Consider the following 72,089-nt stretch of genomic DNA (forward strand, 5'->3'; position numbering starts at 1 on the left):
CCAAGCAATAGGCTGAACTCCAGGAATCCAGTCAAAGAGAGGGAGGATGAATACATGAGCAAGGGAGGAAAAAATCATGATGGAGATATCTACAGAGACAGCTGAACCAAGCTTGTGGAAACTCATGAACTCTGGACTGACAGCTGTGAAACCTCCATGAGACGGAAGTAGGTCCTCCATATGTGGGGGACAGTGGTGAAGCCTGGGCTATCTGGCAGTAGGACTGGAATCTATCCTGGTGCATGAGTTAGCTTGTTGGAGACCATTCCCTATGAGGGGATACCAAGCTCTGCTTTAATGCAAGGGAGAGAGGCTTAGTCCTGCCCCAACTTAATGTGCCAGACTTTCTCAACTCCCCATGGGAGGCCTTACCTATTGGGAGGAGTGGATAGGGGCTGGGCTGGGGGAGGGGAGGGGAAAGTAGAAGGAGGGGTAGGAGAAAGAACTTTGGTTGGAATGTAAAATGAAACTTTAAAAAGTTATAAACTAAAAGGAAAAATAAAAGCCCTGAAATGTGTTCCCTGGATTTAAAGACATGGACATTGATTGAGTGATGGGATGAAAAGACTATGGAATTATACTGGGAAGTGAAATGAGCAGGTACAGCTGAATACAGGAACGCCTGTTGAAAAGCTTTAGCATGAAAATGCTTGACAACATTTACATTAACAGTAAATAATTGTGAGGACCTGCCAAACATTAGCTCTTAACTCAGCATTGGGTGCTGGGAGGTGTTAAGCTGGTATCTATACCCTCAGGAAAAAAATGCAATTTTGATTGCTTCTGATGAGGATATGGAATAAAGGCATGGAGGGATCAGAGAATTTACTGATCCTTCACAGCTTGGCAAGCCTCAACATACTTTTACAAATGACCCCACAGAAGAGATATTTAATATACTTATGCTTTAACACACACACACACACACACACACACACACACACACACACACACACACACACACACACACACACTTGGGTGTATGTTCATAAATAATGTCAGAGAAAAACTAGGCAAGAAATAAATGTCAAGGCACCTCCACAAAGAAATAAATATTTCTGTGTTCTTCCTTTAATAATGTTGTGTGTAAATCATTCATCTGTTGCTATACCAACTACACAAAAACCAAGACTTAGAAAATTACGTTGTTTTCAGAGTGCTACTGAGCTATAAATTGAAAAATCAGGATGCAAAGCTTATTGTGCTTTATTTTAAAATTTATATTCTTGCTCCTTCTATCATTCTACTTAGTAAATGCCCTAGTAAGAATGTTTGCTTGAAGAAGTTTTGTAAATGAGATACTTCTAAGAGGGAGGAAAATTTTAGATGGGGACCTTGGAATTTGTTCTTGGTCTAGAAACACTAATAGGATTTAGATTAGGTACCATGGATCATATCTGGTCTACCATCTATCTGTGTATATTCTGTGAGTTAATGTCTTTTGAATGTTTTAATTATACATTATAAGAAATGTTGTAAACCTTTCAAACATAAATAATGGTTCAATTTTGCCTTGTGGTCTATATATCTTTATTATAGACAGGTTTGCTAACTGATTTAGAGAAATAAGTAATGGTGGGGCTACATGTTAAGACAAATATATGAGTTCAAATCTGAAGCAAGAAACCAGAATGGAATGTTCTGGACAATGCAGCACTGTTCATTCCCAGTGTGATCACGCTTCAGAGCAACTTTGTTACCAGGCAAAGAGGCTTGGACAACATTTTTGCTTCAGAAACATTTGCATAATTATCTCTTCAACTAGATTTTAAGGTTTTCCTGGACAACAATCATTGTGTTTCCTACTTGTGTGAGAGTCCCTGAAGATTCTCACACATGGATCATCACCGACTACAGGCTTAATCAATGCTGGTTAATAAACAGTCCCTTGCTGTGTAGGCAAGCTAGTTAATCATCATCAGTATCCATCCAAAGTCGATTGTCATACACTGACAGCCACAGCATCCCTTAGGAACCTTATGAAAAGACTGAGACGGTTACACTCTGAGGGGCAACAAGTATGTCCACCCATTGTCACAAATGGTAGGCATATGGAGGAAAAATACATCTGTAGCAACTGCCTGAGCCTGGTGAAAAGCTAGCTAATATAAATGTCAGAGTATGAACTTCTAGTTGAATTGTGCTTATTTTTAAACAAGACAGCAGTGCCCACGTTGGTATTAAGGATGTTAAGCTTACAATATATAGCCGAAAGCTGAGCCTGGGATCCAGAGGAGGCACAATCAATGGGTGATTGATGAAATGTTCGAGACGCAGATTCAGTAGGTGACACATCCACTCCTCCAGGACAAGAATGTTTGCCATAATGTCACAGCACCTGCTGTTATCTGATTCCTGAGATGCAGGAGTGTGTTCAGGGAAAGGAATGAACCGGATGGATATGGATTCCCCTCCCCCTGAACCTGGCTGGTGATCAGAAGAAGACAGCAGGCACCTGCCATCGGCAAAGACAAAATGGAAACACTCAGGGACAGTCAGCATGAGGAAAAGAAGGATGGCACCTTCTCAATGCCAGGCTAGGGAGAACAGGTGCTCCTCCTCTGAGGGTGGCTGCTGCTGGCCGGGCCCTGGCTGAGGGCCACACTGCTGAGCCACACACATGCCAGCCTCTTGGCAGCTGAGCAGAAAAAGAGCTACCACCATGGAGAAGCATTCTGTCCCCTGGCAGCACAAACTGGAGGCCCCGCAGGATGCTGAGATAAAAGGCCTCTCAACATTGCTTCCTTTGCTGTTCCAGGCAAAGGTAGTGCATGCTTCCCCATGCGAGAAGATTTTCAAGATTCTCAGTTCCCCCACCCCCAACCCAACACTGCACTGAATGATCGACTTGCCAGATAATTTGATTGTTTTCTCTCTTGGCATTTGCAAGACATGGATTTTTCTATGTTCTTTCTCTCCTCTGCCTTGTTTGCCTCCTTGGAGGCTCTCTGGGAAGGTGTTTGTCACTCCATCCACACTGTTAAGAAAGACAGGGAGGTAATGCTTCACTGCAATCATGTGTATCTAAAAATAAATAAGTCAATCTAATATGCCCAAAATTCAGCAAGAGGATTGGAAGGCCACTCACCTGTGCAGGAAAATTGGTTGAGGCATTTCCTTTTCCAGGCTGTAGGGTATGAAATTTTCTTCTTGCAGATGCTCACAAGCCCAAGAGGTTGCTCTGTTTGGAGAGTTTATTGACCGCCTAAGAAAAGTCCCAACCCAAATGTTTGGAATGCACAGACTTTTAATGACCCTGATAATCCCTCTCTACCCTAAGCAGAATTCTCAAAACTACCCCAAATAATCAGATCAGTTGTACAGGGAAGATGGCCCTCTGAGCAGCAGAGCCTTTTCTGATTCTCATATTAATTCTCCAGGTTGGAGATCAGAAGATCTAGACAAGGTGAAATCATTGAAGATTAGATGACTTTTGCCCTGCATCCTAAATTTTGAAAGTCTGGGCCATCTGCTGGGTGAGGCCTTTGAAGACAGCAGAGAGGATTAGACCTACAGTGCAGAGTAAAGTGACCTACAGTGTAAACTGACCTCCAGTGTAGACTGACTTACAGTGTAGACTGACCTACAGTGTAGACTGACCTTCAGTGTAAACTGACCTACAGTGATCCATGACCATGGACTTGAAAGTCTGCTTTTGGAAACAAGAGTCAGGCTATTCCCAGAACCCTGCTAAGGACAACATTTTATTGAAGGGGAAACAAAAATAGATTTCTGAGTAAGAAAAAAGCAGGCAACAAAAAAAGAAAAAAAAAGGGTGGGGGGACTACATACTATGGTTTCATTCATGTAAACGAAACCAGTTTTCCTACCAACACTGCTATCTTGAGGTATAATTTACACACCCATCAGTGAGTTTTGACAAGTATATATGCCCACGAAACCCACCACATATCAAGTATTAGGACTTAGCTACATCCCAGCACTAAAGGCTCAAGACAGGAGGGTCACCAGCTTGAGGCCAGTTGGGACCAATCTGCTTTCCAGATTACAAATGAATACTCTTTTTTTTTTAATTTCAGCTATATGAAGCCATAGTATGTAGAATATGTAATCTGTTTCCCTCTTGCTTGATCAGAATGCTGTTTATTTGGAAATCTATGTATGAGTACAAATCAATAGGACATGTTAGTAACTGCTTCCACTGTGTGGCTAACATACCATTATACTGTCCTAGAATAATCCATTTATGTATTTATCTGTTGATAGAAATGTGAGTAGTTTCTAGTTTATGGCTTATGAATTAAACCTGCAGTGAATATTCCTATATACTTTTGGGGGTGATTATGCAGTTTTATTTCTCTTAGGTAAATATGTAGAAATGAAATTAATGGAATAGATGAGTGGGTTTTGATATTAACAGCCACCAAAATAATTTGACAAAGGAGTTGCACTAACTTCCCCATACCTCCCAGCTGTGTTTGGGACATCCCCTCAGCTATGTGTTAGACACTACCCCACTAGCTGCATTTAAAATAGCCCAGGTCAGTCACTCTCCAGTCCTTAGTACTCTAAATCATTACTGTTTGAACACTGCAATTGGTGAGAAGTAGTATTTCCTTTTGGACCAGCTTTTCTTTTAAAGCTGTCATATTCTGGGTCCTAATCCTAAATTCTAGCCTAGCCTCATCTGGGCTGTGAGAGACAAGAACTTCAAGAGGAAGGTTTATATTTAGAGTCAGTCTGCATATTTCCATCTTAAAAGAAAAACCCCAAGCAGCAATTTGAGTTCAACATTCCTCCCAAGAAGTCTAGTTTCCCTAACAGCTGTTTATAAATATTTACCTTCACATTTTTAACGATGACAATGTATACAGCACAAATACCAGGAGCTTTAAAGAATAAATATTCATCTCAGAAGTTGCTGGTTGTTTCTATATACGACACAGAATTCTCCTTTCTCTCCATTTGTGGAAGGCTTTCTGTGCTTCTCTGGTGTGGGTTTTTCTGTTGTAGGAGTGTGCGGTTTTTTTTTGTTGTTGTTTGCTATGTAATAAAGCATAATAACCTCATTTATGCTCTGAAACAATAGAGGGCTACCTCCTGGGCACTAAACTAAAACACAAAGCTCAACCTCAGGCTCCTGGGAAGTGTGTCATAGATTCAAAAAGTGGAATTTTCAGGGAAGATTTAGCCTCTCTTGTCCTTCTTTCTATCCTTTCTCTATAACTGAAAACGTGGCCTGATGGCTTAAGCGGACCCAAAATAGTATACCTTGGGGTTTAAAGGCAGCTGGGATTTCCCTCATCAAAAGAAACTCTCTTGGGGACTATTTTCTTGGAGTGTTGTATCTGGAGGGATTTACAGAGCACCCCACACTTCACTCAGGATTGTGTGACGCTCCCTAAATAGTGTACAAAATACATGTGAAGCTCCTGAAACACTGCACAAAATGCATGAGGATGTTTCCCCAGATCTGTAGCTCGAATCAGGTTCCCCCAAGCTGCCTGGTCTCCCAGCTTTTGCATGCTATGGAGAAGATTTGGGGAGATAAAAGGTTGGAATAGAGTTTCAGCCCCACCTCTAATGACTAACCATGAATGAGTAACTTGAATGTTGGTCCTAGGAATATTTTATCTGATATAGAACTATATTTTTCTTCTTGCAAAAGAAAAAAATGATGTGCCTACACATGTTTACTTTAATAGAGAGAAAGCCCCACACTACTTTTGTTTGTGATGCTTTAAAAAGTGAGTGCTAGGCTGATGGGATGGCATGGTGGGTAAAGAGGGTTGCTACCAAGTGTTAAAATCTGACGTCAGTCTCAGGACCCACATGTTGGGAGGAGGGAAACAATGCCTTCAAGTTGTCCTCTTATATCTACATGTTCAGTGTGGCATGTACACACATAAATTAATAATTAAATGATTCTGTTTAAAAGGTTAGTTCCATTTTTTACTTACATTAGTGAGATTTTCTATTTAAGATATGAACTAATCATAGCGACATTCTTGCATTTTATTAATGTTAAGGTGTATGTTTTCTCCCGTTTAGTATGGCTGAAATTGAGATATATTTTGCTTCTAAAATATCTTTGGGTCAGGTAAAAATCAAGACCTAACAATCTTGCCTGTGCCTTTCAATGTTTAAACACCATTGCCTGTGTTCCATGTCCAGGGATGGTATTATCTTTGTTCTGTTTAATTGTCATCAGTAACTGGACACTGAGATGGAAACAGAAGGGAACAAGAATAGGGCTTTGAGGTATAAAGTTATTATTAAAGAAGCAAATATTTGATTTTGGAGGAATAAGGAAATTGTTTTCACACAGAGGAACACCAGGTTTTCTAAGAAGGGAGATGTTCGCAAGTACAGTAGTTAAATTTTATTACAAAGGCACAGGCAAAAACATTGTGTCCCCAGACAACTAGTGCAACCGAAGTCAAAAGACATGACCACATCCTTGGAGTATGTGAAACACTAAAGCCACAAGAATCTAATGTGACTGATTCAGGCGTTGCTCAAGGCTAATACAAAAAATGGTATCATGGTTTACAGGAGCATTTTTAAACTTTCTTATCAGTACACATACATTTTTACAATAAATACAGACTAACATTTCATGAAATATGATACTAGACAATAGCATATTTGTTCTAAGGAAAAATTATATTGGAAAACCACCTGATAAATCAAGAAATGCAGACAATGAAACCACCAGGGACTCCTCTGATGGCAACATAATTAAGCTTCTTCGGGTGCTGCAGGAAAGGAGAGTGAAGCTCAGTGGAGTCTAGGAGCCTCTTGAGAATAGACCGGACTTGAAATAACTCTAAGGGGAGAATCAGAAAGCAGGGGCCTGGTTTTAGGCTGGATTTTGTCAAGAAATTGGGAAACATTTATCTAGGAGTTAGAATGATTAACCTGAACTAGGTCATAGTTGGAAAAGAACAATGACTCACAGGAATGAGAGGTTGGCGGCTTAGTCATTGTCATTGTGCTTCAGCATAATCATGGCACTTAGTCATTGTCATGATGCTGGAGAGGACTGGGCTCTGTCTGGTTCTAGATGCAATGGTGATGTGACCTCTTCTCAGCATTATTTACTTTCAGGTGGGAACATCAAAGCTGTAAAGTTTGTGCACAACTCACTGGATTTGAAGCTTAAAAGCCCGAGTTGTGTCTTAGTTTGTGGGAATTTGTTCTGTTTTTATAACCTCTCTGAACTTCAGCTTTCTTGACTATAAAACAGATCTAGTAACACATGCTCAAAGTGATGGGTGAGAGCACAAAGCTGGAATTAAGACCATAACTGACAATGGCAAGCAGTCAGAAACATGTTGATTCCCTTCTTTGACAAGGCACAATCTGCTGAAGGCTCCTGGGCCTTGACCAGGGGTGAAGAAGGGAATTGGATGTGTGGGAATACAAATGATTTGTGTTCCTAGATGTTTCTGTGATGGCCGAATGAATTCCCAAATAAAATAGTTATGAGTATTCACACAGCTGGATTTGGGAGCCTCCAGATACATCTGAGGTCCTGCTCTTCCCAAAGCAGACTCTGAGCCAAGCATTCCTGCCAAGTGATTTATTACAGAGGAGTTCCCTGGAGAGTAGAGGCTTGTGGGAATCAGTCAGGGAGGGGAAGAAAACATGCATTGGTGTGATTTTGAGTTAAGCCTCAACCTCAGCTTGATCCTACAAGGTCTATGCAGTATAAATCACATGTCAGGTTGTGTGTCCCAAAGGCAAAGGAAACAGGCATTTGCAGTCCTCCACAAATAGGGTATCACCTATGAGCTCCCATGGGAGAACACTCTTGGTATCTGTAAAGCCTATAGGTGAAGGAGATAGCCTTTAGTTGCAAAGGATGCAGAACCTGAAAAATGGGAACATAATGTCAGGAGAGATAGGTGGGCATCTTGACCAGTGCCTGTCTGTGCTGTGGAAACATCTTCAAACAGGATGTAGTGAATTTATTCATGGTTATCTTCTCTAGCCCACTAGTTTGGTGGATCACCTATTACTAGGCTCGCTTAGAGACGTGACTCTTCTAGAATCTGTCACTTCTGATGCACAGCACTAATTGAAAGGCTAGCGTTTCAGAGAGAAGTATGTCAGAGACAATATTTAAAAGATGTCGTTCTGTCTGGCTTGTCACTGAAGTGTGATATGACTACAGGAGCCCTGTTAGAAGTAATGAGGCAAGATGAGCTCAAGTTGCTTTATTCTGCAGACTGAGGCTCACGGATTGAGCTAATATTATTACTGACCATAAACGTTGTTAGGGGGATGTGGAGAGGATGTTAATGCCACCAAGCATTACAATCAAATCTCAATAATGACCTGTGAAGCAGCCTAATAAATTGTAGATTATGTGTGCCATGCATATTCATTCTGTCAGAAACCTCAGCTTTCTGGCTGCTAGAATTTCAAGGGCTCATGCTACAAGCACTGGGCTTAAAGCCACATGTAAGAAAGAGAAGATGAAGAAAACAAAATGTTGGCAATCCTGATAGAATTACCCCACTCTCATGCATTAAGCTACTTTTCTTCCTGCTTTTCCAATAATGACAAGAAGAAAATAGAGTAAATATTCAGATATACCACTGGGTAAGAGAGAGTGTGGACATGACTGTGAATGAAGCACATCCCCCTTGAATCGGTCCTGAGAGGGAAACCAGACTGGCTCTCTGTCTCCTGTCATGCACCATGGAACAGCAGGTCTCCCAGTCTCCTTTCTCTGGTTGCAGGGCTTGCCAGGCACATTTGGGAAATATGAGAAGTTCTTGTCACTAAGAAAGAGGATGCCATGTGTGTGCACTTGTTAAAAATAAATCTGCTCTCACCAAATCTCATCCAGGAAAATCTAAGGAAAACCCTTCAAGAAAAATACTCTCACAACACCAGTGAATTTCATGTTCTGAGGATCTCCCGAAAGCCATCATTTCTTTTGAATTGATGTGTGATTTCTGGGGATTTTAGGTCTTTTTAGAGCTGTCCATTTTAGTGTGTGTGTGTGTGGGGGGGGGGGTGTCTCCCCTTTCCTCTGGGGTTTAAGACACTAGATCTACCAGTTACAGTTTGTTCCTCACAGTTTGTCTCCCTTTGCCCAAGAAGCTGCTGCCCCCTGGAGCCAGACAGAGGAACACAGTTCTACCCTATGATTTCCAACCCAGCCTACTCCCAGATTAAAGCAATCAAACAAGAGGTATATACATATATTTCTAAGTACATAAATATAACCTGTCAAGTCTGTATAATGTTACTTGAGTGTATGTTTTCAGGGAGTTTGCTGTGAGAACCGTGTCTCTCAAGAATATCAGAAGCAAAAAAGTAATCCCAACATGACTACCTCACAAAAACTGAACAAGGACTACAGCACTAGTCATGCTAAAGTTGACAGGGGAGTGCTCTGCCGAGGAAAATGCTGAAAGCTGGATGAATAGTATTTCCCAGAGAAGAATTGTCTGGGAAATACTATTCATCCAATACAACTATTTTTAAGAAGAAGAAGAAGATTTGATGCAGAAAGCAATGTGTTTGCTGAGAATAAGACAAGAGATCGTAGAAGAGAAGTTTGGAGAGGAAACTCAGAGTCATTTGCACAGATGTTATCTATGGTTGCCTCTGAAATCTACCCTTTGAGTGAGGGAGTACAAAACTCTCCATGTGAAAGGCTCAGTTTTGAAATCATACAATTTGAGTTTAAATTCAAAACGTGGGCTTTCCCCATGTTACCTAGAGACATAGTAAATATCATAATCTTGAATGCTGAACATTGAAAAGGTCAAAATCCCTAAAGTGTGAAATCTCTAAAGAAAAAAATCATCAAAAACCCAAATCCTAGATACATAATTCAGAAAAATAATCTAAAATTCCTTAATAATGATTCATTTACATTTTAAAGGAGCATAATTTAAAGAACCTAGATAGTCAGTATGATAATTCCTGGGGCATTTTACATAACCAACATATAATAAAAACATAACATTCTGCAAGCAAGTATGCGTGCTCATAATACTTGCTTAAGGATAATGCCATGAGAAGATGTACTGTGTTCATTAAGAAACAGGACACAAGCAAAATTCATGAGTGATTGTCACTGTCTGAAAACTGAGGACACCAGTTCCAATACTGCAGTGTTCATATACATATCATGATGGATAACTTACATGTTTTGACAAGTTGGGTCAGGCCTTGCAATGCTCACCATTGTGTAGACTATACCCAATGAGCTGAAGTCTCAAGTTGCTTCATCTTTTGCAAATATAGTTGTAGAAGAATGACATGACCACATTTATCATAAAAATTTCAGTTTTCATAGATGCCCAAATAAGACTTGCAGGCAAAATTACTCTTGTGGTATTTTACTTTTATTTTATGGAGACAAATATGCAGAATATTGCACAGAATGTCCCTAAAAGTCCTTACATAATTATTGCCTACTATAGAAATGATTCAATATGGAAAATGATTCAAAGATAAAATATAAAGCATAATGATTGACATAATTGTTAACAATTTAAAACTCTAAGAAAAAACTAAATGAACAACAACAAAAATAATTCAGTGTATGAAAAGTATATGGTTCTGAGATTATAGAGTTTGTGATGGATTGTACAGTTGTTCTTCAGATGATTCACTGGCTTTCATGAACATCAACTATATTTTGAAATCTTGCACATCAGTGGCTAACTTATTTTCTTTAGTGCATATCTCTTCTTTGGCAAATTCACTCACATTCATTTTCTTTCCATGAGCATTGAATAGATATCACCTATTAAGTCTCCCTGCCTTCTTTGCCCACTTCTGTGTTGTTGTGCTACACAGAAGTCCATTCCATATGCACTAATGCACAATCCACAGATTTGGTGGAAATAATACCAGCGTCCACTCATCTATACTGTTACATAAGTGTCTTCTTACGCTACTAGATATTTGGTTATTTATCAGTGGCTTTAATTTATTAAGAGCTCCTGAAATTTTAGCAGAGAAAAAGACCATGAAGGCAAATACTATTTTAAAATTTAAGTTTTTGTGCTTTCTGTATTGTGTGGCCAATCCACTCAGTCTAAATTTTCTGATAAATTTATTTGGCTTAATGGAAAAAGCAAATCTCCCTGACCATACTTTGAAACTCAATTTCAGATGCCTAATCGTACCTAATTCAGAATCTATTGTTGTGACCTGCAAATTTAATTAAAATCTGTTTTCTTCTGCAAACTCCATATTAAAAGATGCTGCATTTTCCAGTCACTAATACATAAATATGTTCTAGAATATTCACATCAAACAGGGAATTGTCTTAGTTTTATTTCCTGCTACTGTGATTTAAAAAAAAAATAACATGGTAAAAGCAATGTATAGAGGGTTTATTTTCTTTCTCAGTACTAGGTAACACATCACAGCAGGGAAGGCCACAGGAACTTGAAATAGCTAGTCACATCTTGTTGAAGAGCAGTGTGAGAATGAATGCATGCATATTTGCATTCAGCTCAAGTTCCCCACTCACATTGTTTGGGGATAACCAGGATCACCTACAATTGAAGCCACTCACAGTAGGCAAATGTTTCTGCCTCAATTAACCTAAGTAAGGCAACCACCCCACCACCATCATCACAGACATGCCTATAGGCCAATCCTTCATTGATAATCCCTACCTGTGTGATTCCAGATTGTGTCAAGATGATAAATAAAACTAATCACTGCATGCATGAATGTATGGGTCAGTTAAAAACAGTGGGGAAATTTATGAAAGTGTCAAAGTGCCATCCGTTAGCCAAGGTGACTTAATTTTTCTGTGTCAGATTTAATGGTAAAATTATGGAATCTATCATTTCAACAGTCAAATTTTTAACCAAAAGTAATTCCCCATTTAATGTACTGTATAACATCAAGGAAAATTCTGTATCATTAAGTATTTTTGGATCAAAAGGTTGTGAAATCTTCAAATTATTTTATTCTCAGAGTATTAAAGTCCTAGTGCTCTATGTGAAGGGGAGGAAGTGACATAAAAGCGCACACATTGGCAGCTGTTACAGGTGATCAAAATCACACCAGTCCTTTCCCCAGATTTTGGCTTCTTGTTGCTCAGATGGAGCTTCCCTCAAACCCCAATGGGAAATGCAGTGCCTGGGATTTCTGTAGTTTAACATTAAGTGTAGTAAACTTTCTCCAACGCAGCCAGACTTTCCTTTGTGGGACCACCAGCTCCCCAATACTGACACAGAGAATTAACATTAATTATGCAAGTTCAGCCTTAGCTTAGGATTGCTACCAACAAGCTCTTATAACTTGAATTAACCCATATTTTTAATCTACATTTTGTTACATGGTTTGGTTACTTCTCTGTACTATATACCTAACTTGTTCTGTGTCTCTGCCTCTCTTCTACCCAGAGTCCTCTCTCTCCATGCAAGTCCTGCCTATTCTCTCCTGACTAGTTATTGGCCATTCAGTTCTTTATTAAGCCAATCAAACCACCACATCTTCACAGTGTATACAAATATCTTCCAACATTTCTCCCTCTTATCTAATAAGAAGAAGACTTTAAATTTAACATAATAAAACCACATACAATAATAATAATTATTAGGTAAGAATTATATTCACAATGTCCAGTCCAAATGCATTTAGCAAATTAGTAGAAAGTACTATATTATCTATTATATCATAGGGAATCCAAAGTTTTATACCCAAACCACTATCTATCATAACTGTATTACCACCCTAAAATATCTTTTTAGACCTTAAAACATCTTAGGCAAATCACTTAAGTTTTTTTTTGTTTGTTTCTCAACCATATAAACTCTATATTTCTTATGTAAAGTTTCTTTTCTGAATTTGGTAACAAGGAAAACAGTGATGCTATCTAGCCTTTATCCCCCATCATAGACTTGAGAAGGATAAAATTTTACCTGAGTAAACAGGAAGTGCAGAGCAAGCAATTTCCAAAACTGTAGAAATAACATAAACAGTTGGCTGACTGGATAATCATCCAAGGTTCCTTTGCACATTGGAGCATCCATCTTCAGCCTACAGGCCTGGAAAATCTGAAACACTTTTCTGTGAAACAGGGATTTTGAAGGACTGTCCTACCTTGTCTTGGCCAAGTACCCTTCCTTTGTTTCCTGCTTGTCTAATTTGGGCAGCCAACTGTCAGAAGTTGAGGTGATGGAAGTTTCTTACCCAGTGCCTAGCTTTATCACATTGAAAGCAAACCCCATATGGAGCTTCTTTGATGCACATCATCTTTTTTTTTTTGAAGTAGATTCGTGCTGCCAGGAATAGACTATCTCACTGTCATGAGAGGCTTATATTATTAAAACATCTTAAATGCCATATTCTGTAGGTCCCTGAAGTGTTTGAAATCCACCTATCTATCTAAAATATATCTGTTTAAAATTGAAACCATACCCAACATGAGTATTAGTCTGATTTTTATAGATGACTAAATACTAACCTGCATTTCTTATTGTCCTAAACAGTTTATAATAATAGTTTTCAAGGTATAGAAATTTACATCACATTTTTTAAATAAGCTGCATAGGTACAATACCTTAAAAGGGAATAGAAACATATACATAGTGTATTATAATAAAAATAACTTTAATTTTGTATCAATATACAAAAATCCATATCAATGTAAAATATTTGAGACTAGTAGCTGCTTATTCATCTAAAAGTAGATTCAATAATCTATTGTTATATCCTAGCATTTCTATATTTTCTTTCTCTTTTTTTAGAACAAGATCCCTGAAGCTAATCTCCTTCATTTAGCTTCCTCCTTGAATATAACATCTTGCAGCTAACACCTCTTAAACAATGGCAAACATCCATAATCAACCAAACTGCCAAAAACCACCCACACCATGATTTAGGGATATAGGCATCATGTTCTCTAGACTGCTTCCTGATATTTGGGGGTGACAGCATCTTTGGGGGGACCCTGAAAATATTGGGACAATAGTCAATTCCTGGGAAAGCAAGCTATATTGTTTTTTGTTTAGTCTCTATGTGATGTGAAAGTGTAGACCTTATCTGAAATCCTAGATGGTGTAGTATGTGAGGCTGAACCATTTTAGTTAGCAAGTTTGAAGGTGTTCTACATGCAGAATTTTGAGGACACTGTAACTGAAGCATTCTGAGAGGCTGGGTCACATGGATTACTTGTTTTACTTGATTTCTGCTCCTTTTTTTTCTGAAAACAAACTTTTAAAGGTAACAAATATATCTTTATTGACACAAGCATGGAATGTGTGGTATGCATAAGTCAGCAAAAGATGAGTCTTTGTTCTACGTTTGAATAGATAAAGAGCATCTGTTATTTATTTATTTATTTATTTTGGTTTTTTTTGAAACAGGGTTTCTCTGTGATCTTTGGAACCTATCCTGGCACTTGCTCTGGAGACCAGGCTGGCCTTGAACTCCCCTGCCTCTGCCTCCCTAGTGCTGGGATTAAAGGCATATGCCACCAATGCCTGGCACATCTGTTAATCTTATAAGTCTGTTTGGACTGTGTAACCAAGCCTCTATCCATGTCATATGAAAGAATGCCATGAAATAGTAAGTTATGAGGACTCTGTAGCCAATCAGATTTATCATGTGTCATAAAGTCTCAGAGGAGTTCCCATGTAGAAAGATCATTATATACAAACCTGTCTTGTAGACTTTGTTGTTGTTGTTTTCTTCATATGTATAGCCAAGATTTTTAGGAGGTCTCCCCTGATCATATCTGTTTTTTACTAATTTTGAAGAAATTCATAGTTTTATTTTTTGTTTCTTATGGAAACAAAAGCAAAGCCTCTCCCCCAATGCAACATATTTTTCACTTCCAATCTGAATTTAAGACATTCTTAAAATATACTAGTTGGTTTGATTTGGCAGGCTTTCTACAATTCAATGTCTCACATCAGTGTTTGCCCTCTGCTCAATAGCATTCAAACAATTTAAAGTGAACACAGCAACATACAACATCCAGTTACCATTGTATTTCCTATCTTTACCTATAGTAATATACATATACATGTATAGTATGTATGTATGTATAGTAACACACATATGTGTGTGTTGCTATATATTACTATCTATATATGTTACTTTATGTAGCCAGAGTTTCTGTTCCACCTGGTCCAGCTGCCCTTCAGCCCCAAATAAACACACAGACACTTATATTAATTATATACTTTTTGGCCTATGGCTCAGGCTTCTAATTGTCTAGCTTTCTCTTAATTATTAACCCATTATTATTTACCTATATATTTCTACATGACTTTATCTTACCAAAGAACACCCAGCAATCCCATCTTCACTGTAGCTACATGGCTTTCCCTGTGGCTCCTCTCTTTGTCCTCTCCCCAGAATTCTCCTCATCTGGTAGCTACTGGCCAGTGTTTTATTCTCCAACCAATAACACAAACATGTATACAGAAGAACATCCTCCATCATCTCATCTTTTCTGTCTAAATAAAAAGAAAGTTTTTAACTTTAACATAGTAAAATTATATGTAACAAAACAGTTATCAATCAAAACTATGGTTAACAATATTTAGTCCATCAACACTTGGCAAAATTTAAAGTAAATATTTTATCATCTATCCTATCTTTGTGAGTCTAAAGTTTTATGTGTTATTTATCTTTTATCATAACTAAGGAAAACCATAATCATAACTATATGTCTTCAACCCCATCAAAGACCTCAGAAGGATAATATGTAAACTCTAGAATTGACAGAGACATCTTGCTGCCTGGACAGTCATCCAAAGTTCTTCAGTAATGTCAGGGCATCCATTTTCAGCATACAGGCCTAGAATGTCTGGCAGACTTCTCAACAATGTGAGAAATTTGAAATTGTCCCACATGTACTGGCAGTTTGTCAGTCATTTTTCTCTATGTCCTGCAGAATGTCTGGCAGACTCCTCCATGAAGCATGAACCCTGAAGGCTTACCCTATCTTGTTTTGGCAAATTCAGCAGTCATTTTCCTGTGAGTCATGAATGTCCATTTTATACAGCATAGAGTCAAACTGTCCAGGCAAGAGGAGTTTCTTGCCCAAGTGGCTATTTCTGCCATGTTGAAGGCAAACTCCATAACAAGTTTCTTCAATGCTCCTCTTCCTCTCTGACATTATTGGTGTTACCAGAAGCAGTTATGTCTCACTGTCATGAGAAACCCTAATAAACCATTTAAAATGCCGTATTCTGTAGGTCTTTAAGAGGTTTTGAAAACTACCTGTTCAGTTAAGCATATCTCTGTATATCTAGAAAACCTAACTAACAGAACTATTAGGTTTTGACTATTATGGGTGACTATCTTTTTTTTATAATTTTTAAAAATTTATTTTTATTTATAAGAAGATGTCACATTTTCTTTTCTTTTTTCTCTTATTATTATTATTATTATTATTATTATTATTATTATTATTAATTCAAGTTAGGGAACAGGCTTGTTTCACATGTAATTCCCCTCTCCCTCTCCCTCCCCTCACTCCCATTCCTTCTCCCCCACCTATGGGTGACTATCTTTAATCTGTATTTAGTTATACATTACATTTTAATGAACTGTATAAACATAATACCTAAATAAGAGAAGAAATATACATATAACAAAATTGACCTTAAATTTATATCAATAAACCAAAATCCATACCAATGCAAAGTATTCACTTTTATATCATACTCCATTTTTTGCTTTAGAAAGATATTGACTGTGACTATTAACCATTTATGACGAACTCCATTTAAATGAAAACAAACATTTATAAACAGTAATTGGGAATTTGGGCTTCATTCTCTCCAAACTGTTTCCTGCTGTTTGGGAGCACTGTCAATGCCATAGGGATCCTGAGAAAACCTAAATCATGGCCAAATCTGAGACTGCATCATCTCTGCTGTTTTGGATGTTGGCTCACCTGGGCCATTGCTCCAAGGGGCTTTTGCTTCATCAAACCTTATTAGTCTGGAAGGAATCCACAGCTTTTCATCATCTGTGGAAACAAAAACAGTCTCTTTTCCAAAGTAACATGTCCTTATACTTGAACTTTAAAGTCAAGGAATATTCAAAATATATAGGTTGGATTTATCTAGCAGCATTTATAATCAAATGTCTTTTAGCAACTGTTTCTCCTTTAGCAGAAATTTAAAGACAACACAATAACATACACTATCCAGACTTTCTGTGTACTTTCCATCTTTATGTGACTTTTTTTATTTTATTACTCTATTTCTTTTACTTTCATTTTTTGAGACAGGTTTTCTCTGTGTAACATTGGTTGTCCTGGAATTCACTTTATAAACTAGGCTGGCCTTGAAATCGAAGAGATCTGCTTGCCTCTGCTTACCAGCTGCTTGGATTAAAGGCCTGTGCCACCACACCCAGATACTCTATTTTTTTTTATTTTTTATTTTTGCTTTTTTCCTTTTCTCTCTCAAGCCTATGTATATGGTTTTGTTTCTCTGAATCTATCTTTACTGTATATCTCTATCTTTTTTTCTAACCACATGAGTCTTATCTGCTAAACAGTATGGCTAAATTAAAGAGGTGTCTGGTCCCATTCTATTTCTTGGCTTTCTGAGAGTAGCTTCATGGTGAAGTACTGGTGGGAACCATACTTATTGCCACAACTCTGCAGAGTTTCTAGTCACCACCAAGAAGCATGTTGCTGGCTGTTTGTAAACATCATTGAATTGTTTGGTAACAGGGCTTCTTTTAAGAGCCATGCAGTTTTTGCTGTTAACTCTGAGTCAAGAAACCTCTCTTAAAGGAGCTGGGAGCTTCTGATTTTCTGTAGTAAACAGATAACACCTGAGAAAATGCTGTTACCAAGAAACTTTGCTTGCCTCTGTTATTTTGTGTTTATAATCCCCTTTTAAGCTTTTGTCAGGTTTATGTGGAAATTCGTGCTCTTTGTTGGGCACCATTTGATAGCCAGAGTTTCTGTTCTCTCTCTTTAAAGACTTTATTATTTTTAAACTATTTTTATGCCTGTCTATACCCATTTTTTTCTTTCCTCAGCACCTAAAAATCCATTTAAGCATGCTGTTGCTTTTTAGAAGTTTTCAGATTCTGGACCTGGCTTTATTAAGTGCCTACAGCATTCTCTGATGGTGTGAGCCAAACCTTAGTCTGCCAGGCTCTCTACCACTGGGATAGCTTAACACATGGTCTGGAGGCTAGCTCCACCCTCTTCTGGTCAGTGATAGGGAGCTTTATGACTATGGACCCTGGCCTGGAGGCAGTCTATCCACCCCAGATCTGGGAAGATTCTGGGTCCATGCTGCTGCATGTATAGCTAGGCAGGAGGGAATAGGTAGGAATCCCAGGGAGGGAGGGAGGGAGGGAGTTTGTGTGTGTGTGTGTGTGTGTGTGTGTGTGTGTGTGTGTGTGTGTGTGTGTGTGTGAGAGAGAGAGAGAGAGAGAGAGAGAGAGAGAGAGAGAGAGAGAGAGAGAGAGAGAGAGAGAGGTCTGGGAAAAAGAGAGGTGGAGAGGTGCCAACAATCCTCTAAACAAATCAGACATACAGTACAGAGGAGAGGGAACAAAGCCACATGATAGAGTGTAAATTAATACAAATCAGGTTAATTTAAGTTATAATAGCTAGCAGAACAAGCCTAAGCTAATAATTGCCAAGCTTCCATAATTAATAGTAAGTCCAAGTTATTATTTGCAGGCTGGTGGTCCAAGAAAATCCAACTACAATTGAGTAATTTAATCATTGGAGGTTGTAACATTTAGAAAGTTAAGACTTTCCCAGTTTTTGGACCATTTAGATCCCAATATTCTGGATTATTTATCTCGTATCTGCAACTGTATCTTTTGAATTATGATAACAGTAGTTAATTCTGTGGTCAGGGTATCCTATTACTCATCCATTCACGTCATAGTGAAGATTAAACACAAAGCACCTATTATAACAGTTAATCTGTAGTCCCACTTTGTGAGAATCAATGCTTTTATGGAAAAGAACAAGAAAAGTTATACTGTTGGGCTTTCTTTCCCTTTGCCCACCTGTACTAGTCAGATACATGGAGATTAGTGACTAATTGAATAACTGGCAACCAGAGACAAGCTAGGTTAACATATAAAGTTGATTTTTACACTCCATCCCTTGCTAGCCGGGTAGCTGCACATGTATCTTTAAATCTATGTAATATCCAAAGAATGACAATAACTAATTTATAGTTCTCATACACTACAATTATCTTACATGCAATGGAAATTGTTCACTTTTTCCATAAAGGGTACATAAAGTCCTGAAGTGATATATACTATTCCTTCTTGATACACTGAAACTTAAATATAGAATTCTAGGATTAATCATAATGCATCTTATGCCATATGACAAAATATCAAAGAAGAAAAAAAGTTACTTGTTATGCTGGGAATATGACTCAGTCAGTATAATGCTTGCTATACCAGGATGAAGATCTGATATTGGATCTCTAACACCCACACAAAAAGCTGCGTACAGTAGCATACCTATAATCCTAGCAGGAGATGTGGAGACATGAGAATCCTAAGGTTTTGGGGGACAGGAGTCTAATCAAATTGATAACCTGCAGGTTGAGTAAGACACTATCTCAAAAAATAAGGCAGACGAGAATTGAGGAAGACACTTAGTATTGGCCTCTGACCTTGATACACATGTGCTCACTGATATATGTATGTGCACACAAATATATTCATGCACACACACAAAATATTTACATGTGCATAAAGATACATGTAACAAAATAACTACTAAGATCTTACTTTTTACATTTGATTAAGACTTAACCAGTGCTTCTCAACCTTCCTAATGCTGCAGTGCTTTAATATAGTTCCTTGTGCTGTGGTGACCACAATTATAAAATTATTTTCATTGCTACTTCATGACTGTTATTTTGCTGCTATTATTAATTGCAATGTAAATATTTTTGGAGATAGAGACTTGTCATAGGGTTCACAGACCACAGGTGGAGAACCACTGGACTAAGTGGTTTCAGTCACATAGCTATAATATCTATGTACCTTTTTTGATTTACCCTATTTCATTTTTCCTCAACAGGTACCTCATTAGTCATGGTCCTTTGGTCTCAGCAGGCTGCTTGCCTAGTTACAGTCTCTTGTGTAGGGTCCTGACCCAAGCTTTGATTCTTGACAATGTGAACAATTATTGACATTGTGAACAATTAATAGTCTCCTATTAACTGTGCTGTTACAGTTTTCCTCTGTTTAATCGCAGTTGTAATAGCCCTAAGAGGAAACTGCTTGTGTGTGAGAAACAGTTTCTCACTTCAAGTGTGTCGTAGTAAGTCAAACTCCCCACGGTAATCAAAGCCAATCACTTAATCAGTACAATCAACCCTCATTTTTTGTTGACTCAGAGATATGTGGAATCCAAAGTGCCCAGTTAAGACACCTGCTTCAATGGAATCATGTTGGATCATGTGGTAGAAGAATTTCTCCCTTTTGAAACAACACCTCTATATTGGCATAGCATATAGCCAAAGGCATAAGAAGGAACACTTTTGCTAGGGGGGCATAAGTAGCAAAAGAGAGTTGTGCTGCCTCCATTTCTACATCTTAATTCCTGGATCTTTGAATGCTTGCCAACAGAGAATCACACACTATAATAGATGATAGCCTAGACATCCATAAAGATCTGCAAAGTGCTGCTGCTGACTGGGTTTGCACCCAAGATTTCAATAGGCCACAAAGTGCTCATCCAGTTCATGAGGTCTGTATTTTAGGTTGTCAGGACGTCTTTGTCCACAGCCATGCAATCTCAGCTAGTTGAGAGTCTTCTATGCTCTTGTGTAGGTATCATATTTTTAATCATCCTGAGCTCAAAGTCCCCATGGAGCTGATTGTTTCATCTTTATTTCCTTCTTCATGCCATACTTTCTTCCTTTTTGTTTCTTTCTCCACAAAAACAGCTGGGATTAAAGCATTACTAATCTTTCTTTTTATACTTCTTGAGTTCCTGGCCTCAAGGAGCAAGGGGAATAGAAGATACTGAAAGAAGTCAATATTAAATTCATCAGTAGTTATTTCTAGGTTAGACTATGCTCAATTTCATGCACATAGAATGCCTAAACCCAGGCTTTGAGGCATAGTCCTCATTAGGGACATATACAGAAAGCATCTCAAAATAGTAATTTTTGAACATTTACTTTTTATCATTTCCTTTGTGCTGTGACCTCTTACCTTCTCAGTTAGAGGCATGTACATTGCCTTGGGATAAGCAGATCATTAGGGAGGAAATGAAAAGAAGAAACAGCCAATACCCAGCTTTCTGACTTCCAAAACAGTCTTTTGAGAATCAAAAGGAATGACTTGTGTGTGAGAGAGAGAACAGTGAATAAACCATAATTACAGAATTAGAAAGTGAACAGAGCATCTTAAGGTCAAAATGGCATCTTTGCTTTAACCAGGTAGTGAGCAAGAAAAAAAATTAAACGGCATGTTTGGAATCAAAAGACAACCATTTCTACAGACAAGGAACAAGATAGAAAAACACAAAACTGAACAGACTAGAAATTGAGACTTTTTTTCTTGGAAAGGGGAGTAGGCTGTAGTTTCAAGGTTTTAGTCACTTCAGGTGAAGAGGACAGAGTCTAGCACATGATGTTTTAGGGGCTTCTTATAGCATGTAAAGCAAATTCGTCTGTCATCCTATTCTTAGAGATAGGAGTCTGGGTGCATGGGAACTTGAGAAAGTAGATATGTAGACAAAGGGACACATGTGAATGTTTGGAAGTTTCAGCCACTGGGCTGCTGACCTGAACCTAGAGGCTCCAAGTTCTCAATCTGACAGCTGGTGAGAGAACCCAGCTCTAGATTAAGTGTATTCACCTAGGGAGGCCAAAAACAAACAGGCAGACAACAGTCTTTATTACAAGATTATTTCCCCCAAAAATAAACAGGAAATCTTACCAAATCATTAAAAAATGGGAAGAATGACAGAAATTTAATTCTGTCATTTACAATCAAATATGAGGTATCAGATACAAGTCCTCCCAGACTCAGTAGATGTGCATAGTCTTCACTTGTCTATTAAAATACAGAAAACCATAACCAACTAATATGTAGACTGGAACCCAGTCCCAAAGGATACATCTCCACCATAGCCCTGTACCTAAGGCTCAGGAAATAATGTTGAAGAGCAGGCAAAAAGACTGTAAGACCCAGCAGCTCAGGGTGTTTGTTGTGAGACTGTGTCTCCTAGAAATTTCAGAATCTACATCCGTAAAGCCTCGCCAACATGATGAGACAAACATGAGCTGAACAAGTACAACACCAATGAGTCTGCTGAAGTTGATGGAGAAAAACCCAAGAGGTCTCAACTCTACACAAATAACCATAGACAAGTAAGGAATGCTGAGACATTTCCTGGGGAAGATTTTAACACCAAGTGTTTATTTATTAAATAATAGTCAGCTCTGAAAGCATCCATATGATAATTTTGTACAGACAGACAGGTTATATTTAGGAATATATAATTATATTATATAATATAAAGAATTAATGAAAAAAGATGACATGTATTTGAAAGAGAGCAAGGGAGCAAGGAAAGGTATATGGGAGAATTTGGAGGCAGGAAAGGCGAGGGAGAAATGTAATTACATTATAATCTCAAACTTCAAAAATGAAAAAATAATGATATTGAAATGGGCTTCTTTCATATACTGAAAATAGCACCAAAACCAACTAACCAACCAGCCCAACAAAAAAAAAAAAACACGCCATACCATCACATAAACAGATTAAAATAAAGACATGAAAAACCATATAAATACAAAATTAAAACTGATATCTAGCAAATATATAGTAAAATAAAATTTAATTAAGCATTATTAGAAATAAATAGACATTTTTAAATGGAAAAACATGAATGGCAAAGAACATTATGTCAGTCATGAAGCTGTGGACATTCAAGGTGTTTTATGTATTTAATATAAAAACAATCTTATTTTTCATATCAACCCAAGTTCCCTCTCCCTCCCATTCTCAAATGCCCTCCACTGATCCCCCATTCCACTCCCCAGGAAGGTTGAGACCTTCCATGGGGGAACCATCAAAGTCTGTCTCATCATTTGGGGGAGGACCTAGGCACTCCTCCATGTATCCGGGCTGAGAGAGTATCCCTCCATGGGGAATGAGATCCCAAAGTCCATTTGTGCACTAGGAATCTAAAATGACTGAACAACACTTAAGAAATTACTCAACCTCCTTAGCCATCAGGGAAATGCAAATCAAAACAACTCTGAGATAACATCTTACACCTACCAGAATGGCTAAAATCAAAAACACCAATGACAATTTATGCTGGAGAGGATGTGGAGAAAGGGGAACACTCCTCCATTGCTGGTGGGAGTGAAACTTGTACAGTCACTTTGGAAATCAGTATGGCGACTCCTCAAGAAAATGGGAATCAGTCTACCACGTGATCCTGCAATTCCACTCTTAGGCATATACCCCAAAGAGTGTACATTCATACAGCAAGGACATCTGTTCAACCATGTTCATAGCAGCATTATTTGTAATAGCCAGAATCTGGAAGCAACCTGGATGCCTCACAAATATAAATCTAATAAGAGCCTGAAGAAATAAAGGATTGATTAGGAAGCCTGAAAATACTGGAGATTTTTAAACAAAATCTTTACATACAAGTGAATTTGAAAAAGCAACAAGAACTAAATGATTGAAATAACAACCCAAAACAATAATTGTTACATTTAACTCACTTTTGGCACTGTGATTTCTGATATGCTTATTTACTATATGTTTATTTTAAATATCTTATGTATAATATTCAGGGATAAAGCATAGGGGAAAAGGAATTATTAAAAACAGTGAGAATTATAATTACTGAGTACACCACAATAAAATTTACAAGAATTACTCCAGGAGAAGCCAAGAAAGAAGAATGTTGCTTGGATTGGTGGGTGAAATGTAGAATGAGCAATGGGTCTAGAGCAGGCTGGGTGACCGTTTTGGCCCGAAAGAGCCATTCTAAATGTAAGACATTAGCAGAGAACCACACGCTGTGAGTCCAGCACTGAAAAATGTATTATGAAAAAATAGAAAACCAGCTGTCATCTGTGTTCTCATGTGTCTTTCTGGGGGTGGAGGCAGAACAATGCTCATCTCCCACAGTCCACACAGGAACTACAATTGGATGTGAGTTCACTGACAGTAGATGCCACTTGTGCTGTGACACTTTATGGGGCTGTTTCTGACCTGGATGAAATGGACAGTCACCTCTAATGATAATACTATATATAATATATTTACAGTACAGTGAAGTTCTTATTTGCCAGAAGTACAGTGCTGGTGTAGAGGTCAAATCCCAGAAGTTAGGAGGTGCGATTACCCTCATTTTAAAGAAGATGGGGATAGTATTTTATGTTCAGGATGCTATTACCTGGTGGAAATAGTTTTCTTTCTAAAACTGAAGTTAAAAAGAATGGAGAAAATATGAGTTTTCTCTTTTGGCAGAAAAATACAGTTTTTATATGCAAATATGTAGAAGAAAAACCATCCATCTAGACAGTCTATAAATGTTTTAAAGAATATGGGAGGACTGCCTAGATCCCATACCAATACTAAGCCATCTTCCATAAGGTCCACGAGCACCTTCTGAGTTTGATATTCACAAGAAATCCAAGAACGAATCTCAGTTGATATGGATGTAAGTTATATATTGTGTGTGACCAATGTGCTGCAAAGTATGCACATGAGGGGATGGGTGCAGATACCTATTTTGAGACATGCTCTCTCATTAAATCAGAAGGTCCCGATTTTACCCCTTGGCAAGGGTGGTTAAGACGACTAGGAGGAAATACAAATCCTGAAATGTCTAATGAGAGAAAATTAGTTTATTTCTATAAATGAGATGGTAACATGGCAACACGCTAAGTTCAAGAAAGAATTACCTTTGATCTACTTCTGAAGAGCACTGAACAAAATGAATTATGGGAGAAGAGGGTTGGAGCTTTTCCACATTGAGGACAGCACTCATAGGGTTGGCAGAATCTTCTCTGCTGCAGTTTATACACATGAAAGGAGGTGCAGTGTGCTCTTAATGATGCTAGCCTCAAAATTCCTACTCTAAATCTTTAGATGTTTCTCAGGGTGGTTCTGATATGGAAATTTAATCTGAGTAATCAGTTGCCAGACTAATTTATTTCTGCTTTCATGTAACTTTAGATTTTAGCGCTATGCCTCTAGAGTGCTTGATAGTCTCCTGTTTCTTTACATTTAAGATACTTATTTTACATGTTAAATTCTTATAGCTAATCTTATTTGCAAAGTAAAGCATTTATCTTTGGCTATTCTCATATTTAGTCTGATTTCATGTCAATTGCATGTGGTTTGCTCATTTTGCTTTCTCTCACTTATTTTATTGACTGATCCATTGTGGCTCTAGAATTACATTAATAACTTCATCTTTGTTTCTTTCTCTCTGAATTTTGGCATAATACTGCAAGCTTTTTAGTGAGGACCCATGCACTCCTTTATATGTGAATTGCTCTCTTCCCTACAGGTATGTCTGAGCCCCCATAGAGCAACTGGCCTCCAAAGTCTTTCTCAATGCTCTTTGTTTTCCCACCTGCATCCAGGTTGTGTATACCAGACTTTGTTGACTTCCCAAGGGAAGCCTTAGCCCCTCTGAGGAGTGGATGGGGAGGGGAGAGAAGGAAAGGGAGAAGGAACTGGGGATAATACTTAAAATGGAAATAATTAAATTTAAAAATATTGCATAAACAAACCAACAAAAATACTCTTTGTCTTTATGGTACAGCCATTACTTATTACAAGATGAGTGAACTTGGCCCAGTACATTCTCTCTCAAGAGTTCACCAAAGGGACTTAAAGTCACTTTCAAGTTCTAACAAAAGTAGTTTCCAAGTATAGTTCTAGATTCTCCTCGGAAATATAAGGAGACAGAGTTCTGAAAACCATGCATCTTGGAAATAATTTCCCTCTTTATAGTCTACAATAATGTTTTATGATTTGCCTAAGCTCATGTATCAAGAGAAATGAGTGCAGCCTCCTATGTGTCTGCTCACTCCAACCTGCGTGTAGAGGATCAGGAAATATGTGAAGTGTTTAAAACTGATGAAAGACAATTTTCTGCTTGAAGAGCAGAAATTTGATTGCAAGTTGCATATAATGAATACCCACACATGGCAGGATTGTAAAGGAAAGATAAAGGATTTAAAAGGCATTTGAGACTGTTCAGCTTTTGAAGTTTTTACAGAGTTAAGCCCTTGTCAAGCAGACTTAGCAAAGGAGAGTGAATCTGTTGTCATCCACAGAAATGGCTTTCCCTTTTGAACAGAAGGCACTATGTTTTGACCCTTAAGAATTTAGGAATAAAATAAATAACATTCTTATGTGTATAGCAAAAGTCCAAAGATTTTTATACCAAAGGATTCTGATAGTGGAAAAGTGGCATGGGATGGTCCAAACAAAGTTAATACCTTCACAGTCTAATACTGGGAGCTGAGGGGTGTATTTGTCAAATTCAGGATGCTCACTGAACTTAGAAAAAACATTGTGAGTGTGAAACATGGGATGATCTCGTGCTAAAGATTCATGTATTTGTGTAGACTATGAAAAGAAACAAAAGATTGCTTTTTCATTTAACGATTTATAAACAGCAAGCAGTGACAAGACAGCTACTCATAGAAATTTGCAAGACACAGCTTCTTAGAACATAATGGTATCAAATGCTTACACACAGATGAGGAGAGGGTGGCAATTAAAGAGCTAAGATGTCCTTGTAAGGAAAAACAATAAAAAATCAAGTAAAAATAATTGAAACTAAAACAGCAGAAAGGAGTAACTAACTATGAGGATGAATTGCTAAAAATGAGATGATTGTACCATAGGTCCATCAGTAATCCTACCTAATATTTTGTTTAACAGATAACTAAGGCATACAAAACTTTCATTTGTAAAGACCCAGGAAATAAGAATATATAGATGTTTGTAGAGAAACATGTCCCTGCATTAGAAAATGAATGAGATTGACACTGAAGCAATTTTTCAAGGAATCTGATTGCTTCAAGAAAGAATTTTCCAGTTATTTTTATTTAAAAGAAAGTTGCATTTCTCTTGTTTTCTTCCCGCTCCCCTTTCCTCCTTCCTACTTCCTTCCTCAATGCCCCTCGTGCTCCCATAATCCTTCTTCGAGGGATTATGCAAACTTCTCTTGGGGGTCCTCCTTGTTTCCTAGCTCCTCTGGCAGCATGAATTGTAGACTGGCAATCCTTTGCTCTGTGTCTAAAGATCATATATGAGTGAGTACATACCATGTTTATCCTTTTGTGACTGGGTTACCTCACTCAGGATGGTTTCTTCTAGTTCCACAACTAAGATCCAGGCAATGGTGGAGAGGATGCCATTGATGCCCTTCCCTAATAATGCGATTGATGGCTACCTTGGTTACCATTACTAGAGCCTTCATGCAGTAACTGTTCCAAGCAGAGACAGGCACCCATAGCTAAGCACTGAACCATACTCCTGGAATCCAGTTGTGGAGAGAGAGAAAAGGGATGAACAAAGGAGCCATGACAGTGCTAGAGAAACAGTTGACCAGACCTACTGAGAGCATGGAGACCCTAGTTATAAAGCTGGGGAAACAGCATTGGACTGAACTTGACCCTCTGAAAATGGGTGCCAGCTAGAAGGCCAAGGTAGTCTATGAGACCTCAAACAGTGGAGCCAATGTTTATCCCTAGAGCACAAATGGACTTCCGCACTGCAGGAGTCCTATCCAGAAGCTTTCTACCTGTGCCCAAATGATGGAATACACTCAATAGTTTATCCTTCAGAAGTTTCAGAGTTCCAGGTCTTATATTAGGTCCTAGATCCACTTATTGAGCTTTGTGCAGATAAGAAATAAGTGTTTAGTTTCAGTTTTGGTGGGTTGAAACCCAGGTTTCCCAGGTCTTGAAGTTGATTGAGAGGTGGGTGGCACTGGAGAAGGTAGCAGGGAGGTGACGTTGGACAGATATGATTAAAAACATTTTATAGATGAATGAAAATTTCAAAAAATAAAAATATTCTCAAAATAAAATTTAAAATTGTTCAAGGAATAGACAATTCTAAACTAAGGATTTTTTTAAGAGTCTAGATGAATAGAAACTCATGAATTAGAGCTTTGTGGAGCTTCACACCTTTAATCCCAACACTAGTAGGGGTTAAAGGAGGCAGACACAGGTGGTGCTCCACGAGTTTGAAGTTAGCATGGTATGCATTGCAATTTAAGACCAACCAAGGCTAAATAAAGAGACTCTGTCTAAAAAAACTATTGTGGAAACACATTGTAAAGCTAATAGCAAACATAGTACAAAATTACAAAATATATCTTAACTACTTTGTACTTATTGCTTGCCTATAAAATAGTTATTTGATGTAATTTATCAAAACAGATGGAAAAAGAAAAAAAAAACTCCATGATCATCATGACAGATAAAATATATGAATTTCATTGATTTATGACAAGATCAAATTCTGACAAGAATTTGTCAACTGAAATAGATGTAAAACAAAAGGAATTGTGATGGCTGGGGAAAAGATAACTTGAAATTTTTTGGAAAACAAATTAGCATTATTCAAGAATGTATGCACCCTGGCACAGGTCTATTCTATTCATGGATGTGTATAGTTCACCTGTAACTGCACAGACCTATTCTGTTCATAGGTGTATATAACTCACCTCTTTCATCTCGGCATCTGGTCACATTGAGAAAAATATGTTCAGAACAGCATGGAATGGTTTTAAAATTTCTAAAATTAAGTAGTATTGAGTTTCTATTACCTAACAGATGTTCACTAATACACCACTGATCAACTTTACTAACTCACATGGGTTTTGTAGGTATGAAATCTGAGCTGGGTCCACCTGGATTCTGTGCTCTTGGCCTCATGAGACTGAAGCCGAGGGGTTTTTCAGGCTGCTTCTGTTCCTTTATGCTCCTTGCTAGTTTAAGGAAGTCAGTTTCCCACAGTTATGGGACTGAAGTCCTCACTCCTTAGTTGACTATTTTTAAAATTAGTTCTTTGAGGATTTGGCAACATGTGATTTTATCAATTCATTCTTCACAGAGACTTCTTCCCATAAACTCCTCACAGATCCCATTTCCCATGCCTGAGGCACCCAAATGTGTGTCCTTATAAAAAAAATACCTGTTAAGTCAAATTTATGCTGCCCATATATTTCTGGGTATGTTTCTGGGTATAACATTCCACCACAGTATGGCCATGTTATCAGGGGTTATTCTTAAACCAGTTCCTCTTCTCAAAGAAGCTATCAGTTGCCAATAGCTCCCTGGCTACTGATGGGCCTTCACTGCCAACTCCCCTTTTCATGTTTAGATTTAGTCATTAGGAGGCAATTTTACTCTTATATCCATTTATCAGAAAAATAGTAATAGGATAACTGAGGACCACTCTTCCCTCTTTGGAGGTCCCTAGTAGTCTCTTTCTGACTGACTTGTCTGACTTGTCAAACTGACTGTCTGACCTGCTTTCCTTTCACAGGTACACATGCCTAGCCATGTATGATAATCTACAAATGTGAAGTTAACTCACAGGTTTGGATTCTGTGGTGTCTCTATCATGGCTCCTATGTCATTGTTGACTTGAGTACATAAAGACAGGTATATGCATGGGGTTGGAATTCTTGGGAGGGCCCCTGACTACCTCCTCCACACTCCATCAGCTGAAATGAATCCTTATATTTTAGTAACATATAGCTGAATATTTACAGCCAAAATAAAGTTGAGTTATTCATGCATATTTAGATAAAGTTGTTGGTGTCCTTTTTCCCTTCAGAAAGTTTTTGTTCAAGTTTCCTTTTGAGATTGTATTTTAGTTACAACTCTCCCTTATCCCTTTCAAACTTGCCCTTCAATTTCATCAATTCCCTTATTTTTCATCAATTGTAATTGGATGCATATATACATATAGCCAAATATCCTGTTGAATCTGTAATATGTTACTTATATTTATGTTTGTTTATAGGGCTGGACAACTAGTTGGTATGCTTTCTCTGCGGAGGTTTATCTCTTCTGCTCCCAGAGATATTCAATTACCTGTAGTTCTTTGTGTAGATTTGAGGCCTCATGGTCTTTTCCTAATTGAGTTGGGCATGTTTGTTTGTGTCCTGCTTGTTCATCTCATGGGGATGGTCTTGTTGGTGAGACTTTGCCAGTGTAATTTCTGATGCTAGTAGAAGACAAAGCTCACAACAAAGTCCCTGCTGGCTCTTATACTCTTTCTGTTCCCTTTTCTACAGTCTTCCCTGAGCCTTAGGTCCAGTAATGTACTGTAAATGTATCCTATGGGACTGGACTCCAACACTATGTATACTGATTTGTTGTAGTTTTCTGTGGGTGTCTTTCAACCAATTTGTGCTTCAGCTCAGCATTTTAGCAACTGCTACACTGCTGAAGAAAATAACTCCTCTCTAGCAACCATTAATTGCCAATAAATCTTCAGAGAAGGACAGGGTTTCTTAAGACCTTCCTCTATCCACCACATAGTGTTAGTGGGCCCAAATTAACAAAAAATATTACATATGGTTGTTCAAGTATAAATGTTAAATATTATAGATTTTATGCAATTTATGCCTATGCCATACATAGGTGGCAGAATTCTCACTAATATGAAGATGAATACTTTGCACTTAGATTGTGTATCTTGTATGGAAGAAGGCTTATGTGATGGGACTGAAGCACAAGAAGGTTTCAACTATTGTTCTGTTTTTAAGTGGGTTTGAAGTACAACATATGTATATGTAAACACTGTATGAATAAATGCTGTATATTTTGTATAATACATTTCATATTAAAATATTTTAAGAGAGATTTAAATACGGTGAAAAGAAAAAAATTTGCATTGGCAAAGACCAAAAGTAAAAAATGAGAAGTACATAGGCCCAACAACAACAACAACAAAAAAACAAAAACAAAAACATGAGTTGAGGAACCCAAATAATAACTTGAGTCAATGAAAGGAATGACTTTTCAGTATAAGATCCAGTATCATGAAAATGTCCAAGATATAGTGTAAAATGTCAAATTTATCAGAATCCTCTGCTAACTTTTTATGTGGTGACTTTCAACTTGATACAAACAAAGCAGTTGTAAGTTCTTTCATTATTTCCATGAAATGTCTTTCTTTCATTTTTAAATCTTCTTCTGAAAAGTGAAACTGACTCCAGTAGTTGGATAGCATCTCATTGTCCACCTGGAGTGAACACACAGTTGATGGATGGGGTCTGTACTCCTCTGGTCCTGCACTGGAAGTCTGTCTCCAGCTGCAGCAAATATTCAGTCCTGTTGCAACCCATGCATTTAAAGAATGTGACCGGAAAAGAGGCCTGAGCTCCCCCTCTAATTTCTCAAATAATGTCTGTGAATAAAGCAACTTCACAACTTTATTTCTTAATTAAGAAAGTGCCATATTTGGAAAAGGTTTTAAGTGACAGTGTTTGTCAAGCTGTTTGTTTAGTGATCTCTCTGGATGCACTGTTAGACAAAACTGTCCTAATTAAGGTTAATTGGGACATAATTAAAGTCACTGCTGATGGGAGAGCTCCTATGGGTGGTAACACAGTAAGGATCCTTAATGTTCATACTTTTGAACTAAGGCAAGGCAAAGCAACCAAATTTCAAAACATGCTTTGTTTCCAACACAGGCTATGTAGGCTTCTTATATATTTCTCTTCTTTCAACTCCTTCTAGATCCTCCCTATCTTCATATTCACCCAAATTCATGCTCTCTCTCTAAAAGAAAAACAAACTGAAACAAAGCCTCCGTACCACCAACAAAAATAAACAAATAAATAAATAAACAAAATAGAGTCTATAAGACTCAGCTCAAATTTAGTTAATTCATTTTGTGTTGTCTTTGAACTGCTGACACAAATTTCAATTTTATTCTTTCATGACTCTAGTTTCCTTAACACCATTTATTGAGATATTACCAGTTCTTCATAGTGTTTTCTTATGCTCTCTTAAAAACTTGACTTGTTGATTGCACATATTCTGTTTATATGTCTGTTATAAAATGACTGAAATATTTCCATTATAACTTTGTAATGTAACTTGAAGGAGTATGCTGCTCAAAGCTTTGTTTTATTTCTCAGAATTGCTTTGGCTATAGCTTCGTGGTCTGTTTAAGTATTACATGCATTTTAGAACTTTCTTTTTTCTCTGAAAATCTCCAGTAGAACTATCATAAATATTGTACTGGATCTATGTCCTGTTTGGATGGTATAGATGTTTTAGCAATACTACTTCTAACTATGTACAATTTAAATGTGTCTGTTCATTTATGTATTTTTTATGTTTTAAAGATTTGCATATTTTATGTCTAAAAGAGTTTTGTCTACATGTATTTCTGTGCCTACATACTTACCTGGATCTGGAGTGTCAGACCCCCTGGAGCTAGAATTATAGGAGGCTGTAAGGCAACCACTATTATGAGAACTAAACATGAATTCTCTGCAAGAGCAACAAGTGCTCTTAACCACTGATATAATTCCTCTCCCCAGGTCCTACTTTTCCCTCTTTAACATCTTTTATCCATGTTTTAGTTTTCATTGTTTTCCTTACTTAACCAGATTTATTCATGATTATTCTTTTGTGTTTGATCCTACTGCAAATGTGATCAAAGCAATTCAGATTCCATCCTCACAGCAGCACAAGAACAAAACCAATCAACCCAAAACAAAACCTCCACACATGCATAGAAACAAAACATACAGACACAATGAAGTAAATGAATCCTACTTTTTAACCTTTCTCTTCCTCATCCTTCTTATTTTTTCAGTGACAAATGTATTTCATTCTTTATTTAGATGTTGAAGCTCTTGCACTAAGTTTTCACAAGCTGGCAAACACTGACAAATTATTTCTCCCACAGAACTATAACCACACATTTCTAGACAATATTAATATATGGCTGAAATAATATTAATACACATCACCATCTTATCGATTGCATAATAAAACAAATGATCAAGTATCCAATTATTAAGTTACATAGTTGAAAAGGCATATAAAACATGTCTGCTCAGTTCATTAGCAGATCCCACGTCTTCTTTTTCTGCAAGAGAGGTTGGGAAGAGAAGGGGAAAACCATAATTCAAGCAAGTTGGAAGACAACTTCTAATAGCTACAGAAAAAGACAAGAATTTTAGAAATTTTGATTAAGAATTAGTTAGCTACAACAATGTATCTCTACCTTTTAAAATGTTTACTGAATTAAAGAGCATATTTTGCACAAGACAAAGGCAACATCTTACTAAAAATATTTAATAGCCTCCTCCCATTCTTTTTATCAGGCCCTCCCTGTTATGTTGCACCTTTGAGTGTAAACATTAAATTAGCTATAAGGCTTTTTGTCTGGTGACATTATTGAAGATATGTGCTTCTGTAACAAAGTCAATTTTCAAATAAAGGTTTCCCATAACAGCAAAAAATAATATCAAGACATTAAGTAATCAGCACAAGACTTGCTAAAAAAATATTGATGGCTAAGCAAGCCTGATGTATACTGGTATGAGTGTGGGAGATGTAAACATAGAGTGAGCAGGCAGATAATGAGAAAAGCCCTGCAGTGTTTGAGATGACTGAAGAAATAAACCATGGAAGGTCTAGAGTGTTCTTAGGTCCTGGAATTTTGGTTCTGTACAATGTTAAAATATATACAGGTATTACACTGGGTATCTTGGCACCTAATCTTTCCAAATTCCTTCTCTACTAACAATACTCTGGCATAGGAGTAAATTTAAGGACATAATTCAATACTGTATTTTAGGAAAGGTCAATTGGTGCAAATAATAAGCGCATTTTAAATGCTGACCCGCAAAGATCTTTTGCTAAGTGTCCAAATGGGTTGATCATAACTCAAATACAGAGGTTGCAATTCCATCAAGCTTGTGGCCTGTTTTTAATATTACTGTGGAAGCTTGGGTAGACGTATTCAAAAAGGTGACAAATTGGTTAATTACGTATGACAAATAAGATCCCATCTGAAGCTCTACTCCCAAGGCCATAGCATCAGGCACCACAGTTGTTTCTATGACCATTGGAATCCTTGCAGTGCAGCCACATCTTAGGATGGTACTTCTCCAGATATAAAAGTTGCTTGCTATTAAAATCTCCATGCTGCTTTTGTCTTATGAACTGTACTGCATCTTCATATTTCATTCCCCCTTCAATTAATGGAAGGGCAACAAGCACTGGAGCTCTGCCAAGGTCTGCAAAACAATGGATAGCAATACAGCAGCAAGGTTCTTCACGAAACTTAATCTTTACAAGACTTAACCAATCATCTACAAACTGGTTGGATGGTGGTGTACCATCTTCAAAGGCCAATCAAGAACACGAATGAATGCCTTCCTTCTCCACAAGAGTAGTGCTGTAAGTTGCTTCACAAGCTCTTACTATTGTGGTAACTCCATACTTCTTAACTTCCTCTCTAAATTTGTTTAAGGTCAAATTGGTTGGATTGTGTGTACTAAGGAATCTCATGTTCTTGTACGTGACTCCCACAGTAGCAGGACAGTTCATTCGAGTCATGATACTTTAGTTTTTTAAAAAAAATCCCAGAGGGTTATGAAATAATTAAAAAATTGAATACAGAAATGACGCAATAAAATAAAAATAAAAAACAGCACAAACAAACAAAAACCAACCTGAGGTCTACTTCAATATCCAACTTGAAGTTCCCAGTGATTTGAGTATGAAATTGGGAGAAATGGACAATGAAATGAACCTCCTAACAAGAAGCAGTGATTCTTCAATCCAGTAATGCTAAGGCAATACAAAGGAAGTGCACTGAGGTTTACCCCATCCAGGTCTGAGCTCTTATTAAAATACACTGCAGATTTCAATTCAACATGTCTGTGTCCAGGTTATCCACTTTTATGGGGGCTTCTTGGTGGAGTAAAAACGAATTTCTAAAGTTCACTTGTCTGTATAGAGGTCATGCTGTGCTTGGCAGTAATCTCCACTGCCCTTCAGAAACTCCATAAATGTGTGACCAAGAATCCCACAGAACTGAAGAATATGTCTACTCATTGAAGATCGTGGTCTAATCATACAGCCAATGCCTAGGTGGGGCAGGTGGTGGCAGTAGGCAGTAGGGCAGGCAGGAAAGGGGGTGGGGCAGTGATGCTGGTGGCAGGGCACCAGATGACCATGCAGTGAGCTGCCCAAGGAGTGTCCCTGAGCTGGCCAGAGGCAATGAGCTAACCCCTGAGATACCATCTTACAATGGGCAGAATGGCTAAAATAAAAAACATTAATGGCAGTCTATGCTGGAGAGGATGTAGAGAAAGAGGAAAACTCCTCCATTGCTGGTGGGAGTGCAAACTTGTACAACCACTTTGGAAATCAGTATGGCTGTTTCTTAGGAAAATGGAAATCAGTCTACCTCAAGATCCAGCAATTCCTGTCTTGGGCACATTCAAACAATAAAGATATATGTTCAACTATCTTCATAGCAGCCTTGTTTGTAATATCCAGAACCTGGAAGCAGCCTAGATGCCCCACAACTGAAGAATGGATAGAGAAAACGTGGTACATTTACACAATAGAATACTACTCAGAGGAAAAAACAATGGAATCTTAAAATTCACAGGCAAATGGATAGAACTAGAACTAGAGGTAAACCAGTCACAAAAAGACAAACATGTTATGTACTCACTCATATTTGGATTTTAGACATAGAGCAAAGGATTATCAGCCTACAATCTACATTCCAGAGAAGCTAGGAAACAAAGATAACCCCAAGAGAAGATTGCATGGTTCCTCAAAGAAGAGGAGGAGGACAAGAACCCCTGAGCAAATTGGGAGCAAGCTGGGGAGAGGAAGGAGGTGGGAGGGGGAGATGGGTAAAAGGAGAGGGGGAAGGAGAACAAGAGGACTGAGATAGGGGAGGAATAGAGGAGGGCAAGAAAGAAGATGCCTTCCTAGAGGGAGATGTAGGGAGACACTGTAGCCCAGCCTCCTAGTATCCTGGACTGGTGTGCCAGGACATGCCCGTGAGGGTGTGGTGAGGGGAAGTCTAGGGTGATGCGTGCACACGTGGAGAGCCTCTTCTCCCTTCTCCCTTCTCTCTGGCCTGGCTGCCCTGTTGCCCCTGGCCCGCTTTGGCTTGTGCTTGGCTGGTGTTACTTGAATAAAGAAACCTTAGCCTTACGGACTGGATTGATCTCGCATCAGAGAGACAGTACAGGTTTGGAGAGAGGTCTGGCACAGGGGAAGTGTTAGGAGATCCACAGAGGTGACCCCAACTAAGAATCTAGGCAGTAGTGGAGAGGCTGCCTTTGATGCCCTTTCCCTATAATGAGACTGATGACTACCTTCATTATCATTCCTAGAGCCTTCATCCAGTAGCTGATCGAAGCAGAAACAGGCACCTACAGCCATACTCCTGGAATCCAGGTGTAGAGAGGGAGGAGGGATGAGCAAAGGAGCCAAGACCATGCTGGAGAAACCCATAGAAACAGTTGACCTGACATAGTGGGAGCACAGAGACCCTAGCCATAAAGCTGGGGAACCAGCATTGGACCACACCAAGCCCTGGGAATGTACACACCAGCTAGGAGGCCAAGATACTCTATGGGACTTCTAACAGAGGAGCCAGTGTTTATCCCTAGAGCACAAATGGGTTTTGGGAGCCCATTCCCTATGGAGGGATACTATTGCAGCCGATATATAGGAAGGAGGGCCTGGGCCCTCCCCCAAATGATGTGAGGGGCTTTGAGTGTCCCCCATGGAGGGCCTCACTATCCCTAAGGAGGAGGTGGGTGGTGGTTGGTTGGGAGGATGGGATGGTAAGGAAATGGGGGGATGGATATGTAAATAAGAGTGTTTCTAAAATTAAAAAATTAAAAAAACAGAAGTGGGGTGGGTAGGAAGACAGGTATACAGGAATAGAGAAAAGAAGGATTTGTTTTATGGATACATACATGATTTTTAAATCACTTTTTTTATTTTAAAACAATCTTTACCCATTTTATATACCAATCCCAGCTCGCACTTGTTACAATAAATCTTTCCGCCAAAAGCCACCCAAGCCCCACTGCCACATGTGTACTCTACGCCAGCTGCCCACCAAGTTAGGGCCCAAATAAATACAGAGAGACTTGTATTAGGTATAGTGTTGCTTGGCCAATGACTAGGATCCTTATCTGTTAGCTCAGTCTCAATTATCATACATCTATATATTTTATAAGACTTATCTTATCAGACGCCTTCTTGGCGTCCCTCCTTGCTGGTGAATCACATCCCACTGCTGGAGCAGGAACAGGAAAAGAGAGCGACACTTCCTTTTTCCTCTTCTTAAATATGAGTCTCCTTGCTATGTCACTTCCTGCCTGGAACACCACTTCTCTACTACATTTCCCAGAATCCTCTTTGACTCTTAGTCCAGCCTAACTTGCTGTCTCATTGGCCAAGCAAGTACTTTATTTAACAATCAATAAGATAAACACACATAGAAGTATTCCCCACATCACCTACTCCCTCCTCTCTTCCTGCTTCCCCCAACTTTCTCCCACTCCATCCCCCATCCACTCCTCATAGAGGGTAAGGCTTTCCATGGAGAGTCAAAAAGTCTGACACATCACTTTGAGGCAGGACTAAGACCCTCCCCTCTATATCTAGGTTAAGCAAGGTATCCCTCCAAAGAGAATGGACTCCAAAATGCTGGTTCAAGCACTGGGGATAAATCCTGGTCCCAGTGCCAGTTCATTTTTATTAGTCTTCTCTATAGTGGGATGGACCAGAAGGGTAGTAGCATGACTCCACATCTGTCTGTAGCACTATGAAGCATGACAGAGAAAATACTTAATGCCAAGTGAAGTGAGAACACTGCTCACCCCATACACTTTTTCAGACATCATGAAAACACATAAGACCTGATTTAGAAATTACAGACTACAGATCTTCCCTAGGGAGTGGGAAACTAACTACTTTTTAGTTCCATTGCTTTTTAAATTTCCAATATATTTTGACTAATATTTTTCAAAGGTGCAATATAACTGACTGTCTTGTTAAAAATTAGGGAAAATAATATTTAAATCTAAATATATTAAATTCCATATATATAATTTCAGTTGAAGTTTTTTATAAGTTTATGAATATCCATATACTAATCTATGTGAAGACCTGGAAGAAGCATTTCTTGCAGCCATGTTGGTGGCAGAATGTACATTAAGTAAACAGGGTTAGATTATGCCTCAACTTCTTTCTTGGATATCTGTTCACTCTTTCTCTTGTTGGCTGTTGCTTTATAATTGTTTCAGAAAATATCTTCTATCTTCACCTCAGAGAGTTGAAATGCTCATAAATTTGTAAGGTAAATTTTTTGGCAGGCCAGATCAACTTCAGCCCTCCGACATGTTCAGATATTCTTCAAAGGATATGTTACTGCTTGAGGGAACGGATTTACTGCTCAACAGAGAAAGAATAATACATGCTATGAGGCATATCACTGGCTTTGTGTTCAGTTTGAATATGTTGTGTTTTTAGCTGATGAACCTTTGATAATATTAGCCCTTTAACTTTTCTCTTGACTCTCGTGTAACCCAAAAAGAAAGGCTCAAGTGCCAGCAGTAGTGTATATTTCCATAAAGTAGCCATGCAAGCTTCTTTCCAGGATGGGCAAGCTTTACTGCATGCCCATTTGGAGACCAAGCCATTGTGGATACGGATTTACTGCCTTTTCCTACATGATAACAATGAAATTTTCCATCCCAAAGTGAAGCTGTGCCATTAGCAGAGGTAAGAGGTTCAGAGTCTGAATGGGGAGAAGTGGGTCTCTCTCTCTTTTTTTTCCTTTTTTGCTTTAAATTAGAAACAATGTTGTTTTACATGTCAATCTCAGTTCCCTCTCCCTCCCCTGCTCGACCCCCCCATGGATCCCCTATCCCATCCCCTTTCTGCTCTGCATGGAGGGTGAGGCCTTCATGGGGGATCTTCCAAGTCTGTCATATCATTTGGAGTAGGGCCTAGACCCTCCCCTGTGTGTCTAGGTGGAGAGAGTATCCCTACATGTGGAGAGGGCTCCCAAAGTACATTTGTGTACTAGAGGTGAATACTGATCCACTACCAGAGGTCAGCTTTTCTGTTTCCAGCATTCCCGCAGACTGTGGTTTTTTGTTTGTTTGATTGATTTTGTGTTTGTTTGGGGTTTTTTTTTGTCTCTATTTCACCTTTCAAGCCTTGCACTGTTTGAATTGTTTCCTTCACTTGTTTAGTGGTTTTCTCTTGGATTTCCTTGTTTTCTTTAAGAGATTTGTTTATTTCTTGAAAATTTTGGTTTGTTTTTTCCTCCATTTCTTGAATTTTTTGTTTGTTTTTTCTTCCATTTCTTTAAGGGATTTTTCTCATTACCTCTTTGAGGGTCCATATCATCTTTATAAAGTTGTTTTTAGGGTTGTTCTCTTCTGCTTCATCTGTGTTGGGATGTTCAGGTCTTGCTGGTGTGGAGTCCCTAGACTCTGGTGGTGTCATATTGATCTTTCTTTTGTTGACTGTGTTCTAAAACTGTCACCTTCCCATCCTTTCTTCCAGTGGGTACTGGTAGGGTCTCTCCTGGTGGGTACAGGTCCAAGATTCTCTTCCAGTGGGGGAAAGCAGGTCCAATACTCTGGTGGCTCTCCTCTTCCTGTGGGTTGAGGCAGGACTAGGACACTGGCAGACTCTGGGTGGGCTGGTCCTCTGGGCTGGGTTTCCCAGTATGCAGCCCTGAGGCCTCTAAGAGGTGGGTCTCTTATCTAATGGTGTTTTCTAACTTGTAAAGCATTGGATCACATGCTCATAAGGTCAAGAATGTACCATGTGAAAGAGGTGACCTCCTTTTTGAATTTCATTTTATTCAGAACAGTAGTAAATATATGGATCTCTGGTTAGCATATACCTAAGTTAATTCTGTATGCTGTCATCCTGCAAGCCTCAGCAATTTACAAGTTTTCAGGAAATTGAGAAGCAATGAAATACATGAATGTCTATTGCTCTGTTGAACATGACTAAATCTCCTTAATGGCTTTGAATGCTGTTCAGGACTTTGCCATTCCTCCATGTAAAACAACGCTCTCACTGAGCTGAGCAGCAAACATTAGCTGAAGGAGGCACTGGCTGATGTGCTTTTGTGCTGTGACACACTCCACTTATTTATTGAACCAAATGCTGGTAAGTCTGTTCACTATTCACTCATTACATGTATCTCAAGGTATAGCATTGGGAACATTGATGCTACAATTAGCTTCTCATTATAATTGGTCCATACTGAAATATTCACTGGACAAAGCATCTATCTGGGGGGTTAGGATGGTAATACATAATTCTTAAGTCATACTATTGTTGAAAGTCTCCATAGGAAGATTTTAGGAAAAAAAATTGATGTTTTTTATTTTTTATTCTCTCTAATTATAAATAAGTATGCTTGTTATGGCTCCATGAATACCAAGAATTAATCAGAAAAATATGTTAGTCCTTCTTTCCAGGTAATTTTACATACAAATTAGGGACTTCTAGTTAAGATAACTGAAACAAGACTGATAATTTGATAAACAATAAAATAAAATCTTGACCATTTAAAAATATCTCCTTTTGACAGCAATACAATAAATAAATGGAGCATTTATATGAAGTGTGGAGGGAGAAAAATATTTGATTAAATTATTGAAAATTGCTAGTTTTGTGGGTCAGTAGTGGTTGAGCACTGGCAATTTTCTGTGGTTCATCTAAACAGGTATCAGGCAGATGCTTTTAGGCTATTCATGAATTTTAAATCTAAAATAATCTGTAAGGGCAACTTGTCTTTTACATGTAGGATGAGATTTCTCAGAGAGTCATATTATAATGATTTGAATTTAAAATAACCTGTTTGTGAGTAGCAGAGTAAAAGAGAGATATAGCTCTTACCCCTGTTATTCTGGAAAAGGGAAGGCAGGGCTCATGAATGGAGTTGCTGCATGAACTCCTAGTATGCCTTTGAAAAGACAGGTAATTCCTTTTTTTTTTTTTTTTTTTTTTTTTTTTTGATATCCAAGATGGCTTTCAGAGAGCTACATTAAAGTAGGGACCATTTCGGGCGATTTTTTTCCTCCTCATTGTCGATTTCAAGCTACTAAAATACTTTTGCACAAGTATTTGTGTTGGCTTAAAGATGTACAAAGCCTTGTAAAAATTTTTGCATCAATTTTGTGCATTAAAACATGTAGCCTAGGTCCAGCCCAGGATGATGTGGTGGACTTTGAGGGTAGCCCCAATTGAGGGCCCTACCCTGCCTGGGGAGTGGAGAGTGGATGGGTTGGGGGGTAGGTCTTGGGAGGGGGAGTGAGGGTGGGGGTGAAGTGAGGGAGAGGGAGAAGGGATTGACATGTGAAACAAGATTGTTCCTAATTTGAACTAATAATTTTTTTTAAATTAGCCATGCTAAGCTTTTGTTTATTGTTCATTTTAAGATATTTGAAACCTTGTTCTCTATGTAATTAATATCACTCAATTACAACCTTATATTGAAATGAGACCTACATTTCCATTGCTACATTAGTAGGGTAGCAAAAAATATGCCTAACTTCAAGGAAATCTATCTAATTTCTTCATAAATTTGAATGCTTAGTAAATAATTCCAATCTCAAAATATCCCCATAGTTATCAGTAACCTGACTTGTTAAAAATCTACATTCTGCTTTTGAATGGATAAGGCAGCCATATTTGTTGAACTCACAACCCTATGAATTTTCAGATAAAGGTTTAAAAAATTCATCTCTAAGTTCATAACTCTGGTATTCTTCAATGTTTTATATTGTTAGTTTTTAAACTGATGCACTTACAATTGAGTAAGAGTCAATTCACTTCAAGCTAATAACTAAACTATTTTTTAAATAAATTTATTTATTTAATTTAGAAACAATCTTATTTTACATATCAATTCTAGTTCCCTCTCCCTCCCATCCTCCTATGCCCTCCACTGCCCCCCCACCCCACCCACACCCAAGGAGGGTGAAGCCTTCCATGAGGGATCATCAAATTCTGTGGCATCATTTGGGGGAGGGCCTAGGCCATCCTCCATGTATCTGGGCTGAGAGAGTATTCCTCCTTGGGAAATGGGCTCTCAAAATCCATTTGTACACTAGGGATAAATACTTGTTCCACTACCATAGAGGCCCCATAGACTGCCATAACTGACACCCACATTCAGGCATCCTGGTTCAGTTCTATGCTGTTTTCCCAGCTGTCAGTCTGGGGTCTATGAGCTCCCCCTTGTTCAGGTCAGCTGTTTTTGTGGGTTTCTCCAGCATGGCCTTGACCCCTTTGCTCATCCCTTCTCCCTCTCTCTATGAGTTCTGCTCAGTGCTTAGCTGTGGGTGTCTGCTTCTGCTTCCATCACCTACTTGATGAAGGCTCTAAGATGGCATTTAAGGTAGTCATCAATTTTATTATAGGGCAAGGGCATTTAAAGTAGCATCTCCACTATTGCTTAGATTCTTAGTTGGGGTCATCTTTGTGGATCTCTAGGCATTTCCCTAATGCCAGATTTCTTTTTAAACCTATAATAGCTCCCTCTATTAAGGTATCTCTTTTCTTGATCTCTATTCTTCCTCTGACTCAATCTTCCTGATCCCTCATGTTCTCCTCCCCCTCCTCTTCTCCCCTTCTCTTTTTCCTACATCTCTCTCTCCTTTCCTACACCCCATGCTCCCAATTTGCTCAGGATTTCTTGTCCCTTTCCCCTTCTCTGGGGTCCATGTATGTCTCTCTTAAGGTCCTCCTTGTTTCCTAGCTTCTCTGGAGGTATGGATTGTAGTCTGGCAGTCCTTTGCTCTATGCCTAATATCCATATATGAGTGAGTACATACCATGCTTGTCTTTAAAGAAGCATACATATACTTTTCTGTACTTACATGGCAATATATAATTGATAGACTAATGCCCAACTATTGTGTAACATCCATCTATTAAGGTTTTGTATATTTTCATCAAACAAAACAATTTGTTCCATACCAATGTTCTCAGCATCAAACTAGGACTTTATGTCTTAGTTAACTTAGTTGTCACAGCTTTACTAATAACCATGGTTACATGTCTTTAAGTATGAAGAATCAAGAAGTTGGTGACTAGAAATAGACCTGAAGTCAGATCTTCTATCTATCATCTATTGTTTCATGCTGCAGTCTAATTAGACATTTTGTAATATCTACAAATAATATGTTTTATATTTTAATAAAAATTACCTGTGTGTTTTTCCAAAAGTGTCAATTCTTATTTAGTATATTTGGGTGATAGAGAACTTTCTCAACCATGTATTCCTCCAGGAATATTGAGTGTTTACACTATGGGATGCAGGGTCAGGTAGAGAGTTATGGCTTGCACTGAAAGCAGATATCTCAAGAGAAGCAAATATCCCGAACCTATGATGACATAACAAGGCTATGCTAGTAGGTCTCATATTTCTGTCAGTATAAAAAACTAAATGGGAGACAGGAGATTTAGGGAAATTTTGACAAAATTATTGTTTTTTGGGTAGGCTCCATGAAGCAGAAACAAGAAAGAAATGGTCATAAATAAGACAAGTCCAGATGAAATAAGGCAGAATGAAGTAGAGGTGCTAGAGCCCAGACTCATCATTGTATGCTGAATGACCTCTGGCAAGAGGCTAATTAGAAAAATGATGACACATTTGAGAATATACTCTAACTGGGGTATGTGTCACATGGAACTATCAAAGTGCATTTGATCCCTTTACTTCTCCTGGAAGGCAGAAGCCATGATTTACATGCTTGTCTATGAGAAGATGAGAGTAGAAAAGTCTTTAACTGCAGTCATTTCTTCTTAACTTGGAAAGACTATCTACTTCCAGATTTTCTTAGTAAAGATCATTTTGCCATGTAAGATTTTACCATCAAACTTCTTATCCTGGTACTGCTAGCATCATCTGAGAGCTTGCTAGAAACACAAATATTTGTTCCCATATTATACCCACCAAACTCAAATCTGTATTTTAGCAAGACGACTGGACAACTTTTATGTACATTAAAGACTCATGGATTTAGTAAATGGCATATGCCAAGAAAGAAGGTCTAACTGGTTTCTTCAGTTTTGTGACTTCATAGACTTTTGAGAAAGTCAGACTTACTTATAGATACTTTAGAGAGATGCAGCCCAAAGCATACAAGGATGTGGCTCAGTCAAATCAGAGCTTCCAGTGCCCAGCCACCACTGGAAAAGCTGTTTGCCTTACCTAGCTAGCTTGGGCCCATCGGGCAATTCATGCACACTCAGTAGAATTGCCTTTTGGGGTAAGTATATTTATGCTAGTTAGTACCCTGGAAACATCAACAGTCACTCTTCACAAGATCCAAAATCAGGAGAATTTGTAGCACAATCCAGCATTTTGGGTGACCTTGCAATGCAGCCCAGGAATAAACATGCTTAGAGTTAAAATAGTTTAAGAAAACAAAATGTTTATTTCTCATATATCATGATGGTTTCACTTGTTTTCAGAATGTCTTCAAAATAATCTTAAGCTTAATGTTACCAAAATCAAAAGTCATGTTACCAACAGCTTGAGTGCTTTGCCACCTTTCCCGGCACTGGCTTTGGAGACCAGGCTGGCCTCGAACTCACAGAGATCCGCCTGCCTCTGCCTCCTGAGTGCTGGGATTAAAGGTGTGTGCCACCAATGCCCAGCTATAATGGTAACTTTTATAGAAACAAAAAAACATAATAGTGTCAGCTGCCAGCTTCACACAGCCTAGAATTATCTGACAGTGTCTGAATTGGGGGGATTGCCTCCATCAGATTGGCCTTTGGGCACATCTTTAGGGGATTTTTTTGATTGCTAATTTAGTCTTTTCTTTTTCTATATGAAATTTAATATTATTTTTCAGTTTCTGTGAAGAATTGTGTCTTAGGGTTTCTATTGCTGTGAAGAGACAGCATGACCATGGCAACTCTTAAAAAGGAAAACATTTCATTGGGGTGGCTTATGCCTTCAGAGGTTTAGTTCAGTGTCATCATGGTGGTGTGAAGGCAGACATGGTGCTAGGGAAGGAGCTCACCCACAGATAATAGGAAGTGGTCTGAGACACTGGGCTTGGCTTGACCATATATAAGACCTCAAAGCCCACCTCCATAGTGACATAATACTTCCATCAAGGCCATACCTACTCCAACAAAGCTACACATCCTAATAGTGCCACTCCCTGTGAGCTTATGGAGGCCAAATACATTCAAATTACCACAAATTCCATTATGATTTTGATGGAGAAAGCACTGGATCTCTAGATTGCTCTTAGTATGATAGCTACTCCATATTGATTCTAACAATCTATGAACATGGGAGATATTTCCATCTTCTTAAATATCTTAAAGTTTTCATTGAATAATTTTTTTATTTCCTTGGTTGGATTTATTCCAGGATAATTCATTTTTGTGGGTTATTGTGAATGGTACAGCATGCCTGTTTCTTTCTCTTTATATTTGTCATGTGTGTACAGGACAACTACAGACTTTTGTGTGTTTGTTTTGTATTCTTTTATTTGCTGACCGTGTTTACCAGCTTTGGGAGTTTTCTGATGAGATCCTTATGGTCTTTTAGATATAGACTCCAACAATCATTAAACAATGGTACTTTGACTTCTTCTTTCCTCATTTGTATCTCTTAGCTTAGCTTACTGCTGTAAGACTTCAATTACTAGGTCAAACAAGAGAAAGAATAAAGGACACACCATGATATTATTTTCCTGATTTTAATGGAAGCACTTTGGAACTGCTAGCAGTATCACCATCCCAGATTTCTAGTTCTAGTACAAAGCTATAGTAATTTTAAAAAGTAGCATGGTGTAGACATAAAAGTAGTTCATCCATAGAATAGAATTGAGCTCACACTCCTAAAGACACTTGATTCTTCACAATGAGGCCAAATTACACAATGGAGAAAAGGCATGATCACAAACAATTTGTGGTGGTCAAACTGGATAGCTACATGTTGAAAAATAAAACTAGATCCTTATTTTTTACTCTGTACAACACTCAACTTTAAAAAGTTCAGCAAGCTCAGAATAATACCTGATACCCTGATCTCACAGATAAGAAAGTATGGACTGTGCTTGAACTCATTGGCAAGAGAAATGATTGTCTAAACAGGTCCCTAGTAGTGCAGACATTAAGGACAGCCAGATGACAAATGGGACCATATGAAACTAGAATGTTTTTGCATAGCAAAGATTACCATCAGTCAAATGAAGAAGTTGCCTATGGAATATGATAAAAACTATCAGCTATGCATCTGACAGAGGGTTAATATCTAAATATACAAGGAACTCAAAAAAGTAAACATAAAGAAAACAAACAACCCAATTTAAAACTGACATGAAGAAATAAACAAAGTTCTGCACATGAAATATAAATGACTGAGAAATATTATTTTTAAAGTTCCACATATTTAGCCATCAGGGAGATGAAAATGAAAATAACTTCAAGATTGCATCTTTCTATAGTCAGAATGACTACGATTTCAAAACAAGGTAATGATGCGTGCCTAGAGGTGGAGGAAGGGGTACAGTTATTCAGTGCTCATTACTGATTGGCAGAAAACTGTTACAACTGTTATAAAAATCATCGTGGATATTACTCAAAAAGCTAGAAAGAAGATCTCCTAAATGATGTAGCTATACCACTTTTAGGCGTATACGCAAAATACTCTACATCCTCTTACAGGGATCTTTGCACATCCATGTTCATTGTTCTTCCATTCACAATAGCAATGAAGTGGAAACTGCCTAGATATCTGTCAACAGATGAATACATATCAATGCAGGAAGTGATACATTTATGAGAATGTATCACATAAGAAAAATTAAATTATTAAATTTGCAAATAAATTGGTAGAGCTGGAAGTAATGTCTGAGAGAGACAATCCAGACATCAAAAGAAAAACATTGTGTTTCTTTCTTTTTCTTGTTTTTGGCTGTTAGTTTTGTATCTTTATATATATATATATATATATATATATATATATATATATATATATATCATTTGGAATACTCACAGTGGTCAAGAAATTAGTAGGAGACCATGATGAAGGGAGGTTTTCAAAGACAAAAGAAAGAACATTGTGATTAAAAAAAAAAGAGGACAATAATGGAACAGAATGGGTTAAAAGGGGTGGAAATGAAAGAACAGTAAAGGAGAAAACTGGGGAAGGGATGATTAACACTGAGAACCTTTTGGAACTTATTTGTAAAACTACTACTTCAGAAGATTCAAAACTATAAACATATGCATATTAAAATGAGTTTAAACGTACTTACCTGGTAATAGAACAACAATGCCCCTAATAATAGATAGTACAGACTTACAAATAAAAGTCCAAAGTCAGGGATGAGTTGTTGGACAGTGATGCACTATAAACACCCCATTGTAATGATAAATATTTCTGCAAGCTACCTGTGTTCTGCTCACCGCCATGTTAGGGACCCAAGTAATACACAGAGACTTATATTAGGTACAATGTTGCCAGCCAATGACTAGGGCTTCTTATATGCTTGCTCTGTCTTAAGTATCAACCCTAGCCATTAATCTATATATTTATAAAGATTTATCTTATGGAGTATGCCAGTGGAATGCATCCTCTTCCCAGGATCCCATGGTGGCTTCACAGAGAAGAGAGGAGGAGGAAGAGAGCAATTTCTTGCTTGTCCCTGCTTATATTCTGAGTCTGCCTGCTATGTCACTTCCTGCCTGGATCACAAGATTTCTCTTACATTTCCCAGAATTCTCCTCAATTCCTAGTCCCACCTATCTTGCTCCCCTATTGACCAACAGTGCTTTATTAAACAACCAATAAGATAAAAATACACAGAATGACCTCCCCCATCACACCATCCTCATTACTATTGCTCCTGGTTACCGTTCAGATCTTGATGGAAAGATTGTAGTGTGAATAACATAAATATTGGGATTCAAGCTGAAGATCAAATAGCAAAGCAGCCAAGTGCCAGAGAGCTCTTACCTCTATCAAGGCTGAAGTGATTCTGTCCTCAGTGTGACTGGATACTAATTGCCAGCTCTGAGACCCTGTTCCTGTCTTATATACCTCTCTAGTGTAGAAACTAAAGGCATGCACCACCACCAACTGGCTCTAAGGCTAACTAGTATGGCTGCTTGAATTAAAGGTGTGTACCACTACTTCCTATCCTCTATGGATATGGCTAGCTTTGCATTCTGATCTCTAGGCAAGCTTTATTTCCTAATAAACAATATATCACAACAAATATTCTGTTCCTGAAACCATCATATATTTGAGGCATATAACCAGAGAAAACATGCTAGTATTGACTTAAAACCTTCATCATTACTAGTTAGCTTTCACAGTACTAGAAGGTGTTATTCATGCTATGGAGGAGAAAGCAATCACCAGTCTTATCTAGCAGTGAATCCTTCCAGCTACAATAACAACCTTCCTGATAAAATATGCTCACTGGCACAATAATAGCAGGAATGTAATGGGAGTAACTAACTACTTTCTGATTAGATTTAAGCTTCATTCCAGAAGACAGAACCCATGCCTGGCAGTTATTGTGGCTAAGAACCTGTGGTGAGACCAATCATAGACCCTGGGAGAGAACCTACTAGTGTTAGCCTGCTTACAGGAAATAGTACTAAACTGACTCCTAACAGTGTCTGAATGTCTCGGTAGACATGTAAATTAGTACAACTCTACCTTTGCAGTAAATAGTGACTGACACAGAGACCCACAACTGACCAAGGTTCAGAGAATAAGTGGATGAGGAATGCTCAGCTCTAAATGGAACATCTATACAATAACCTCCTCCCAAGGCTCAGGGATCTTTGTGAAAGAGGGAGTGGAGGGTGGAAACAGTGTAAAAGCCAGATCCAGTTGGTGACTACACAGAAACTGTTTTCTGGGCACAGCAGTGTAGGTGCACTTACAAACTGAGTGTAGTTGTGACATCTTGCACATGACCTGAGCAAGCTTAAACAAGAAAAAAATCCCAGAATGGATAGGGAAGATAGGCACTCACTTGTAGCTGATGAGACTATAGATTGTGGAGAGCTGCTGTGAGAGAGTTAGCACCCTTTCAAGATGTGACCTCTAGTAGGTCTAGCATTCTAGTGAATGGCCACAAACCTAAGAGTATGTAATGAGCACTTTATGAGATTCAAAAATATTCAAGGACACAAAGTTTTGTGGGAATGAATGGGATGGGTGTATGAGGAGGAGACAAGGGATGGGGAATGAATTTGATCAAAATACAATGCATGACATTCTCAAAAAATTCATCAAAATATTTTTTTGAAAGAAAGCTAGCTGAGCAGAGGCTCGAGGGTAAGCACCACATAAGCAGCTTTCCATGATGCTTCTTTCCTGTGTTCTTCTTGAGTTTCTGTCCTGACTTTCCTCAGTGTCAGGCTGTTATCCAGAAGTAGAAGATGATATAAAACCTTTCAAAGTTGCCTGAGGTCATAGTGTTTATCAAAGCAATAAAATGGTACCTTGGACATCAAATGTAGACCAAAGTATGGTATAGTAATGTACAGAATACTAAGTACACATTAGGAAGATAACATACTTTTAAAAAGCTAGTTAAAAATATTTATGTTTATATTTTATAATTTATATTCATACAACATCTATGACTATAACTTATATAAGCATGCAAGTTTACTTAAATAGGTAGGGTTTTAGTTGGGGGATATTAGGGGAGGAGGAGAGGGAGAGGGAACTGGAATTGACATGTAAAACAATCTTGTTTCGAATTAAATAAAAAACATCTGAAAAAATAACTATGTTACATATCATAAAGTTACTTCCATATCATTTTCATAATATTATATAAACAAAGACAGGAAAATTACAGGAATATACCTGGGAGAATATTTATATGTCTTCCCATATATAATCTAGTTAAATATGATCTTAATACTTAAAATTCAAGTATTTCATCTTTTAACATATTTCTATTTGGCAGTCACCCTCAAATGTAAGTGTACACACACACACACACACACACACACACACACACACACACACACACACACACAAGAGTAAGAGTGACAAAACCAAGGAGGGATTGAGAGAAGGCAGTCATGGGTTTTAAGGATTATTTAATAGCAACATAAATTGCTATGTAAGTTATTAAAATATTCTCTGACATTCTGGCAGGACCAGAGTAAAATTATCTAGAAAGTTCATGCATGGAATGAACTGAAACTTATAGAAATCGTTTCTTCTGGAGACCATCACTAGGCAGGCGGTTGCATTCCCAGCCATAGATCAGTGTCATTCAGAGTCAAGGACCTCATGTCACTGACCTCACAGTAGAAGGTAAGGAAAGTCCTGAAGAAAATATCCCATTGGCAGTGTTCTGAGATTCAGAGACAGGGTAACGAGGACATAGGATGGCAGGCACATCTCAGTGAATACTAAAGATGTGGAACAAGCTCTGCCTCTTGGTCACAACGGCACTGAGGGGCCAACTGGAAAGGATGCCAAGTGGAGTCAACCTGGCTCTGATTGGGACCCTTCCCTGTGATGGCATTGCTTTTCAGGTGACAGGAAATAGAGGAATGGAAATTTCATTTCATTGACACTTTTTTTTTATCTTAGTCCACAGAACTCTGACTTCTTTTTTCTTCCCTTTTCTCCCTTCTGTTTTTCATATATGTCCCACCATTTGAATCACTGCTGACTACCTATTGATCAGCTTGTACTCCCTTCAAACATGATTTTGATTTTCTGTGGTATCACAACACCTCTTTTCAGTGGAACATCATTCCTATCCCTGTGTACTTCAGTATTCCCTTCTAAACCATTTTAAATGCTCCACTTCATATTTTCCCCTCCTAATTTATAGGCACAGGATGTCAGGGACTTTCTTCAGGCTAGTTCATTTAAATATTAAAACATTTCATTAGTGTGCAACTGCCTTTATATTTCAGCTTTCATGGCCTGTGCTTTCACTAAATTAATAGTCAGCACTTCCATAGCATTTGCGATTTTTAAAGCAATTCGCAAATATTAATTAATGCTAATGCTACCCTAAGAGAATGCTGTAACTAGCTAACTGACTGAACTTTATCTTGAATTATTTTTAAATGGTTTTCAACTTGGGAGGGAAGTTGGGGAGAAAGTACAGGCATCTGTAGTGTTTGGTGTCATGTGCTGCTGCTGCCTAAATGTAATGATGCAGCAAATTGAACCGAATCATCCTTAGAGGATATTAAGGTTGGATCCATCTAGAATTAATCAGCTTGAAGAATTACCTGTTGCTTGAACTGCATCAACGAAAACAGTGCTTGGAATACATATCTGGAGAGAAAAATAGCTCTTACCCTGAGCATCTTTTCTTTCTCTACTTTAATTAAAATCCTACAATTCTATTAGTATTCTTTCTTAACCTTTTAACATTAGTTCCAAATGCATGAGTAGTCATAAAAGATGAATAGATTAAAAATAAGATTTGCTCTGTAGTCAATTAATAAGTACTTATTAATACCCACTATGTGTTAAATTGCTGCTTCTAAGAGGAAATCAAGAAAACAACAAAGAAAAAGCAAAACAACAACCTGGTGCTAGAGTGTTTTCAAATATAGCTGTTAGTCAAGCTGACATGTAGAACTTTAAAGTGAAAATCATCACTCTGAGTCTATATAGTACCGTGGGAAAGAGGAGAATCCCTACGATCTACTGAGGGGGTTTCTCTACAAAGTTTAGTGGGGAGGGGTATCCTTGTGGAGTAGAAGAACTTTGTAGTATTTCAAGGAAGAACCACATTCAAAACTGGGATTTTTCAAATGACATTAATGAGAGAATTACCAATACAGAGTCAGGTAAAAATACAAGCGTATTTTTTACAGAGATGCCTTACTTAAAGAGCAACCTAGCCAGCCGGCAGGGCAGGAGTAACTGCAGCAAGATGATGGTGAAAAGGAAGAAGAGACTTCCACGTGCATGCCCCTCACTCTTAAACCTTCCCTATGTCACCCTGAACATGCCCTCGAAAGCGTGGTCAGGAATACCTGTAGCCAGCCCCTAGCAAGTGAGGTTATGGTGTTCCCTACATGACATATTGAGTCTTGGATCACCATGAAACATAAAGCTCTTGAAAAAGAGGTGATGAGATCAAAGGTCTGCTCTAAGCTAAGAGTCATGACCAAAGTCCTGAAAGTTGGAGGGATGGAACCTTAATTTCTGGACCTTAAAGGAGGTAAGGGAAACTGGTTTGAGAATGGAGTGTAGCTAGAAGGTAATAATTAACGTAAATCCTAGTTAGACAGTCTAGATGGACCCAAACCTCTCTATGGTTTTAAGCATTTTCAAATGCTTAAATTAGACATGTTGAGTGCTATTGAATTTTCTACTGTTCTCTCTTTAAATCTTAATTCTCTTAACTTTTTCATGTGTGTTCTTTCAATGAGCATCAAAGAGTGTGCTTTCTTGTCTGAAAATCAGCAGGTACATCCTTGCCCTATGATGTGAAAGCCTGACACCCAATTAGCTCCTTTTCTGACCACAGGGCACACCGTTCTCATGTCAAAGTAGTTTGGACATCTCATGCTCACATTTAAAACACTCTAATTTCAAGGACCACTTCAAATGAAGCTATGGCTTCTATTGTGAATGATCTGGTCCTAGTCATGACCATTTTAGAAAACCCAGCAATAAGTCATCAAGACAAAGAATTCAGTTGGATTTGTGGTTGTTACTTATATAAGGGTTGTTACTGGTCTCTGTGTCAGCACTGTGATAGGAGGACCTAGTATTGATGCTATGATTGTTGTAAACATAATCCTTCACTTGCTCCTGGTAAAATAAATATACTATTTAGCTCACTTTTAGAGTGAACAGGCACGCACCTTCCTGTGCTGCCCCTGGTGCTATAGCATTAGGTGCAATAAAAGGATTTTCTCTAGTGTGTTTTTCTTGCTTACCTTTCTCTGCTGTGAATAGAGAAGACAGAGATAATCATATGAATAAGAAATGGAGAAGGCAGGTACAGAAATTTTAGACATTATCATTAAAACCCAGTAAAGCACAGTAGAAGGAGGTGAGAGGAGGCATTGAGCCAAGGCTGTGAAAGTCAAAATGTTCTGAAGAGTAGAGTATGCGAAACTGAAGGCTAAAGTCACAGGGACTAAGGATTCCAATATGCAAGACTGGCTGATGTTAAGAGCAGGGTCCAGGCTCTTGGAGATTGAGAGACATCACTATGGTCTTTGTTGCTGGCAATACTAATATAAGGTGATATGGAGATTTAGATAAAGTAACACATTCAGTGTACTGGGCCCTAGGTAAAGCTGTGATAAGAATTTGGAGTAAATTATAAGGAAAAGTTCATGCCTGTTCTTTCAAACCTTCCTTGGGCCAATAAAACATACCATGATCTTGACCTCAGTGTGTAATTTCCTTTAGGAAGAGAATACATGTGGTGAGGCTTGGGTTTCCTTTTCTTAGGTTATTACTAAATAACCTTACTGCAAGAATAAAAATAAACACCCCAAAGCATCGAAAGCCTTAATGTGTTCAAAATATTACTGAGCTGACACTAAAGCAAAAAAGCAAAGTAACATATGTAACAAGAGGGGAGTATCACATGTTCAGAATGTAGCCATCAAACCAAGGTTTATTGTTTGACAGATATGAGAGCATCCCTGAAATTTTTCTGGTATCCTAGAAGGCTTTCGTATTCTTTAGAGGGTGTTGAGGAGATATAAATAGATATTTGAGCTCTGAATAGTTAGGCAAATCTAGTTGACATCTGGGTCTCCAGTTGTCCAAACACTAGGAAAACAAATGATGCTTGCTTGTTGGCTTGACACTGCAAGGCATGGATCTTCCATTTCTTCAAAGGTTATGAGGTAGGTGTAAGAACAAAACACCTGGATGACCCTAACCCCCGCCCCCTAACAAGCGGATACTCACTCACCCGCCATGCCTTTCGACCTTTGCCCTACTGCGCATATGCAACCTTCCCTTTAAAAGGTCCTGCCCCACACCCCTCTCTCTCTTTCTCTCGGCTCCCCTAGGGTTGGCTGACTGCCCATCCCCCCTTTCCCCCCTTTCTGGTAAATAAACTCCACGTGGATTGCTTATTCGTTGTTCCTTTCTATATTAGCAGCTGCAGCTTAAACAAAAGAATAACAGTAGGTATATCTAGGCCTGAGAATTTTCTGACAGGAAAGAAAATGATGCTCAGTTTCTATGAGTGACTAAGTTTGGCAATCTGATCCTACATTTAAAATGCAGACCTTATTTTATATTACTGAGTTTGTATCTTTTGGAAGCATCTCAGGACCAACTCTGCTTTTACCATTATCCAGCCTCAGGTTATTCAAGGATCTGAGCACAAAGCAAGACTTATACTCTATCCTAAATCTGCCAGCAACAACTGTTAAGCAATACAAAGTACCAGATAAACAACTTCGAGTAATAACTTGGATTTAAGATGCTGTTGGAAAAAGTTATGATATAGTCAGAACTTATTCAGCCTGTGTGTTTAATAAACTTCCTCCAGCCTTTGCCTCTTTTATTTTCCCACCATGGAAAAAAAATGAAGTCAGTTTTTGTCCTTCCTTGGATTCATCTTATAAAGTGCAGTATGGAAAATAAATAGAACTTGAATTTCACATTTCAGGTGTCCTGTTTAAAGGGTCTCAGCACCATGTGAGACACTATGTTAGGTGGCAACAAAGGGAAGAAAATAAAAAATATAGAGAGGCATCAGCTGACCTGGCCCAATGTCTGTCTTAATAGGACAAAATGTTTTAATAAGATTAATCAAGCTCCAGAATTTATTGTCTACTATGGACATAAATTGAATAAACGAAAATAAGAAAATTTTAATGAATATTATTTGAATAGGTCTTGAAATCTTGAAAGGGACAATGCAATGTAATTTCCCCTTGCTTACCACATAGAACTCATCCTCTCTCAATGCCCACAAAACATTGCAATGAAAATCACAAACAAATATTGGCAGTGGTGGTGTATACCTTTAATCCCAGCACTAGGGAGGGAGAGGCAGGAAGATTACTGTGAGTTTGAAGTCAGCCTGGTCTACAGTGTGAGTTCCAAGTTAGCCAGAGATGTTACACAGGGAAATCCTATCTTGTAAACAAAAACAAACTAAAATAAAAACAACAAACAAGCAAACAAAAAACTCACAGCAAAAGTCTGCACACATCTATCATGCAAATAATATCACTATGTAGGATCCTGAGGAATTCATATCTCTGACATGGCATGTAACAAATGCTGAATCACAGTCAACTAGATTGTTAGGGCTTTCTTACTCTCCCTGTCTAACCATAAAGATGTCTTACATCCTGGAGTCATTGCTAAGAAAATTTTGTCTTGTTTAATCAGTTCTAATTTTGGAGAAATCTACCTTTAAGACACTACATAAACATATTCCATAGTTGGAATGCATGCTTGAGTGCTTAAGAGAATTAAATGAAGGAATTTATATAAAACACATCAAGTTGTACTGTGATCCATCAGAGAAAAAGTCAGAAGCCATGAGATTATTAAAGCATCTAAGCTCTCTTCACTCTCTGCATTCTCTGCTTGGTGAATCTCTGTTCAAGATTCAAATATGGACTAGAGAATAAAGTGGATGAGAGAATGCTAACTGTCCTGCTATGGTCATCCTGAGGTTCAAAAATTCTCCAATATGGCAGGGTGTAAAACTGATCAGTGCTTCTAAGGAAGAGTTAGTGTGAAGACAAAATGATATTCCCCTGGATTTCTGAGTTACATATCACACATAAGGAAGGAAGCCTCAGAAGGGTTCTGAGGATTGAGGCAGCCTTAAAGCTCTTGTGTACATGTGAAACACTACAGGTTAGATCCCCATGTTATCACAAACTAAAACTAAAAAACCAAAAAGAGAAAAAATGTCAGTAAGATTTGCCAAAGTCATACAAATAGTGCTAGAACAGGAATGGTAACCATCCCCTTTTGTTCTGTATCTAGCAGTCATCATTCTATGGTGTTAGAAAAAAAAAAAAAAGAGTCCTCATACTTGGCACAAACTGCAGGTATGAGTCTGACAATGCACTTCATGTACTCATCTCCACTGCTTTTAGTGAAATTATTTCTGACTCGTGCTCTTTTGCATCAGATGAATTGGAAAGAAAATAAGCTATTGATTTTCCAAATCTGCAAGTCATTGATGCACTTTAGAATGTTAACAGTCAGCAAACGCTGCAATCAGAGTTATCACTAACATATTCCTTTGGACATGACAAATAAAGGTCATTTCAATCCCTAAGGTCTGTGTCAACAGGGTTCAAAGAATGACTGGAATAAGAAGGTAAAAGGAGCTGCCAGGTGGGCCAGTGGGAGGGGAAGGGTATCATGATAAAACAGGTTCCGATTCCACCAAGAAATAAATAATGTCTGGTGTAAGGCAGTAGGAAAAGGCTCACTTTATTACTATTATTTTTGTGTAGGAGGTCATGGGCCATTCAAGGCAAGAACTACATTCAGTAAGGAATAGGAAGCACCCCAGCAGCTCTATCATAACCCAAATGCATACTGCAAGAGTTTTATGGTCAGGAAAACACTTTGGAGCCACTGCAAATCACTCAGAATATCCCTACTTTTGAGTGTGCCACCAGCCAAGGTGATCCTTAGAGATCAGAGATTAGAGATCAGACATTGCTAATTGACACACGGCTTCCACCTTATTTAGACAATATGTTTAAATCTAAAATCATATATTCCCTGAGAAATAATTTGACTTTTGGCACATTAAAAACTTTCCAAATTCTAAGGGCAAATGTTACCCGCTGAAATGAAATTACACATTTCTTCAGCATGGTTCCGAATAATAAAGTGTATAAAATAAACTATGAGGCTGTGACCCTATTTCACAATCTCTCCACAATAAATTCACCTGTTAAATTCCTCAAATGACATCAGCTACTAAAAAACCTTTGAAAGAAAGAAAAGGTAACCTTCTTTAATAATCTGATGCTGTTGTTTATAGGACATATTTGACAGTACAATTTTCTGGTTTTGCAATAAAAATTACTTTGACCTTGATTTACCCAAGTTGATAAAAAGAAAAACAAACAAATAAACAACAAAACCCCAATATCTAACCACAAACTAGACTTTGAAGGAACTTTTGGCCTTGGGTAATATTTTTCACTGAAGTGATAGTCAGTACATGGCTTTGAATGTTGGCTCTAGGCAGTCATAATTTTTGTGTATCCAATTAGATTTCTGTTAATTATGTATGCTTTCGATGGCAAAGAAAAGCAAAAATACATTTGCATTCCTTTTTAGAGATCAGGGTTAAAATGTTGCTTTTTTAGCATTGTAACACCTTAATCAGACCAATTATTGAAAACAGGAGAGGTTTATAATTAGAATTTTGGCTAAATGAAGTTAAATCGGGAACTCATCTTTTCCAAACATTTTTTAATTAAAACATGCTCTGAAAAACATTAAGTGGCAAGTAGCACACTATGGACCCTTTCCTTCCAGTGTGGTACAGGACTGTCAGAACAATGAGTTCAGACTTACTATATATTCATATAATGTATATTTTCAATGTTGTGAACATTCTCAGTAACCTGTAACTCATGCTCATATGATGGTTTCTTTGTTCTAGGCATCTTTCTGAATTTTATATGTACCACCATATGTATATGTTGTACATACAGGTTCACATTAATACATTTAGTCCTTAAAACTCCCATTTTTACAGATAAGACACGAGGAGTCTGAAACATTAGTAATCTGTGCAGGATGTGGTTAGTGCATCAGAACTGGTGCCCTATGCCCTTACCCACCCTTTGCACATTTGTTAGTTTGTTTTATTTCAAGAGACAGGATATCTCTGTGTATCTCAGACTGATCTCAAAGTAGATACTCCACGCACCTCTGCCTCCCCAGTGATGGATTAGAAGCGTGTGCCACCATACCTGTCTATTCTCCTAAACAACTTAATGGTCACCTGAAGCCAGCACAGTCTGTGCTTTAGGTTTTTCTTCTAGGAGGTAATTTCTAGGGAAATAGGCCCTGGGAGGGGTTAGGAGATGTGATTTGGTGGTGTGGGAACCGGTGGGTGTAACTCAATATTTTTCTTCCTTTATCAGTTTTTTGACCTTGGGCCAGTCACTTTGGGCCTTGAGCTTCTGTTTCTTTTAAATAAATTAAGGATTCAACACAGATTGAAGATGTCCAGTCACTTCTACCCTCACGGGAACTCTGGGTACTTGAAGTGTGGCTAGTTTGAAGGTAAGGTTTCTAAACTCATCAGATTTCCATTTAAGTGTCAACAATGCAAAAGGCCCCCATTTATACTTATTATGTTGAATTGTAATATTTTAGATATAGAGTCAAGGAAAATGTTAAAATTATTTTTCCATTTCTTTTATAATATAACCACTTGACATGTCAGACTTCCATATATCATGTCATTTGTAGCTCCCATGATGTTCCCATTGCTTTGTAACACTTTTGACAACCACATCAGTTCTTCATCCACATAGCTGCTGATAGTTCTGTATGCAGAGGAATAGTCATATGGAATTCCAGAAACATCAACTTCACTATCATCATCTTCCAAAGTGCTTCAGGAAGCTTTAGAACACAAGAACAAGATATTGACATTAAAAAGTCTTCCAAGTCCACTCTAGGTCATTAAAAAATATAAAATTACTTGCAGATGTTTCTGTTAGGAACAAATTGTTTGTTCACATTTCAAACTGAGGTGACAAAATAACATATGGACCATGGTTTTCTAATACCCACTCCAGTTCTGATTGGTGTGCTTATGTCCTGTGAAGCACTTCCTCACTTGTCCTTACTACAGGATTAAAAGGAAAAATAAAACTGCAAAAGTAAAACACATTATGTTTGTAAGTTGGAGAATGCCAGCAATACTGTTATCTGTTATTTTTCTCTTTCTTATTAAGGGAGCTAATAATTTGGGAGACAGCCAACACTGCTCTCAAAATTGGAAAGTGAATTTAAGGTAAGAGGTCTAAATGACCCATCCAAAAGTACATATTTGGTGTCCCTCAGCTCTACAGCTTGAAGGCTGTTTGCTGTATTGCATAAGCAGCCTTGTTTCCACCAGCACAGAGGTTTGGCAAGAGGAGCTGCCCTTAACTTTTCTACTGCCAGCATTTGTTATAGGTGATATGCCTCATGTAAGTGCCAAGGTTAAGCCTTAGGCATAGATGGCAGTTTAGATTTCTCTCCTGCATCACACAGATTGGATGATCAAAATCAGGTTTGATTAAAACATAATTCTTGATTTCCAAAGTGGCTGTACTTGTTGGCACTCCCACCAGCAGTGGAGGAGTGTTCCCCTTTCTCCACATCCTCTCCAGCATAAACTGTCACTGGTGTTTTTTATTTTAGCCATTCTGAAAGGAGTAAGACTGTATATCAGAGTGGTTTTGATTTGCGTTTCCCGAAGGGCTAAGGATCTTGAGCACTTTCTTATGTGTCTTTCAGGCATTTTAGATCCCTCTACTGAGAATTCTCCATTTAGTTCTGTACCTCACTTTTTAATTGGAAATCAGTATGGCGATTCCTCAGGAAAATGGAAATCAGTCTACCACAAGATCCAGCAATTCCACTCTTAGGTATATACCCAAAAGAAGCACATTCATACAACAAGGACATCTGTTCAATGATGTTTATAGCAGCATTATTTGTAATAGCAGAACCCGGAAACAACTTAGATGCCCCTAAACTGAAGAATGGATAGAGAAATTGTAGTATATTTACACAATGGAGTACTACTCAGTGGGAAAAAAAAGAATGGAATCTTGAAATTCGAAGGCAAATGGATGGAACTAGAAGAAACCATTCTGAGCAAGGTAACCCAGTCACAAAAAGAAAAACATGGTATTTACTCACTCATATATGGATTTTAGACACAGAGCAAAGGATTATAAGTCTACAATCCATTCCTCCAGAGAAGCTAGGAAACAAGGAAGACCCTAAGAGAGACATACATGGTCCCCTGGAGAAGGGGGAAAAGGACAAGATCTCCTGAGCTACTTGGGAGCATGGAGAGAGGAGAGAGGAAATTAGGAGAATGAAGGAGAAAGGTAGGGGTGAGGAGGACATGAGGGAGCAGGAAGGTTGACTTGGGGGAAGAATAGAGGAGAGCAAGATAAGAGATACCATAATAGAGGAGACATTATAGGTTTAAAAAGAAATCAGGCACTAGGGAAATTTCTGGAGATCTACAAGGATGACATCAACTAACAATCTAAGCAACAGTGGAGAGACTACCTTAAATAACATCCCTTGATAATGAGATTGATGACTACTTTATATGCCATCCTATAGCCTTCATCCAGCAGCTGGTGAGAGTAGAAGCAGACACCCACAGCTAAACACTGAACTGAACTGGAATCTAGTTGCAGAGAAGGAGGAGTGATGAGCAAAGGGGTCAAGACCAGGTTGGTGAAACCCACAGAACAGCTGACCTGAACAAGGGGGAGATCTTAGTCCCCTGACTGATAGCTGGGAAACCAGCATGGGACTGATCCAGACCCCATAAATGTGGGTGTCAGTGAGGAGGCCTCAGAAATCTATGGGGCCTCTTGTAGTAGTTCACTATTTATCCATAGCATAGGAATGGACATAGAGGGATACTTCTTGAGCCTAGACACATGGGGGAGGGCCTAGACCCTATCCTAAAGGATATGACAGACTCTGAAGACCCCCCTATGGAAGGCCTCACACTCCCTGGGAAGCAGAAAGTGTATGGGATAGGTGGGGGGGGGCTGGGGAGGGAGGCAGGGAAAGAGGGGAGGGAGAGGAAATTGGGATTGACTTGTAAAACAATCTTGTTTCTAATTTAAATAAAAAATGGAAGAATAAACATAATTCTTTATAACTCCTCTTTTTAAAGAATGTTGTGAGGGTGATTAATGCAACATCAGCAGTCAGAAATAGGATAATAAAAATTCAAAAGAGAATTAAGTTCTTATATTGGGTATTATTGTAAATTGTCTTACTACGTGCATTCAATACAACACAAATGAAGCTTGGTTGGTTAAGCAAGGCAGACTTATTGAATAAAAGTAAAAATGATACCAATTGTGAAAGTGTTTCATTACCATCAACACAAAGCTGAATAATACGCCGGACTCTCCAGGCTCAAATCTCTTTGTGTTACTTTGTCTGGTTTTGTGACAAAAATACCACAACCAAGGCAACTGATAAAGGAAGTGTTTGCTAGGGCTTTGTGGTTCCAGAGGGAACATGTATGACAACAGTGGGGGTATGGCAGCAGGCAGCTAGAGTAGGAAGCAGAGATCTCCAGTCTGAATCTTCAATCGCAAAGACAAATCACAGAGAACAAGCTATGAATTTTCAGAGCCCTCTCCCAGTGAAGTACCTCCTCTAGCAAGGCTCCTCCCTCCAAATATTCCATAACCTCCCCAAACAGCACCGCCATCCAGGACCAAGGGCCCACTCCATGAGCCTAGGGGGTACATTCTTCATTGGAGCCACTACATTGTTCTATACCTGGGGATTATTGTTCTAACAAGTAGTTCTCAGAGTAAGGACCTGGGATCAGCAATACTAACATTCCCTGGGAATGTAGAAATGCAATTCTTGGTCTCACACTAGGCTGCTAAAACAGCTGTGGAGGTGAAGCCCCCAGGATATTACATACTGTTTTGCAGAACCTAAGCTATATTCAGTACACTTCTGGGACCATGTTAGACTCCCTTAATTTGCTGGGTGGTTATCTGGGGATCTTGAAGCAAAGAGTCCATAAACAGAACCTTCTCTGAGCTGTTTCCTTCTCCTGAGCCACCTTGTTCTGAAAGGAGATGGTTCAGAGATTTTGCTACCATTGTGGAGCCCAGACAATGATTAACTTACATGGGAACAAAAGTGTCTGAACCCGTGGCTGCAATGAGGAGACAGCTACAGTGTGCTCTAACACTCCAAATCTTCCTCACTAAACTGAACTGAACTGAACTGAACTAAACTAAACTAAACTAAACTATATTTATATGTCGTTTACCTGCAGCCACATCCTGCCTCAACATGACTTAGCATCTCTCCTCATTCCTTTAGAGACCTGATCATGTGGCTTCAACATATAAGTAACCCAGCCCTTGTCTCAAACTCTGCTGCCAGGGAATCTGATCACTTCAGACCATGGGAAACTACAGCCAGATGCTTTAGATCTAACAGCAGAATTGAATAGTTGTGACAGACTCTGTAACTCACAGAGTCCAAGATACTACAAGAAAAGTCTGCCATATTAACCTCAAATATTAGCCAATGTCAAATGGCTGAGAGCTATAAGGGAAGAAAACCTGTTTACTATGTATTACAACAGGGTGTACTGCAGTTTTTGCTCATGTGTCTCTTTTCCAGTTGTACATGTAGCAGCATGTTTGTATATTGAAATTAACTATGATGGTAACATTTCTACCAAGAGAGTTGGCAAATGGCACAAAGCAGATCACACACACACACACACACACACACACACACACACACACACAATCAGATAATAAACTTGTGCTAGCATACCACTGATTATAAGCCAGATGTCATAACATAAGAATCAGGACTCTAAAAGAAGGTGAGGAGAAAATGGAAGTAACGCTGTTTCTGAGTTGAGATTTTCAAGTATATGTGAAAGTGCACTAAAATTAAAAATGGCACTTCTTTTTTAGTTATATAAAATTTAAATATAACTACATGGTGCTTGTGATGCTCAAGTCCTCTGAAAGCATGGTTTTCAATTAGTCTAGCTCCAAGCCTGCATGGACAATGTTCTCTTGTGAACAGACCCACACATGGATCTGAAGTCTACGCTATACTAGATTGTATGATATGAGACACTTAGCTGTCTTAGTAGATTATTATACTATTATTGTGGTTAACCTTAGTATGCACTGCTTCTTAAAGGATTTATTTCAGTATATCTTTGGTCTTAGCATTTCAATATACTCCAGCATCCTTGTTCTCAGTAATCTCTCTTCTGTTTTTCTTAATAGGAATTGCTAATGGTCTCTGTGAATTAAGAGTTTAAGTTTGAGAGAAATATGGAAATTTTTATTCATTTAAAATAGGAGAGGAATTGGAAAAGATTAAGAGGCATAGGATTTATTTGGAAGGAATGTAGTCACTAGACTCTATGATGTCCACTTTGGTTTCCACTTGGCTATTTATGCCCGATATGGCCCTTGTGTGAACATAAAAGAAGAATATAAATATCAGGATGCTCTAGAAGTAACAGTGTATGACTTCCAAGAAAAATAATAAGGCATAATATGGTTACTACTTTGTGCCTTTGGATAATTAATTCTCAGGGATGCCACTAATCATATCAGGAGGATCCTCAAGAAGGTCTCTGCAGTGGACCACTAAATCAGGAATTTAGAAGTGGGCCTTGTAGTCCTTGTTAATCCCAAACCTACCTAGTTGTAGCACACTTGCAACAAGACAGTTCTTACTCAGTTGAATTCAAAATGATCACTGCCATTGACAAAGCATTCTGGGTAAAATGTTGGATGTGCACTGTCATTAAAGAGACTGATGGATCTCTGATACTGCTTGTCTATACCACCATTGGAACCCATCCTCCTTACTAAAATTTAATGACTCCTTGAGTCATATTTTTAACCTTTTAAATATATTTATACTATTATAGTCTTTGGATCTAATTTTGCTTACATAGATTTCTTTTCACATAAAGCTATCTGATTTTTATGCCAAGAAAACAGAAATCTTTATCTACTTTCTATGTTTGCCTTACTTATGTTACTTAACATTGAGAAAAGCTGTCAAAGAGTTTGGGGAAAAGCTATACACAGTAAATACTTTAGCACTGTAGATGGCCTTACAATGTGGCTCCAAATACCTAGTAACAGGTAATACATTCTATTGTCCCAGGATGCTGGACATAAGAAGTTTCACTTGAAGATTTCCACCTTTGGTTAAAAACATGTTGCTAATCAGACTAATTACCTCAGAACCATGGGTTCTTTTCTCATTTTTGGCATTTCTCTCTTTAGCCTGTGACCTAATTTTACTTAAAGAATCATTGAGTTACCTTACTCGGAAATCTTATGATCCAGTTATTAGTATACATGATAAGCTGAACAGGTGATGTTTGTAAAGACCAAAATTCTGGCATTATGATAAACTGTGTCTTAGGTGGATCTATTGCATCATTTCCTGTTCCAGCAACAGAGACTGCCCATACCAGCATCACCTTGGAACACAACTGTCTTGCTAAACAATACCTACTATTTGGAACTCAAAATTACAGTTTCATATGTATATGAGTATTTATTTCTTTAAAAGGAAAAGAAAAAACCCAACTATTTGAAAATAATGCTCAGATGTGACTCTCGTCCAGAGTAAATATAGACAGAGGAACCACAGGAAATGATCAGAAGTCAGAAGTTAGCACAAAATATTGTTGAACATCTAAATTTGTTAGTCTCCAATGGATTAAAATTTTGAAATGTGATGTTGGAGAGATAGCTCTGAAGTTTAGAGTACTTATATTGTTCTTGTAGAGAACCAAGGTTCAATTCCCAAAAGGCAGCTCACAACTGTATACAACCAACCATCCAGTTTTATGTGATCTAATATCCTTCCCTGGCCTCCAAGCAGGCATATGGTGCACATATATACATGCAGGAAAAATACTCATACATACAAAATAAAACAAATGACTCTAAACAATGGAACATAACACATTTGAGTATATAAACAACTAAATCACAACCGTAAGGTATTTTTAAAATAGAATTTGAATCAAGTACATGCTGGGCCTTGCATATTGTAACTGCAGTTGGAAACCACTGTTTTAGTGCAACTCAATTCCATTAGTTCAGATTCAGTGTTGATATGAGAAAGCCTGAAACACATTGATTTGCTGATTTAACAATGTTTGTAACCCAAATAAAGCTGGAGTTGATGGCACTTTGAGAAGTACAAATGACAGTAACCTCAAGATTATTTGTACTGAAAGCCAACCCAAAGTGCATAATACTGTGCCCTTGCCCATGGCTTCAGATTTTTAAAGGTGAGTGTGATCCTAAGTTCAGTCTGAAAGAATCACCAGGGGTTCTAATACAAGCTGTGCTTGTAGCACACTTTGAAAAATGCTGCTCTCAAGTTTCTGCACCTGAAAGAAAGGCAGTGACAGCCACTTCGCTCTGAGAGCATTGGCACTGTTTCATGTTGCTCTTTCCAGAACCTTCTATTCACTTCAGTCTTTGCTGGGAAATAGGTAGTCTAAGTTACTGCTCCAGAGTTCTTTCATATGTTCTGTCAAGACAGTTGGCAGTGGCTTTTAAATAAGCCAGGTATTGTAAAATCTGGGGAAACCTGGAAAAGTAAATTAATTTTTATCACTACAACTTTTCCCAGATGTCAGCCGAAAGTTTCCACAAGGAAAATTACTTCTGACCTAGTAGTAATTCTTTTTAATCAGAACTATGAAACCATAAATTTGAGTTGCTGCTCCTGTTGATTAAGCAGACATCACTAGCCACCCATGATGTCAAAAGGCCCCCAGGGAGAAGCACTATAGGAACTCACTGCCCACTCAGGTGCCAATTATTTCACACATCTTCACCCATCCTTCACCAGCTAACTAAAGACCATCTGAGGGAGGCAGCTGCCCAGATTTTCTTTCCACTCTACTATGGACAAACATTTTGGATGTCTTGCTGTCTTCATTTGAATTCCTGTAAGCATGACTTACAACAACTCTAATAAAATTGTTTAGCTGGAAAATACAAGAAACACAGGAAAGCAGGGCCATGGGACTGTGCAAGGAAGAAAGTCATGAAGGTACAGGTTCATTATCAAGTAAGTCAGTGCAGGGGAACTGAGGCTCCATTGGAGAGGAGGAGACTGGAAGTGGAAGGCTTGCAGTCACCTTCTCAAGAAAGAATGGGCTGGGTTGTACTCATCCCACTTGTGTACCATATCACCCATGTTCTGTAGAAATAGAGGCTTCTTGGAACAGTTTTAGGTTCCCTTTTATACCTATGGAGTAGGCTCAGTGGGAAAACAACATTAAAATCATTAAGCAGAAAGCCCTTTGTGTTTTCAACAAGCACTCTTTGGAACTTAGGAAGTAAAACATGAAAGATTAGGAAGGGCCTGAATTTAGGTGAATGTCAACTGTACCTACTAACCACAGTGACTTAAATTCTTGAACACTGTTGGTTCTGGAAACTTCCCTTCCTGCTAAAGGAGCTTCCCCTGGATGTGTGATCAGGCCAGGGCATTGTCTTTATTTTTGCTGGGGATTGCCTTTTAAGAAATGTTCCTGTCTATTCCTTTATAAATAATAACCCTGCCTCAGTTCAAGAATTAAATTTTTAGGCTAGGCAAAGCATGAACAAAAGTCCATGATTTAAATTGTTTTGCTCTGCTGCGGATAGGAGTATTCGCAGCTTTAGTTGGCCCCTCACAATTCCACATGGCCTATAGGTCACACATCCTCTTCAATTTCCCTTATCTATAACAGTGATTCCAAAATGTATTCTTAACCTCTTCTTATCCCTCTTTCTCTGAGCTTCTGGTCTTTTTCGTTGCCATTTGTGATCCATGTATGGTTGGGGATGCCTGAAAATCAGCATTTTTTTCTCTTTCCAAATATGGGGATTTCTGTGGAGACTGACCCATGACAGAAGCACGAGCACAGGGAATGGTTTGAATTCCTTCCCTCCAGGCTGAGAGAAAGGCACACAGCCAAACCCTGGTCCTGGAGTTATGTTGTGTCCACTCTTTCCTATACTTTTAAGCATTTATTATGTGTATGGATGTTTAACCTGCATATATATCTGTGTACCAAATGTATTTAAGTCATGCAGAGGTCAAAATTAGGAGTCAGATCCACTGGTACCGCAGTTACAGATGGCTGTGTGCCACCATGTGGATGCTTGGAATGAACTGGGTCATCTGGAAGAATAGACAGTGCTCTTAACTGGGAGCCATTTCTCCAATCACACCCTGTTTTGCCATTTTAACTTTTCTGATATCATTTTTTTCAGCAGCATCAAAACATGTTTGCTTTGTGCTAAATGTAATACACACAGAAAAATAGACATGTGCACCTGTGCATGACGATTATTTCATGAATCTTCAACTACCCTTCACCAGCTAACCAAAGGCCATCTGAGGGACGCAGATGTCCAGATTTTCTTTGCATTCCACTACAGACAAACATTTTGGATATCTTGCTGTCATGACTAGAACTTCTGTAAAAATGAACCATAAAAGGTATAATGAAATTGTTTAGCTGGAAGATACAGGAAATACTCCAAGCTATTCTCAAATCAATCCTTTCTTTCCCAGTTATAGTTAACACATTTGAAAATCTATATTCTGTATAATTTACCCGCTAACACACACACACACACACACACACACACACACACACACACATGCACACGCACACGCACACGCACACGCGCGCGCGCGCACACACACACACACACACACACACACACACACACACACACACGGACACGGACACGGACACGGACACGGACACGGACACGGACACGGACACATACTTCTGTAAGCTGGAAATACTGGCATGGCACATGTGGGTCTACCTCAGAATCTGTGGTAGATTTCAGCCAAGGTTCCTGTCAACTAGGCCTTGATCAAGGACAGAACGCTCATATCTGAAAAGATTCATAGTCACAGGACTTGGAAAAGACCTCTGTGTTGGACCACTCTCCATAGAGGCCCCCAGTTCTTCTCTGTGTAGCCACTTCATACATAAAAAATGGTCCTCATGAAATGACAGCTTGGACACACAGAGTTGTGGAACCTAAGAAATTATGTAGAAAACAGTGGTATATCCCAAGTCATTTATTTTCCTGTAACATTCTACATTTTATAGTAAGTTATAAGTTCAGTCCACACTTAAAAGGTAAAACTAAGTCACAGTCCTTTGAAGAGATTGTATTAAAGCATATTCCCCTTTGCCCATTGCCTCACACATTCAATTTCAGCACATTTTACCTTGTCCTCTTCTTTTATAATTCCAGTAAGGTGACTTCTGCTTCTGCCAACAGTTGCCTCATAACTAGTAAGCGAACATATAGGAATTCCTCAGCAACCATCAGTTTTGTATTTTCTGGCTATTAGTCTTGTTTATTTCTTAATGCTTATGGGCAGTAAGTTTTGGGCAATTGGAATTTGTCTTACAATGCTTATGATATATGCACAAATAAAGATAGCCACAGATAGATCTAAGATATTTGCACAGATGGAGATAGCTACAGATGGACCTAGAGGCAATTAAGAAAGTACTCAACATCCTTAGCCATCAGGTAAATGCAAATCAAAACAACTCTGAGATACAGTCTTGCTCATGTCAGAATGGCTAAAATCAAAAACACCAATGACAGTTTATGTTGGAGAGGATGCAGAGCAAGAGGAACACTCCTCCACTGCTGGTGGGAGTGTAAACTCGTACAGCCACTTTGGAAATCACTATGTTGGTTCCTCAGGAAAATAGAAATCAGTTACCACAAGATCCAGCAATTCCACTCTTAGGCATATACTCAAAAGATGCACATTCATACAATAAGGACATCTGTTTGCCCATGTTCATAGCAGCATTATTTGTAATAACCAGAACCTGGAAGCAACCTAGATGCTCCTCAACTGAAGAATGGATGGAGAAAATGTGGTACATTTACAAGATGGAGTACTACTCAGTGGAAAAAAAAAGAATGGAATCTTGAAATCTATAGGCAAATGGATAGAACTAGAAGAAACCATCCTGAGTGAGGTAACCCAGTCACAAAAAGACAAACATGGTATGTACTCACTCATATATGGATTTTAGACATAGAGCAAAGGATTCTCAACCTACAATCCACACTGCCAGAGTACCTAGGAAAGAAGGAGTACCCTAAAAGAGACATATATGGTCCCCTGGAGAAGGGGAAAGGGACAAGATCTCCTGACCTACTTGGAAGCATGGAAGGAGGGGATTGGGAGTTAGAGAAAGAGAAGAGGAGGAGAGAGGAGGAAATGAGAGAGCAAGAAATTTGAGTCAGGGTAAGAATAGAAGAGAGCAAGATAAGTGATACCATAATAGAGAGAGCCACTGTAAGTTTAAAGAGAAATCTGGCACTAGGGAAATGTCCAAAGATCTACAAGGTTGACCCCAACTAACAACCTAAGAAATAGTGCAGAGGCTACCTTAAATGCCCTTCTCCAATAATGAGATTGATGGCTACCTTATTTGCCATCCTAGAGCCTTCATCTTGTAGCTGATGGAAGCAGAATCAGAAACCCACAGCTAAACACTGAGTTCAACTCTGGAATTGAGTTGCAGAGAGAGAGGAGTGATGAGCAAAGGGGTCCAGACCAGGCTGGAGAAACCACAGAAACAGCTGGCCTGAACAAGGGGAAGCTCATGAACTCCAGACTGGTAGCTGGGAAACCAGCATAGAACTGTTCCAGACCCCAGAACAAGAATGCCATTTTGGAGGTTTGGTTAATTTAGGGGGCCTCTGGTATTGGATCAGTATTTATCCCTAGTATATGAATGGACTTAGGGAGTCCACTCTACATGGAGGGATACTCTCTCAGTCCAGACATACAGTGGAGGTCTAGGCCCTACTGCAAATGATATGACAGACTTTGAAGATCCCCCATCGAAGGCCTCACCCTCCCTGGGGCGCAGAAAGGGGATAGGATAGGGAGCCCGTGGGGACACAGGGGAGGAGGGGATGGAGAGGGAACTGTAATTGACATGTAAAACAAGCTTGTTTCTAACTTAAATTTTAAAAAGGAAAAAAGAAATCAGAGTCTTTTAAAGCCCCGAAGTTTTGCAAATGTAGTATGAGCCTGGAGTCATCACTTCTTTCTTCTATTCTTATGTATAAAAGAAATTCTTTTTCCTTTACACCAAAATCAAAAAGCATTTTTCTGCTCTTAATACTTATTTACTTTTACTGAAGTGTTTTATATGCCTTATAGTAAAAATACAGTGTTTCCAATGGTGACCATTTCCAGGTGCCTTGTACTAAATACTCCTCACTGACTTTCACTTTGGTCTTAGCCTGCCTTTATTGTTCTGTTCTTGGCATCTTTATTTTATTATCTCATCTGTCTATTTGTAAATTGGCATTCTAGTCCCTGGATCAAAAACTTTTATTATGCAGTTGTCACTGTACAGGTGGAGACCCCCTACTCTGCTATCCAATTATCATCATTGTGATCCCCACTCTTCCTTTCAAGCTTTAAAATTGGTTTCCATGTTCCTGTTGGTATTTTGATTGGGTTGTATTGAGTTTTTATATTAATCATGATAGAACTGACATTTTGCCATATTGAAATTTCCCATCCATGAACTTGATTCATCTCTAAATTACTGATATCCCTTTTTATGACTTTTGATACTAAATTATAAACTTATCTATCTGTGGAAACTCTGTTAATATTTTACAAAGGTATCTTTAAAAATAGTTTCTTTCCAGAATGTGAGTTTCTGGTTGCTAGTTGTTTTCCATAAAGATTTTATCCCCAGCATTGTTCCCGATCTGTGCTCCTAACTCTAACAACTTGTTTTGTGTTTCTTATGTTGACAATTATAACATTCACATCACGTATAATGAATATGTTGTTTGTTTACAATATTTATATCTAAATATTTCCTTTTCTCATAATTGAGAACTTCTTTTAGGTCCTCTCTTGCAATGTTTACATGAACATAACATAGTGAGTGTCTTAGTTTTGTTGCAGATTTCATATCAATGCTATAATCTATTATCTATTACCTTCAAAATGTTTTTGTTTTATTAGGTTTTAACAGGTTTCTTATTATTAGTTTGCAAATATTTATTTTTAATGAGTAAGATGATGTTTTATTAAATAATTTTCTGCTTATATGGAGAATTATTACTCTCTTAAAAATCATTAGATGGAAATTAACATTCCTAAACTTTTCTAATGAGTACAAGTTTTGAGTCCTTGAAATAAACTCAAGTTATCATATGGCATTTTGATATATGTGTATAAATGTCTCCTCATGATTGCTTTGGTATGTTGTACTGAAGACCACAAGGTTTACTATCCAGAAGTTTTGTTTCCTTGTACTATCATCATTAAATTTGTATATTAAGTTCACATCTACCTTCCAGAAAAGATAAAATAAAAGAAAGGAAGGGAAATGGATGAAGAGAAGAAGGGAAGAAGGAAGAGAGGAAAGGTGGGAGGGAGATTATGGCATTTGATATTTTATGTTTAAATATTTGTTACTGATTTGGGGACATATTTTCAGGTCTAAGGTCTTTTACTTCACATCTGCTACAATCCCTGGAGTTAATGCTGGGCTACTAAGTTTTCTTTCACCATGCTGGAGGTGTCTTTTTTCCGTTCAATTACCTTAATGCTTGTTTCCTGTATGTTTCAAACTGTTATATCTTCTTGCTGAGCTCATGATTTTATTTTTGTAAAATACTCTATTTTCTCTCCAAGAATAGCTCTTAACTTTGAGTTAGTATTTTGGTTATTATTGTGAACTGTTCCACTTCTTCACATTCAGTGTCCAGCTATCTTTAAATTTAAAGTGAGTGTCCATATGAACAGCATATAAGTGTTTTCAGATTTTACTTTTAAATTCCTTTCAAAAGTCCACCTTGCAGATATTGTCTTGGAGATATTGCCTATGGGGAGTTTTCTTAATTTACTTTGAGAGAAACTACTGCATGACAAGGATTTACAATTGATATTATGTTACTTGTTTTCTATATGTCCTATGTCTTTTGTTGTGATTTTTCTTATTGGTTTGCTTTATATTTAATTGATTTTTCTGTGGATTATACATTTTTTTCACTTTCATTTTTCATATATATTGTATATCTAGTCTATTATTATTGCCATATGAATTATATTTAGAAGGATGAAATCTAGATAAACAACACATGAATCATGAAAGAGGATAAAATGCTGTTTTTTTTTTCTAGTTTTAATTCGGTTATTTATTCTTCACCGTGTTAGCAGTTAAAACAACCCATTTTTATCATCTCACAGTTTCTCTGAATTGTGGCATCATTAACTTCTCC

General features: G+C 38.2%; 1 long non-coding RNA gene and 1 pseudogene across 1 annotated transcript; both read right to left on the reverse strand.

Annotated features, from left to right (window-relative positions):
• Window positions 1-2,850: 2,850 nt before the first annotated feature.
• LOC103161583 lies at window positions 2,851-17,210 on the reverse strand. Its single transcript, XR_004770536.1, has 7 exons — window positions 16,871-17,210; window positions 15,244-15,422; window positions 6,921-13,013; window positions 6,643-6,790; window positions 4,804-5,004; window positions 3,089-3,205; window positions 2,851-2,977 (listed from the first exon to the last, which is right to left on the reverse strand). It is a non-coding gene; the product is annotated as an uncharacterized LOC103161583 (long non-coding RNA).
• Window positions 17,211-32,739: 15,529 nt separating this feature from the next.
• LOC103161626 lies at window positions 32,740-35,349 on the reverse strand (annotated as a pseudogene).
• Between the last annotated feature and the right edge of the window lie 36,740 nt (window positions 35,350-72,089).

The sequence above is a fragment of the Cricetulus griseus genome, chromosome 6, assembly GCF_003668045.3.
Source record: "Cricetulus griseus strain 17A/GY chromosome 6, alternate assembly CriGri-PICRH-1.0, whole genome shotgun sequence".
Lineage (NCBI taxonomy): Eukaryota > Metazoa > Chordata > Mammalia > Rodentia > Cricetidae > Cricetulus > Cricetulus griseus.